The sequence below is a fragment of the Teleopsis dalmanni genome, chromosome 1 (genome assembly GCF_002237135.1).
Source record: "Teleopsis dalmanni isolate 2A chromosome 1, ASM223713v2, whole genome shotgun sequence".
NCBI classification, from domain to species: domain Eukaryota; kingdom Metazoa; phylum Arthropoda; class Insecta; order Diptera; family Diopsidae; genus Teleopsis; species Teleopsis dalmanni.
The window spans coordinates 78,099,382-78,162,385 of NC_051846.1; the positions used below are offsets into that span (position 1 = coordinate 78,099,382).

The following is a 63,004-nucleotide window of genomic DNA, read 5'->3' on the forward strand; positions in this document are numbered from 1 at the left end:
AAATGGGTTATATTGTTTATGTACCCATGACAGTTAAAATCTCTAAAATATAAGAAATGTTTGTGATACATTTTTAATTTAACACTGTTTTTTTTATACATGTCTGTGTACTATAAATGTATTAATAATTATTTCCTATAGAGTAACATTTATCAGCTTAGAGAATAAAGCGAGTACCAGGGACTTATAGATGCAACAAAATATTATCATGACAAATAAACTTTGGTTTGCAAAAGGACAGAATTTTTATTAAAGTCACATATGTTATCGTTGATAACTCCAGATGTGGATTGAAAAAAAGCTATGTGTTAGTTGATTGTAGTGGCAGGCCATTAGATAACTGACATGTAGCTCAATTATCGATTTTCCGCCGTTTTGCTACTACATTCCTCGCAAGAACCCTATTATAGAAGAGTAGAGACTAAATCCATCCCGCTGAATTTAAATAATTTAATAGGTCTTTCGTCTACACCGATGCACAGTCTAATAAACTATCAAAGAAGTATCTTCCTAAGAACATATATCTTGTGAACTCCAAAGCCGGAGATTCACAGAAAAAGTGTATTATGGTTTGTCTTTCCTGCGGGTTTTCACAACTTCTGTAAGGATTATGGGGAATGCGCAGTTAAGCTTTGTGTAGTATATAAAATAAATATTACAAAAACGATTTTAATTTGATGATTATACTTGCTTTTAATGAACTTTTATTCTTAACAAAATATATTAAAGGTCTTTGGTATGTAATAGTTATCTTTTTTTGAAGTAAAGTTTTATATTCAAAATATAATATAAAAAAAATAAGACATATTTTTATATTTTTTAATTATATTTTTCTTGAAAGGAAATTGAACTAATCGTAATAATAAGATTATATTTTAGTTTGCATTTCTTTTCATAATTAAAATAAAGAAACTTTTATTGACTTGAGTAGATAATATTAATAGTGTTAATATATATCTGTGCATTCACCTCTAGCGCACTTAAGTGTAGTTATGAGATATTCTGACATTTTTAATACGCGTTATAACGGCTTTGGAAATGTTTATAAAGTGTTATGCTTCCTGATTGCTGCCTTTTGTTATTGTTTTGTTTACAAGTTGCTTTGACCACTTTTAATATGCTAATGTATTTAGCATTTTATAAATAGATAAACATTTCTCTTACTTGACAGCTACGGCAACACCTTTTACAACAATAAGCTGAATAGCAGTTTGAAAAAAGAAATAATAATGATAATAACAACAATAATCAAATCAAAACAATAACATAAGATGTCGTAGTTTTTCATATAAAATTAAATAACAATTTTTTTATAAAAAATTCTTCTTAAGAACAACTAAACCAATTACAGATGTAAAACTCTTATGTGGTTATCTTAATAGATACAGGCAATAGTTGTAGTTCAGTATTTCACGGATTTGGCCTAATTTTCTTGGTTGTTGATATGTGTTTATACTTTTAAATGTGGTCTATTTACGACTTAAATGGCTTTTAACAAGAAACCGCTTTGTTTAATTTAAATGAAGGAAAATTATACAAAAAAGCTTTCTTTGTTTACTTTTTCTCTATAAGGTAATTCAATTATTTCTCTAACCGTAATCTACGCACTACCCAGTCTTATCTGTGCACTCTTTTGTTTCTGTCCAAATTGAAAACATGTGATTGTATTGCCTATTTGCCCATTTCGTTCACAAACATAAACATTTCGTTTATCTCTTCATTGCAATTATCAGTATGTGTGATTGCCTCACTCGGGCTTATCATTGTCATTGCCATTTTAACACTTCCAAATTGCTCCACCTACTCCACTTTAGTTTGATAACGTTGCCCACAAGTGGCTTTAGCAATTATCATAAAAGCAAATGAATATGAGTTACTCGTAAGTAAACTTTAATGCTTTAAAATGTTGTGTAGTAAACTATTTTTTGTTGGGATTGTATTTGTATAAATGATAAATACTTAAAGTAGCCGATGATAATATATATTAAATAAAAACTTTATAAAACGTTTTTTTATATATTTTTCCTTGAACTATATTAAAATATAATTATATTATTTTTTACGATATCATCTCTTAAAAATAAACTATAAATTTAAATAATATGATAATATGGTCATATAGTAATATATATTGTGAATATATGCATATATTTATTATCTATATATTAATTATATAGTTTTTAAATCAATAATCTATTTTTTATATATTTTTCCTTGAACTATATTCAAATATAATTACATTACATTACATTACATCTCAACGGAGCGGAACACTGCGACCATGGTTAATCTTTAGTGCTGCAACAGACCCTAATCGAACAGAAGACATTCCGCGTTCCAGATGAAAGCCAGAATGTTGGCTGTTGAGAACCTCCTAATGTCAGAAGGGGAGAGTGGTTTTCGATCCAGTGACCTCCTCATGGCTCAGATTAAGGCTGGACAGAGTATGTGACTCGAAGTCTCGTCTGCTTCCAAGCAGAGTCGACAATCTATCTCTTCGGACAGACCCATTTTGTTAAGATGCTACCGACTTCTCTCGGCTAAAAACCATTTATCAATCAGAGACCTAGTTGTAGACCAACTCAATCCACAATCCTGACCTGTACTTGATGGCAGTTTAAATAGAAAGATCTCTATATTAATAATAAAACAATAATATACATTAAAACCACTACTAAATTCTGCACAAGAATAATTATTGTGCCTTCTCCCCTTAACGGCGACCCTGTTTTATTACACCAATATTTTGTAAATTATTTACCTTTTTAATATTTTTTGTTTTTTTTTGGTTCTTATTTACACTTCTACAGTATTTATTATCATTTGTTGTTTAGAGCTTTAAATTGGAAATATTGCCATATGTGTTGTGTACATTTTGATAAGCTTTACATGACTTTGCTTTATGCCAGAACACATTTTTATTTTTATGAATTTAGAGCAAATAAATTTTGTGCCATGAAAGCTTTTAATTTATATTAAATTGCTAGACCTAATGCTAGTTTAGTACTAAGTACCGCAACCTTATCTAGAAAAGTTGATATACGCCAAGTGTGCTTTCATATATGAAACACGTGTATGCGTTCATTAAGTTTCGTACGATTGTTGGTGTGTGTTGTAATTTTTCCAAAGAAAGACAAACAAACTAAAGAAACAACAAAAAAGCAAAGCATTTGAACTCGTATGTGCAATAAATATTCATAATTTACACCGAATGTTCAATGTAAATTTGTACAACTTTCGTTTGAAATGAGCTCCTCATTTCGTTCTACTTTATAAAAACAAAAACACTTCTAGCGCTGTTTCTTTAGATAATAAATTATTCAGATGTTATGTTTACAAGGTTGACTCTGCACTTGTTGTTAGGCTTTATGTTGTTTTTATGCTTAATATGATTCAAGCAGCTGTCGATATTTGTTTTTTTTTCCTTTCCTTTACATACACTAGCATTGAATCGATCGATTCAAACAGACACATTTGATTTATGCATATGGTATATCATTTAAATATGGGAACTAATCGATTTATTTTGCTATTGAGGTTTTTAAATTTAATTTGTAGCTTTTAGAAAATAATTTGTACAATTGTTTAATTAAGCTGAAATGGTCATTTATTATTTCAAAAAAGGAATTGATTTAATCTTTTTAATACTTTTTGAATGTGTTTTGAGAGCCTATTGCCTTTGTATTATTTTTTGTTTGTTTTCTTTTTTTGTAAAATTGTGGCTTGTGAACTTCCTGTCTTTAGGTTATGATTTTCAAGTTCTTTGATTTTTTTTAACCTCAAACCGATAAATATGATGAAGAATCATAAAACGAGTACGTGACGTATGAGTAACATTTTTAAATTTGTACGCAGTTCTGTGTGTATTAAAAAATTAATTTTTTTTTGCGTTTTCTTAATAAATTAATTTTTAACAATTAGTTTATATTATATATATGTAAATATAAATAATAAATACAATAATATAATATATATATGTATATAGATATATATGTATAACATATATATATATTATAATATTTATTATATATATATTTTATATCCATATATATGTAAGAAAAAAGAAAAAAAAAACTTTTTCGAAAATTAAGGCATATTAAAATATCTACAACGTTTTTCGTGTAATTTTTTTTATGTAATATTTTATTCAGAATTTTTTAATCTATATAAATAAAATGCAAATTTTATAAAAAAAAATTTTTTTAAATTAACGTACTCCATTAAATTTTTGTAATATTATTATTAAATGAAGGGATTAGTCGAATTAGAGTGTTTCTCCAAGTCCTATTTCTTTAATGAAAGACAAAGTACAACCTATCTTTCCTAGTCTTGAATCCTTAAGATCCTTGACATACCCTTCTATGTGTTTCTTAAGCTTGTGCATCAGTTCCTCTCTCTTTTCTACAGTATGTGCACTCTGAGTTGGATTGAATTTCTAACTTCGATAGGTTATTATTCTACAGTGATCGGTCAATAATCTGGTAATAATTAGATAATTTTTAATTGTGCTATGCCATCTTTGAAGCGTTTTAGGTTGTAAGTCCCTTTAAGCATTTTAGATTGCGAAAAACTTGGTAGCCTTTCCCAATACAGTTCACTTTTTTTTTTTTGCTCTACGCCGTTCATAAAAATGGATAGAGTTCCTTTGTCTAGACTACAGAATCGCGTATATTGCGTATATTTTCGTTTGAAAGATGGTGCATTATTTCTCAGTGCTTCCCAGTGTCTTTTGTCTGGTACATAAAGAGCAGCTCCTGTCTGTATACCATGTTAACATGTTTCCTTTTATTATTTGGATTTTGGGCAAGCCTTCCCAATTCTTTTTGTTCCCAAGTTCGGTTTTGAAGTTTTTTGTAAAGTTATGCTTTACAATCATCCTGTCCGTTGGCGTTTCACTTTCCGAGATAATCTCTGTAATAACTTTACCTAAAAAAAATTAATTAATAATTAATTATATCTTTTAAAAAATTAAAAAGGGTTCAAATTGTTTTAATAATAAAGAAAATTTCATTAAAGTTTAATATTTAATTAAATTAATACGACCTCCTAAATTGCACATTTTACTTATATTATACTTTATATTTATGAGTAACATAATTTTTTACAGCTTCCATGGTAAAATTTAAAATGTGTAATCTTTTAAGTATTTGAATATGTCAAAAAATTTACAAAAAGTTGTTAATTCTATAAAAATTAGTTTATTAAATTCATCATTTTAAATTTTAAATACATATAATATATAATTATAATATAATTAATATTTTAATTAATTAATAAATAATTAATTAATATAAATAAAAGCAAATAATATAGGTGTATTTTTCTGAAAGCACATTAGAGTTAAAGCCTATATCATTATAAATGTCATTTATTATAATAAATATGAATTGTGATAAACCCCATGTAATTCTTGTTGTGATAGGATGATAGATTTATTGCAATTGAAACGTGTGGATGTTAATATATAACCCATTGGATATCGACTTTATTAGTATGTGTATAGAATGAATAAATCAAAATAAGATATTTCGTTGATAATAATAAATTCAAACGACCTTCAAAATAGAGTTTATCCAATATTATTATAAGTTATTGCTAGCTTCAACATATTATAAGGGTGCAATTGGTTGTTGTTAAAACAAATTTTAAGAAATGATTAATAAAAGATGTTTCTTTTTTTATGAAACAATGGACGTAATCAAAATTTAATCGTAAAAAACCTGTCTTGAAAGTTGTTTGTTTATTTATAAAAGAACTTGTTCTTAATTTAAACTGTGAACATTTTTACTTAGGTTAAATTTTTATTTCAAATTTTGATGAACAAAAAAGAAAGTTCAATGGTTTTTTTTTTATTGTTTTTAAGTGTGGATTAAAAGTTTATTTCATAAAAATATCTGTCAACATCTTTAACTAAATTAATAACGTCATATATTGGATTTATATTAGTAACTAAGCCAATAATTACACTACTACATTTCACTCAAGCTTCCAGTCAATGCTGAAGTTAGCTCATTTATACATACGTTATTTAATTTTATAAGTAAAGAGAGAAACTACTAGCTAACAGTACCCAAAACTAGCAAATACAATTTTTAAATGCTTAGATATTTCTAACGAAAACAAGAATAAAGATAATCTCAATAGAGAGGTTTTTCGAACATTAGTGAACTACAACAACAAGAATTTTTATTATATTATTTTAATTAATTAAATTTTTGGCTCACCATACAAATGTTACGATAATCTTTATATTCGAAAACTAGGAACTTAACATTTTAAGAAAACTACAAACAGCAATGCATTAAGTTTTTATTTATTGTTTAATTTTTCTTCTGGGGTTCGTCTGCTCTAACATTACCATTAACATATATTTTAAAATCTCTAGCAAAATAATAAAAAATATATATATGAAAAAGGTATTTGTTAACTTATTTTATTTTTAATGGATTTAAACATTTTCTCCTTATTATCTCTTTTCTATTAAAAATCTAGGTAAATAGCCAAAATAATAAAGATATTTGAAAAGCATCAAATTTTTATATTTGTATCTTAGCTGACTGCACATAGCTATTTCTAACACCACCCATCTTCGGTAGTGTTTGGAAATATTTCTTATATTTAATTGTTGTTTTATAAATGAAACTGTACTATATAGAAATTATTTTTCCTTTTATTATTTTTGATCGCAAAACTATTCGCACAATAAAGTTCAGCATTTTTATTCATTTACTTGGTATATCTAAGTGATAATTTATAGTACCCATTGCGATTAATATGTTTATAATTTATAACTTCGAATATTTTTCTATATATATTTTGTAAACAAGTCACCTTCAGAATAAACATAATAAAACATTTGCAAGGCATTAATAAGTGCACCTATCATGTTAAGGCTGAGAATACTAAGCAAATATAACATTTTACGTATTCATGTATGACATCAGGTTGTTAGGTCACCCCATCTACTTGTACTTGTCTGGCTATCTTTAAACAAAACATTCTTAATTTAGAAAATCTTTTAAAAAAAAAAAATTCAAGAAGTTTTTTTCAAAAAGTAAAAGCTATTTAGAGCATTAAATATCTTTAATAATGGTATATAAAAGGCATAAAAGATACTTTGTCTATTGCTGCTTATTTATAACTTTAGCAATAGACATTTTGGCATTCTTTAATGTTCTATAACTTGTTCATATAAATTCTCTTTCTTTATTTTATTATTTAAAAATTTTTTTTTTTTGAAATGCCAAAAATGGTATAAGCACTAAAAATATCTTTTCTAAAGATATTTATTTTTCATTTATTGTATTTGTCTGTAAATTAAATCATCAACCTGCCCAATTCTTTAATAATAAAATTGAAATACTACGAAAATTTATTGTTACGTTGTAAATTGTTTAACATTTCTTTAATAATAAATTAGGCTTTACTAATATAATAAAAATTTGCTATTCGTTTGATTAATTACTATATTTTTTTGGGTGTAATTTATAAATTTACTTCAAAACATTGCCTTATTTTCTTTTATTTAACTATCTTCCATTTTTAAATCACAAATGTCGGCATATATTTCATTATATTATAATATAAATTGATTTTTTTTTTTGTTTTTTAATGTCTGTATTTAAGACCAAATTACCATCCAGTAAGTTAATACAATGGTTAATACTAGGATCTTTTAAATAACAAACACTTCTATATGAAACTCGTGAATTGTAATTTTGATACTACTTCTGTAAGTTTCGATATCTTTTACCATAATCCTTCAGTTTCAATAATACTTCTTCCTAAGATCTAAATCTCTTTGCTTAAGATATTCTTGTTAAATCTTTTAACATTGTTGTGATCAACTAGCGACGTCATGGATTGTCTTAGTGCGAAAGCACTTAATCCTTTTTCATTTGAGATTGATTTATTGCAACTCAATTCTGCAATCGCATTTATCAACGCCGTATAATATTCACGATTAATTGTTCTTCTTTTCTCCAAACAAACGATGATGATAAATATGTAGAATATTCTGTTCATTTCGAAATACGACAGCCAATATTGGAGTAGGTAAGCTAGGTAGGTAGGCATATTTATTTGTTTATGTTTTTATTGTAATTAAATAGTTCCAGTAACTAAACATCACAGTTGTCCGAGTATTGCTAAAAGCGATATACTGAAGGTATGGATTTATAACCACCAAGGTGGATATGGATCCATGAGGGTAATGACACTCCAATTGGAGGTCTTGACGCCATACTAATAAAACAATTAAATAGTTCCAGTGACTACACATCACAGTTGTCCGAGTATTGCTAAAAGCCATGTACTGAAGGTATGGATTTATAACCACCAAGGTGGATATGGATCCATGAGGGTAATGGCACTCCAATTGGCGGTCTTGACGCCATATAAATAAAACAATTAAATAGTTTCAATGACCAAACATCACTGTTGTCCGGGCATTGCTAAAGGCGATGTACAGGTCCATGAGGGTAACTCCAATTGGAGGTCTGGACGCCATGTAAATAAAACAATTGATATATGTGCAATTTGGTAGATTTAGATGTGTTTTACGAATTGTTCACTTAGTTGACTGATGATTTGATTCTGGAATGTAGTAATGGATTCATGTTAAATTTAATGTCATATACCACAAAAAAAACTTTTTATTGCTTCAAACATTGCACGTAATTATCAGCACATTACATTACTGCTTTTAATTCTCCTTTCTTATTGTCAAATGTTCCTTCAAACTATATGTTGTTCCAATATCTTTTAGGCTTTATCTGTATTTTCAAACTCAACTTTATGATTACACAAAATGATTTCATGGAGTTTTTTGATGTGGAGTTTGGATCAACCACTTAATTAGGGTGTTAAAATTATTAAAAGCGTGTTATAGGTCTCTGCATGAACTATAGAACTATTATCAACTATATACTGACGATTATAAGAGCTGTTTTAGAGCATTAACAATTATTTTCTTACGATATATGATATCAAGCATAATATTTTCAAATAAGTATGTACATATATTATAAAAGTATAGGGTACCCATACTTTTTCTGCTTTTTGTCATACCATAAAATAAGATATCTTATACATATACTAGATGTTTAAAAGGGTAATTGATTGATACTATTGTTGTAGCAGTAGTTGTAGTTCTATTGCACTAAATTACTTTTTATTTGATTATAAAATAAAACTTATCGTATGTATATTAATGAATTAAATTGTTTTTGTATTTCTTTCAAATTAATTATTGATAAAATTATCATACCTGAATTTATTTTGAATAAATTCATTCATTCCTAGAAATTAAAGAAAAAAAATTACTATACATTCTTATCATTATTATTAACAATATTTTTATTTTTACGTTTCACCCATGGTTTTACCTACTTACTGTTCAGATCAGTAAAACAGCCCTGAATTGTGGGCTGACTGATTACATATAAGACCGTATCATGCTTGCCTCACACTTTCCGATAATAATTGCCGCGATTTAATATAAAAAAGCTTCCACTGCGAAATGATAAAAAACGCTTTTGAATTTGCGCAAATTATTTTTTAGGCAAAAACAATTCGGGAATATATAGTTGCTAGTATGAAAAGGGGTTCTGAGCCTAACACAATCGCTAGAGAGGTTTTGGTGTTATTTATTTGTGTATAAAGTATCTTAAGTGTAGTTCTTTTTGGTTTTTTAATATTTGTGGTCACTGATTATAAAAATTTCTTGCATATTGTTGAACTGTTAACTTCTAATGCGGAAAATTTTCGTGTGCTAAGCAATATTCTAGCACTTAATTGTGATAAAAATATATAATATATTAAAGCAAAAAATAATTTTAAAATTAAAAAGAAGTACATAAACAATAAACTCCAGTGAAGAACAAATATGGCGCGATAAAATTTAAAATTTTAGTAGTCTTAAGACTGAAGAAGTTTTTTTTAAAAAAAAATAATATTATTAAATAAAATTAACTGTCGCTATACGATGAAAGAGATCGAAACGGCAGATACCAAAGATTCGTTTGTGTTCAAATGCGTACTGAAGACGGTGCGATTTATGTGGCAGGTTACCAGCGCAATACCTAATAAAATTGGTGAAACTCTAGGCACAATTTATCGTTACTCAGTGCATAATATACTGTGTGTTACAGGGTGAGCCATTGCTATTAGCTCCTTATAAAAAATTCTTAGGATTGCATTTCATGTTCTAAAAAATTGCATTATATTCTTTCATTTATCGCTCCTTCATATCAGTATGACGCTGTACAATGATAAGAGTATAGTTAATAAAATATGATATTCGTTTTTGTGTATTAAATCAAACGATTTGATATTAACGTAGAAGAAAATGTTTACTTTTAAAAAATCTATTTATGATATAATAGAGAAATAATAACCAAGCATTTTTTACTTAAAAATTTCTTCTGTTAATTACTATATTTATAATCAATGGAAATTTGTCAAAAATAAAATAATTATATAAGAATAATTATATGTACCAATTTAATAGATATACGATATATATATAATATAAAATATATAATTTAAACTACCAAAAAATTATATGTGTTCATTAACATACTCATATAACTCTACACATTACACTACAAAGATATTTTATATAAAAAAAATTTTAAAAAAATTTCAATTAATTGTATAAACCTTTTCTCTTCTCCGACTAAAATTTTAATTTATTGCATATTTTAACGGTAAAATTCTAACAATAGTAACAATTGCAAAAATATAATATAACAATATATATAATATATAACAATACAAAAGAATATAAATAAAAATTGAAAACAAGAATAATATTAAAATAAAGAATATGAAGAAAGATATAGAAAGGTCACCGAACACCCGAAATAATATAATTAAAAATGACATACGATCCAGAAGCATAAAAGATAAGGCAACTAACTTAAGACTGTGAGGTCTGGTTACTGAGCTATTGGAGTACCGACCCAAAGTTAGATAAAGCGTAAGGAAAAAAAAAAGAAGAAGATCTTTAACAATATATATAATATAAGTAAAAATATTAAAATAAATCAAATTTTATTTAATAATAATAATAATAATAATAATAATACAACATAATAGAATAAAAATGTAAGTTCAGATAATACAAATCTTTTATAATTTTATTATAAATAAAAAAAAATTATAAAAATAAAATAGTGTGAAGTATAAATTAAAAATGTTATATTTTTAGAAATATTAATAAGTAAAATACAAATATGTATTATTAATATAATTTGTTTAAAAAAAACAATAATTAAATACATTAATAAAAAATTAAAAAAATAGTAAGCATAATACTAAAAGGATTTTTACATAAATTAAATAAATACTAAAAATAACAAAAAAAAATCAATTAAATCAGAAAGTAAATAAAAAGTTAAAAGTAAATTACTTAGTAAATATAAATTAATCAAAATAATTAATTAATTAGTAAAAAAATTAAATATAAATATGCATATATATTTATATATATAAAGTAGGGCGAAGGACCTAGCAGTCCAGTTCGTTATTAATAATTAATTTTAAAATTAATTTTAATGTTAACTCATAAATAAGTAAATATATATAAATATTTGGTAAAGAGGTTTCGAACAGTAGTGAATAATAAAAATAAAATAAAATAAAATAAAATAAAATAAAATAAAATAATTATATTACTGTATATATAAATATAAAATAATAATAAATCATATATTATAAATTTTTTTACAATATCCTTGCAAGAATATTAACTCTTAAAAGATTATAAATATTTATTTCTAAAAATCTTTTGTTAGCATAATTCGTGAAATATAACTTAAAAATTAAATTTAACTTTAGCAATTATTTCATAACATTAAATTAGTGGTATAATGTATCGATTTCATTTATTTAATTTGGTATATATTTTTTTTACAGAAAAGCTCGTCGCAAAGAGCGTGATGGTGATCAAAACTCAACAGATACCAAATTATATTTGGAGGAGAGCGTTCTAGAACGTAAACTACCTGAAGCAGATCTCAAAGCCTTAGTTGATCTTCCAGCTGGCTTAGATTATAATGAATGGCTAGCTTCACATAGTAAGTTATTTTTACATATATGTGTACCATATATATAAACATATATATATTAAGGAATTTTTTACATAAGTGTTAAAAGTATTTTCTCTTTATTGCTAGATTTACTAAAAAAAAAAATTTAATTGATAGATAGCTTTAGTTCGGTAAATAGTGCTTAGGTGCCGTTTTGATACCACACATCCGTTCATAAAAATCTAAATCTTAAAACCAATCTTATTGATGATCTAATAGTCTAATGCTAAAATAACAATAAAATAATATAATAAAAAAAATAATATAATAAAAAAAATAATACAATAAAAATAATAAATAGGCAGACAATTTTAAAATTATTTCAAATATTTAATTATTTTTTATTTTTATCTGTATAAATATTTTTTATTGTGTTGTATTAATATATTTTATATATTCACAGCTCTTGCCCTATTTGAACATGTAAATTTGGTATATGGAACTATTAGTGAATTTTGTACGCCACCTGGTTGTCCAGATATGACAGGACCAGGCAACAGGTAAATACGATTGAATAACATATTTATTTTGTTTAATTTTTATTTAAAACTCTCTCATCATTTTTGTTTTTAATTGCTAGAACGTACTTATGGTTCGATGAAAAAGGCAAAAAGACGCGTGTGGCCGCTCCACAATATATCGACTACGTAATGACATTTACACAGAAAACGGTCAGTGACGAGTCGATATTTCCAACCAAATATGCCAACGAATTTCCCAGTTCGTTTGAATCGATTGCCCGAAAAATTCTACGCTTGCAATTTCATGTGATAGCTCATCTGTATGCGGCGCATTTCAGAGAAATTGCGTTGCTAGGACTGCATACCCACTTAAATTTGACATTTGCGCATCTGACAGCGCTGCATCGGCGATTTAATTTAATCGATGAGAAAGAAACAGATGTTTTAAGAGATTTAGAAGTGGCGTTACGCCTAACAGACGACAGTCAAACGGATACGGATAGCGTGTCCAATAGTTCGACAACACACTGCAATAACACAACGCAACAATTACAAAACCAAAACCATGCAACTACAATCACCAATACACAGTATATAACAAATAGTAACAGCGATGGTGGTGGTTCAAAAGAAGATGTCAATTTAATGCAAAACACCTCAGCAACTACAACTGCTGTTGGTACAAATAATGCAACAATTATTGATGGCGATGCTGCAGCGCCACCTATTTGCACACAACCTGAAGCAGCAACAAAATCCACAACAACTGCCGCTGTTTTCGGCGGTGGTGGTGGCCTTATCGGTGGTATATTAGGCGATTTAACAAGCGGTGAATTCGGTGATACTACACGATATTGCACATCGGCGGTTCCTTCATCAAGCTCCTGCAATACAACAGAAGCGACCACAAATAGTAATAATGGCGGCGCGGGCGCTTTACATTTTAATTTTACAAATAACAACAATAATCATCATCACCATCATCTGCATCATCATCATCATAATGCACATCATCAGCACCATTTACTACAGCAGCAACATACGCAAAACAGTGGCCTCATACAGTGCAATGCGAGTAATGCACCAAGTTCCACAACAACATCCACAACCTCCACAACAGCATAGTTGCCGTTAATTTTAGTTTATATGAACGTTATTATTGTTGGTGTTATTATTGTTATTGCTGAGTTAAATATAGCTGCTAATGCTGTTGTAGCTTTTGAATATACTACAAAGGATATATTTCTGCTACAGTGGAGAATGATGCATCATGACACGCTTAATGCTTTATATTTAATATATAGAGTAGATTTTACTTGTAAAAAGAAAAAAATATAAAAACAAATAAATTTTAATATTAAACTAAATAAATCACAAAATATTTATATAAAGGCATATAGGCATATAATATATGAAAAAGTAACTGTGTCTGTATGTAAATGTAAATGGTGTTATAAAACATCAAACACAACAAACAAACAAACAAATAAGCAAACTTAAATGCACATTACAAATACAAAAGCAAAAAATGCTAATTATATAAACGTTATTAAGATACACCCCACATAAACACACATACGAATACACCTATTTTTAGCATATTTTGTATTAGATGAAACAAATTTTTAAACAAGGATTTTAATAAAAAGTGCTTTAGGCCGATAAAAATATATGACTTGAAAATATATCAACTCTTCTTCTTCTTCTATTTATTTGGTTCAATGCCGCCTTAAAGTATACCATAAAAACTAGAAAGCTGTTCAGATGGGAACACTGCGTTGCAATTAATATAGGAAAATCTGAATTATTTAACACATTATGTTGTTGCTTTCGTTACGTTCCAACTTAACAATCTTGCTTTGAGCTTATAATTTTGTTAAAAAATTAAAAATATGATGAACCATTTTAAGTATAAAGTTAAGATAAATTTATGTTGAACTGTGTTTTCAATAATTTATGTGTTTATTTATATATTAAAGTCTACAATTAAAACTTGCGTGTACCAAAGTAAATCTAATGTAATTACAAGTTATTATAATTATGCAATAAAAAATTAAAATATATTGTTTATGAGTTATAAAATTAAAATTATTCATTACAATAGGAAATAAAATTTTAATAGTAATAATAATTAAACGATAAATGAATAATAAAATTTAAAGACTTTTGCTTTAATTTATTATAATCCATTTGTTATCATCCATCGTATTCTACTTTAACTGTAAAATATATCCAAAATCACAGCAATCAACAAAATTAATGCCCTTCTGTTCCTTAAATTTATTAATATTTTTATTAGATTGATTCGTCTAATGTTACAAAACTATTAATAGCTAATAGCTTAACTTAATCAAAAAGTTGAAATAATTTGGTGTAATATTATTTTCTCATCTTAAACTTAATATGTTAGTTATGCTTTAGTTAGATTAGTAATTTGAATTTCTATTTAAAAAGTTCCTCTTCTTTAATATTAATTTTTTTCTTTTTAAGTTTTCGATTTAATATACATATTTAAAGAAATTTATTGTTTTAATTAATTTTAAGTTTAAAAGAATTATACAATTTTTTATGTTTAAGAAATTATATTGAAATATTTGTTCAAAATTTCTTTGTATTATGATAATTTGTACTTATTTCACAAACAGCATAAAATATAAATAAAATTTGAATATGTAAATAAAAGCATTAATAAAATTGAATTAAATATTTTTTTATATAGAATATATTTTATTATAAACGTAAAAAGTTATAAATTCGTTTTATAATATACTTTCGTTAAAAATTGGTGCAAGTAATTTGAAAATTAATTACATCATTACAGTCATTACAGTGTTAACAGTCATAAGGGCTACTCAACTAAAATGATAAATTCTTTATAAACCTTATAAACATATTTATCTGCTTGGAAAATGAAGTGTCAAATTTTGTATGAAAAATAGTCTTAACTTGATAAATTTACACGAAAATTTTACCAAATTTTTTATATCTACAGAGTTATATTCCAACAAAAGCACAAGTTGCTAATCTACTGCAGATTGATAAATTTAGTCAAATATTTTACTAAGTGCGTTTATATAACCGTGTAAGTAAACGCATAGATTTATACATTTGATAAATTTATATGCTTTGATGAGTACACCTATAGGCTAGTAACTATCAGTTTTAACAGCATAATAACTGTTGAAAATTTGTTTTATTTTGTGTTTAATGTTATTCTGCTTTGCATTTCTTCCATTAAAAAATAATAGGTAATATGAAGAAAAATCATTTAAATTATTTCCAAGATTATCAACAAATTTCAGTAAATTTTCTGAAATATTATGAGGGATATCACTATTAATAATTATTATGATGATAAATAATTTGTATTATGAATTCACTAGTCAAGCCTGCACTTATCTAGGCATATATTTGTGTAATAGGAATTGGTCTAAATTAAAATCAAACAAAATTATTTAAAACCGCCTAAAAGTAGGCTATTGTTTTAGTCATACAAAATATCTAAATGAATAAAAATACGATCTTAAAACTCTGCATTTTAATTGAATGTAAACAAAATTTGTCTAAAAAATGCAATCGTGTATATTTCATTTTTAGGTTTCCGATCCAAAAACTAACCTAGCTTCTACACTGGCAAGATTTTTGCTAGATTTTTGTATTTGAGTGTAAATACGTATTCATTTTGAAATTTGTCCGGGAATAATATATGAGTATATTGTATGGGTATATTATTAAAAAATTTAAAATATATGTAACAAATTAATCGAAAACTATTTTTTTATTTTTATTTTGTTATTTTTTAATTTTTATTTTTTTATCAAATTTTTACATTCATATTATATTAATATTTTTTTTTTAAGTTTTTGAGGTTTGTCATATTTTAAGCGATAGTCACTCAATTTAACTAAAGGTTTCATGTACAGCTCATTAGTTAAATAGAAAAATTCGATAAATCAACTACGTATGCTAAACAAAGAAATATAGCTATTTTGTAGTTTAGAAATTATTTTTTGAAAATTATTGATGCTCGCTATTAATTCTTCTACGTTTCTTTTATAAGTCTTATGAAATCATGATTTCGATGTAATGAAAATTTTCTGTTGTTTATTAATAAGCTTATGTTAAGTTAACTTTTTTAATTAAACAAATTTTTTAGTTTTTATTAACAAAAGCTAATGCCTTGTTTACACTATGTCATTTTCACTGTCAAATAATGTCAGTATAATGGAAACGGGTAGTCTTATGATGTCGTATTTGCATACTTATCATATCATAAAAACACACCATATTTGACACACCAGTCAATTATAATTGTCATTTAAAATGACAGTGAAAACAAGGCATAAGAATTCGACGACATTTTTGTCTAACATGAGTTGCTATTTTTTTAACGACAGATTTCCTCTTATAATTATTTTATCGTAGATTTCGTTAAATCAAAGTTGGTGATATAAGTATATCATTCGTTAAGTTGAACATTTGATAATTTGATTAGTCATTATGTTGGACATTTATGTTGCATTTTGTATTTAATTTTTTTTTTTTTTGATCAAAAATGAAGTAGTATAATATTTATAATGGTCAAAGAACCATTAGAAAACTATATAAGATAAAAATTAATTCACAAATAGCATTTTTTTTAAATTTGAAAAAAAAAAACAAATATTTATTATGTGTTGTATATTACTGTTTTTATCAAATTATGGTTTTTTACAATTTATTTATTTAATTAAAAATTTTTATTTAAAATTAAACAAAAAAATTGCAATGCAGTTTGTTCTGTCATATATTGAAATATTAATTTGATATGAATACATAAAAATATTTTATTTATAATGATCACTACTAAAATACTTTAAAAAAATTAAAAAAATATTATATTGAAGTAACTTTCAAATGTTTGAATAAAGAAGTAGAAATATAAATTATTTATTCTGTTTTCAAAGTAGTCGTTTAACGTTTCATGCCTAAAAATTGTTAAAAATTTTGTTATATATTTACAAAAACTAATTATAAAAAAGAATATATTAACAAGAATATAAAGAGAATAAACTATTTTTCTAACAAATTAATTAAAAAAAAAAATACCAAAAGAAAATCTTTCTGAATATTTAACAAAATTATTATACGAACACGTACTTTATTATATAAAAATAACTGTTAAGTTTCGAATTAATGTGTCCCTATCTTTAAGCCACAAAATTCAATATAATATATATCATACAAGCCACGCCCACTTTCTAAAAGCAACTTTAATTAAAAAACAAAAATTATTACTTACTGTAAACTTAAGTAATCTCACCTTTATAATTCAACTTAAAGGAACCTAACTGATTGCAAGTATAAAAATTTGCAATGCAATCACTAAAATATTAGTTAATGAGCAAAACTGATCGTTAAAAATTAGATACTAATAAAATACAATAAAACACGACACAACCACATGAAACATAGAAAAGAAAAAAAAAACAAAATAATTAAACAAACGAATAAAAAAATATTTTTAAATATTAAATAATTTAACAAAATTGTCAATAAAAATGTTTTATGTACGCTAAAAAAATAACAATAATAAAAAAAAACTTAATATAAAAAAATATACAAAATGAATTCAGATGTTTATTAAAGAATTCAAATGTTATATACAATACAAATAAAAAAATTATTAAATTATTTTATAAATTTTAGTTCGATTTTATGCAAGTATTTATTTTAAAAATGAAATTATATAAATATTTTCTTGCAAATCAATTACAATTCAATGACATGTGCGTTAATAGTGCAAAATAAGTGTAGAATAAAAATTATTAGTGTTAAACAGAAAAATTAAATATTAAATTTATTTAAAAAAAAAAATAATATGAAATATAATAAAGCAGAATAAAAAGTTTTAAAAATGCAGCGGAGAAAAAAATAAATATAAAATGTTATATTCAATTAAAATACATAAATTTGTTTTAATATATTTTCTAAGGTGGTTTTCATCGAAAACTAGTGAACTACAACAACAAAAATGTTTTTTTTTATTATTTTATTTAATTGAATTTTTGGCTGACCATACAGCTGTTTCAAGTATTATTAAATACCCATCATCAGTGGTCATGGAAATAATTCTTGTATTTAATTATTCATAAATAATTTTTTGACACTGCAAGTACCAGGAATCGAACTCGTGTCCTGCGAAATTTCAAGCTCAGAGTCAACGCTCCTCAACCAACTTGCTCAAAGCCGTACTTAACTTTTATGTTCGCACATATTTCTGGAATTTTGTTAATTTTGCTCTGAAAGTTTTTATAAACAAATTTACTTGCTGTGTTATATTTGAACGAAATCATAAACCAGCTGTAGAATAATTGAATTAATTAATTATATTTTTATTTTGAATTGTAAAATAGTATTTCAATACTATTCCGTATGCAGAGGCATTATTTGTTGCATGATTTATATATTCTTTCTTATGAATAAAATCGAATCTAAAAACATAATACTGAGAAAGTCATGCTAATGTTACTCAACGACTCGCATTGGATTCGGATGGCTATATATAGCCATCCGCAGACGCCATGGTGTGGCCATTTTTTGTAACTCACTGCTACAGTTATCCAACCGAACCTACTACTTAACCAGTGAAGTAATATCAAAGACCCGATTGGTTTTGGAATCATGATATTTTATAAAAATAATTTTGCGTAGTTGAAATGATCACCGAGGATATAGTATAAAGTCCGATATTGGTATTAATAGATATTTTCTAAGACATACATAGAAATGAGAAAACGAATCGTAAAATGAAAACAATGAATAAAATTACGGGCTTTATTGCAATAATTTCTCTTTTGTGGTGCATTTGATTTATAAATTCTAGGTTTTTAGCTTGTTACGGACTGGAGAATATGTTTAGCAATGGACTAAATCACCCGCAAAATGGTCAAAAAAAAAAATCAGTAAACATCATGCACTTCACACCAAAGGCTACTGAAGTTAATCAGGAATGTGGAGATATATAATATTGTATAATGATGCATAGAATTGATGGGTCAAGAAAATTAATAAAAGAATTTCGTGATCATTTAGATCAGGGCTGTCCAGACCAGATCGGATCGCCGACCAATACAAATCACTGTACAGATTGGAGAATCGCACAAACAAATAGATACGTTCATAGTTATTTTCGACTAAAATAAATAAATTTATAATGTTAAATTTAGTTTTATTAATATATCACATTAAATACATTTATTTGGTATACCATAAAAATAATATAATGCAGTTTTGCCAGTACACCAAAAGAAAATTTGCTTATTGTAGTAGATTGAAAACATGTCGCGAGCCACACAAACAGCCGTACTTTGGACAGCCCTGATTTAAATCGTTTAGTATTAATAAACTAGTTACAGTTCTATGCAAATGGATTACTTGTAGCGTTTACATACATTATTCGTCAAGTAACTACACAAATCTTCTAATCAATTGAAAATAGACAACTTAGTGCATCTGAATAATGTTACATGGAAAAGAGGGCGTGACTTTGATTTTCCGGATTTTAAAAGACAGCTATTTTTTACATTATATATAGCGTATTTCTCGATATAACTAGGTTTGAAATTGTAAGCTTTTTATATTGATATATATTGATAATATAATATATTTAAATTATTATAGTGGTATATTGAGTTACAGTGTAGTAAACAAAGTTCTTCAAAACAGTTGCCTTCGCTAAAACTCGATTTCAAATAAACGTGTCCGGAACTGTAATAAATTTTAGTGAAGGCCTAATCATATGCATGTACTATTATCGAAGAGCAATTATTCTTATTTGAAAAACAAATCTCACACTAAATTTGGATATATAAAATATTTAAGCAACATATAAAAATCTTTCGTACAGTTCTATACTCGAAAAGAGATTTTCCTTGATAAGCAAACACACATTATACTATGTTCAGACAGCCAAAATTCCTTAATTTCGTAAAAATGACATTAAGTTAATTTTGAAAGTGTTCATACTGTCTCAAATTAAGGTAATCATATGTTTGTTGATTACAAATCGAACGTTAAAAAAGGATGGCATTCAGTATTTTTATTAGCTTTAGTGGATTTCAGATATGTGAATTATAATTTTTCACTCTATTTTAAATTACAGTTTTTTCTCTATATTTAAATTTAAAAATTTGCGCTACTTTCAAAATATTTTCCCGGTTTTATTAAAGTCAGCTCTCTCTGATATATATTTAAAAAAAAATGTCACTTTTTCATTATATCAACTTTAACTTTTGCTTAAAATTTATCTTACGATAATTGCATTTGAAATATTCCTTAATTTCAGCCTTCATTTCAACGAAATTAAGGCAATATTCCTTAATTTCGTTCTAACCTTAAAACTGAGTTTTGTAATGAAAAACAACTTAATTTCGCTGAAACGAAGATGAAATTAAGATTTTTGCGAAATGAAGATGTGTCTAAATATAGTATTAGTGAACAGTATTGGATAAAGACTGAATTTATATATACTTTAAACGAAATATTTTTACAGAAGGTATTTTCAGAATTCGTGAACTAGTCAAGACCTTGGATTAGTGAACCATAACAACAACTGGGTGAGATATATTTTTTATAACGTATATGTATGTTAGAAGACGTAATAAATCGAAATCACAATCAATAATTTGTAAAAAATTCCTATTTAATAAAAAATCTTACTTCAAGAAAGTAATAATACTAATTCTTCTACAAAATAAAAACGCTATTTTATTTATTTTTATTTATTTATTAGTTATTTATGTATATATATTCATTCATTTCTTTGTTTGATATTCAATTTTATTGTTTTAATTTTTTTTAATTAAATTTTTGTTGTATTTACTTTGAATGATTTTCTTTCTTGTTCTTTTGTTTTCATTTATAGTCAAATTCATATTTGTCATAAATTTTATTGTTTAATAGCTAATAACATTGTTTTGTTTTTTAATAGTAATAATATTTAGAAATTTCATAAAAACTACTTAATTAATTTGTTGTCGTTTATTTTTAACAATTACACAATAAAGTTTTAAATTTTATGTATAGATTTACTTAAAATATGTTTTTGTTTTTTAATATATAAGAAAGTTTGTAGAGTTTCAGTTAAAGTTATTATATTTTAATAATAAACGTTTTTATTGATTTAAATTTTTCTTTTTAATATTATTTTTTGTCACAGTACAGTTCTTTGCTTCCCTTATACAATTTTGTTTTTGCTATTAATTTGTAAAAAATTTTAATTTTTGTTTTACTTGTATTAACATAGTTAATTATTGTAAGGAATTAGAAAATTATTAGATAACATATACATAAAATATAATATGCTACAAACAAAGATATAATAAATAACGAATTAAATATATATATCAAATATATATAAATAAAAAAAAAATTTATAAATATAAATTTATATATTAAATATTAAATATAAAATAACTAAATTAAAAACAGAATCTTAAATATTTGTTAAAATTGTATTAAAACAGTTAAGGGTACTAAATTAAATAAGTATAAAAATATTAAAATATAAACTAAACAAAAAACAATATTAAAAAATAATTTATAAATATAATTTTCAATCTGAATAAAAACAGCAAAATTCATAAATAATTTTAAAATACATTACTAAAAAAATAAGTGATTTGAAAAAAATATTAAAATTTAAAATACTTTTTTTTTAAATTATATAAATAACTATATAGAAATATAACGTATAATATATTTATAACTCAAAAGTTTGTATTTTATAAAATGTGAAACAAGAGTGGAATATAAAATTAATTTCTTCTAGAATTAGAGTAAACAAAAATCAAAAAATAAAATAAATTAAATAATATTTTTAATCAAATTTTATTTAATATTTAATATAAATATAAATATTATAAATATGAAATTAAATAATAATAATTTCATATTAATATAATAATTAATAATATATTAATTAAATCATATTTTATTATAACACTAATTTAATATACACAAACATATAAAAATATGTTTTACATTTTTATATATTAACAATATTAAAATAATATTTGATATATATTATTAACTTAATAAATAATGTTACTTAATAAAAACTTAATAAAAATGTTATAAAATTAATTGAATTTTTTTTTTAATAAAAACTACAACAAAATAAAAATATGTGATAATTATTAAATAATGTATATATTAAAAATATTTTTCTAAAAAATAAATATAAAAATTAATATAAAATTCTTAACACAATAAATATAATTAAGAATAAAATATAATAATAATTATAATAAAAATTTTAATATGTGTACCAAATTAATCTATTTCTTAATTTGTAACACAAATTATAATAAATGTTAAATAAGAAAATATTTAAGCATTTAAATAAGAATAATAAAATACAATTGATAAAAAAATATAATGTTATATTATACATAATTAAAAAATTTAAATAAAAATATAAATAATATTATAATAAAAAATCAATGAAATTTATATTGAAAAAAAAGCAAAATAAAATGATTTAAAAATTTTTATCATATTATTTATTTTTATTTTTAATGATTTGTATTTATATTAGTTTAATACAAATGACGGACAATTGACAATTTTTAATTTGTTTTGTATTGTAAAATTTAATTTGAATTAATTTTTATGCTTATTTTTCTCTAATTTTTTTTCCAGTAAAATAAAAACACTACATTGCACATCTATAATTTTTTGAATATTGTTTATTTCGTATAATTTTTGCTGCTTATTGCACTACATAAATTTGTTGGTATGTATGTCTATGAAAGACAGAAAGACAAAGAAGTAAATCTTAATGATTAATTATTTTTTGTTAGAATTTTAATTATTGAAATTGTATTTTAATTAAATTTTAATTTTGCTTTTAATTTTTTATTTTCGTTTTTTAATTAAAACTTTGTTTTAAAGTTTTGATATGGACGAGATTGTGCTTTCTAAATTAAAAAATATTATTTTGTTTTTATTTTATTTATTACTGCAATTTAAATATAAATTTTTTCTGTTTAATGCTAATAAATAATTTCCATTTCAATTTGTTTTTTTTTTTGTTATTTGTATAGACTTTTAATTAATTTCTTTGTATTTATATATTTATATATATCTATATATAAATATTAATATATATGCGGTGAGCAACTAAATTTTAAAAATGTTAAGCCTTGATTTGATTTTCTTTGGTTTTAATTATATATATTTTTTCTTTACATAATTCGTTGATTATTCATTTTATATATTAAATTTTAAATCTAATAAATATTAAAATACTAATTCACGGACACTGAGAAAGAGATTTGCTTCAAAAAGTTTTATATTGTAATTTGTTTTGTTTTGTTTTTCTTAATATATATAATTATATTCATAATAATAATATTAATAATAATATTTATAACACTACCTAAAATTTATTTGAAGTTTTTAACAATTACAATTTGTTTTCTTATAGATTAATTAAGATTAGACTTTTGTTTTATGTTTTTTCTTTTTCTTTTAAATTTTATTTGTAATTTTATTTTTACGAAAAGGCAAAACTTTATGAAAAAAATTTATTTTTATATATTGAGTTGTTTTCTAAACTTAGTCTTCAATAATTAATACGTTTCGTTTGGGTTAAAACTCTGATTTAGTTACAATTTGTTGATTTATATTCCATTTAATTTTTATGTTATAAAAAAATAACGTTTTATAAATTAATTGTGATTTACAGAAAAGCTATATCAAATTGAAATAAGAAATTTCAAGTTGGTTTTAGCGAAGATGAAATAATTTTTTATAAAGAAATAAAAAACAATATAAAAATAATTTCATTTATTATATATATTAAATGAACTAATTAAAAAAGGTAAGCAAATAATTTTACTTTTTCAAAAAATGTTTAACGGTTTCAAATAATAATAGACTACTATTATTATTTTATTTATTTTAAAACAAATAATTTGAGAAGTAACTTTTAATAACCTAAAAATATTTTAGTTTTTAAAAAAATGTATTTAATAAATAATTAACTCATATATAAAAAATTAATATACTATTATTATTATTTTATTTATTTTGAAGCAAATAATTTAAAAGTAACTTTTAATAAACTAAAAAAATTCGAATTTTCAAAAAAATGTGTATAATTAACTTATATATAAAAAATTTATAGATTTTAATAACATACATAAAAATTTTTTGGTAAGAAACATGTTGTAAAATTATATATTTCATAATAACACTCTCCATTTTCATAGAGGGTTTTAATAATTTAAAATGTATTTTTTTTATAATACAGATTTACTTACATTGAATTTTATTTTATTAAATAATGAAGCTTTTCTGTTTATATCTATTGAGTTTAATATTTTTTTTATATGTTTAGTATTTTTAATTTTTTTATTATAAGTTTTTAAATCAAGTAATAATAATTTTTTTTTTTAAATATAATATTTAAATAATAACTATAATTTTAAATCCTATTAATATCAAACTTTATAATATTAACTCTTATATATAATATTTAATTATTAAAAGTAATATCTACCTAACTAAAATAATAAAGAATTACCTGAATTTGTAGCTTATATAACAATATAAAAAATATATGATTATTAAAACTAATTATTATCATATAGATAAAATTAAATTAATGAATTTTTAATAAACGAAAAAATTATTTTAATGTATGTGTAATTAAGAATTATTTATATAAAATACTTACTAAAACTTTTACATTTTGCAATATAAATATATAATATATAAAACAAGAAAAAAGCTTTATGGTTTAGAAATTTAACACGAAAAACTTTTTTATATAAATAATATTATTAATCATATTATATATGACATATTAATAAAATAAATTATAGGTGAATAACAATTTGATTTCAAAATTTAAAAAAATAAATAAATTGAAATGAATATATTGTAAATAATAATAAATTTATAATTAAATAAATACGTTAAAATAATATTGCGTTTTTTCAAACTATGTTCTGTATGATATATATTGCGGAAACCGTTACCTAATTATAGAAGTTGGAATAAGTACTACAGGAACAGATATATTTTTTATATTAAAAAATGGTTTTGTATTGAGTCCCTAAATTAATAGTTTTTTTATGATCTTAATATTATGTGGTGAAGAGATAGAAGATATTTATAAAAATAAATAAGGTTAATAATAAGGCTTTAAGGTAAAGAAAGAAATAATCATAAACCTAATGGAATATAATGGCTCTCCGAACCACCAATCAATATGTAAATAAGAAAAAAAATTCTTCAAATTCAGAGTAAGATTTTTTCTCTGAAATATATGAGTCAAAAAAAGTTATCGTTAATGCAGATAGTGATGGTACAAAGCTATTAGATACCATTTTTATGAGAACATCTCAGACTGATCTAATAGTTGTCAATGTGTTTGAAAGAGTTCAAAATTATTATTTCAAATAAATGTTATGGTTTAATTACGTTCCATGATATTCTATTGTAAAATTATATTTTATGTCAGACATTTTTTTTCTGACTTATAAATCCTTAAAGTGTTGCAATTAAAATATACCTTACTACTTTTACGATTTACAACATAAATTTTTTTAGTACTTCAGAAATCGTTATTCTATGTTCAGACAGACAAATTTGCTTAATTTCGTAAAAATGAAATTAAGTTAATTTCGAAAGTGTTTATACTGCACCAAATTAAGAAAATCATATGTTTTTTGTTTACAAATCGAATGTTAAAAATTACATGCTTCAGACACCATTTAAATCTGGGAAATTTTGATCACAACTATAAAGGATAGCATTCAGTAGTTTTATTAGCTTTAGTGGATTTCAGGTATGTGAATTATTATTTTAAATTCCTAACAGAAGATGAAATTAAGATTTTTGTGAAACTAAGGAGTGTCTGAACATAGTATTATTTTCATATTCCAAATTACTTTAAATAATAAAGAATGTGAATTAAACCAAGAAAAAAAACAACCTTACAAAAAAAAAAAAAATTAAATAAACGAAATAAAATATCTTTTTTTTGTATTTTAAAAACAATTTTATTTTATTTGCTTTCGTTAAAAATAATTTTTAATAAAAAAAATTAATTAAAAAAAATTATAATGAGAAATTGAATTTGTTAATTCCTAAATTGTTAATTTGTTATATAATATATATATATATATTTGCTGCTTACATAATGTTTCTGTTTTTTTTTTTCAGATTATTATGTAAGAGCGCCACTAATTGTTTTATATTTGCTTTTTAGTAATTATTGAATATTTTTTACTGTTCAATTAATAACTAAATTATATATATGTAATAGTTTATATACATATACATATATAGAAAACAGAACAATTATCTTAAACTAATTAAAATAAATCACTTCTGGTTTGTTGTTTTACTTATTATTTGTTATATATATCATTGTTTTTCTTTTGAAGATCATAAATTTTTTGTTTCGTTTTTAAACATTTGTTTTGTTTTCTTTGTGTGTTTTAATTATTATTTTTTCTTTTTTTTTTACTTCATAATGTACATAAATATATTATTTTTATAATTATAGTTTTTATTGTTAATAATTAATTTTTTGTTTATTTTAATTTATATTTAACAATTCATCACATATGGTGGGATAACTCGTTTTTTAGCTTTCTTCCTTAATTAACTTTCACTTTTGATGAGTCATGCTTTATTTTAATAATTTACATTTATAATAATTAATGATTAACTTTATTTAAAACTACATACTTTTGTTTTTTGTTTTGTTTTATAAGTAATTAATATACATATTTACGCACATATATATATAAATAAATATATATATATATACGTATTCTATTTTGCTTTTGCATTTCTATTTAGTTTTAAATGTTATTGTTGTTTTTTTGTTATTTAAATTGCGTATATATTTAAGCGAAGCAAATTAAACTTTCTATTGTTTTGTTTTCTACTATTTTTGCTATATAGGAATTAGAAAGAAAGAAATAGTTATTTATGCAAATTCTATATCAATTATTGTTAATAGTTTAAAATATTGTTGTTGTAGTTGTTTGGTTCATGTAAGCACTATATTTGTGTAGCGAAAAAATTTATTGTTTTATTGTTGCTATTTTTTTATATTATTTTGGTACCCTTAAACACACACTAATGCTAAATATTTATTTTTTATATTTATATATATATATATATATATAAATACTAAACATTTATTACTTATATATTCCAAATATATACACGAATATATGTATCTTTATATATTTATATATGATTTTCTTATACTTATAATCATTATCATCATTTTTATTGTTTACAAATACTTTGAGGAGCACTGGACGAGTCAGTTTTAAAATTTAATTGTTGCAATAATGCAAAATAAAAAATTTAAAAATTTTCAAATTAAAAATTTTATCCTTATACAAATTTGTTTTGTTTTTTGTATTAATTAATTTGTATTGTTTTTACAGCTAAAAATGCAAAGTGATTTTTTTCTTTTTATATATATATATATATTTTTTTTTTGTAATAATATATATATATACGCATATATACGTATTTGTAATTTTTTTAATTTTTGCCAAATTATAAACATCTAAAGCATAATAATTATTTATTATTTAAATGATAATTGTATATATATTTATAAATGTTGCAAATTATTAAGCTTTTTGTAATTAAAATGAAATCTAAATTATATTATAAACTACTAAAAATGACGACAGCGTTCATAATTTTAAGGAATTTTTTAATAACTAAAAAATAATTTTGCATTTTTTTATTAAAAAATATTTATTTTTATTTAATTTAATAGATCACATACATGGTTCCTATTTTAATTTTTTTATATAATTGATATTACAATCATTTCATATATTTTAAATTTAAAAACTACAAAGCATTTTTACAATGTGTGTACTTGAATATATGAGTGTGTGTATTTGAATTGTTTATATATATGTATTTAGTTTTTTTCTGTTGTGTCTATTGTTATATACTTTTAATAATTTGTATGAGTTAATTTCTTTGCTGTATGTATGGTTAAACAAAAAACAAAAGTTTTAAATTAATTTTTTATATAAAAATAATATTAAATAAAATTCGAGATCGTAGTTTTAGCTTTCTCTTGTTATAATAAAAATTAACATTAACTAACTTAATATTTTTAAAATTATCATTATACATTAAAAAAAAACTAACTTAGTATACATGAATTATATTAAATTGTTAAATTTTTTATAAAAAATTTCTTTTTGAACATTTTGTAGTGTTAATAATTTAATTATGTTATATTAACTTTCACATAAATTAATTAAAATATATATAAAAGAGCAAAAAAATATTGGTTTTTAAATGATATATATGGCTTGCAATAAAATTAAAAACAAAAAATAAATAAATATAAGAATTAAATGTTATTTTATAATTGAACAAAAACAATATTTTAGATATTACCAAAAACATTATTAAAATAAATAAATACACAGAATTTAAAAATATTAATTTTTACATCTAGCATATTTATTATACACTGTTAAAATACATATTGAAATTATATGTATTTTTTAAACAAGTTAAAATAAAAAATACATAATATATAATTTTTGTTATATATATATATATAATTATTTATATATATATTTATAATATATAAATACATTATATATAATATATACAATATAATATAATATATATATTTTTATTTATTTTTAATTTGTTTAATTATAAAGAATTTAAATATATTTTTTTTGTAATTTTTATAACTTTTGTGCAAGAAATATTTAATTAGTATATGTGTTTATCAGTATATTATAATATATGTTAGATGCTAAAATTATTTATTTTTAATTTTTGTTTAATTATTATTTTTAAATACAATAATTTAGAAAGAAAGAAAATATAAAGAAAGACAAAAATTATTAAATTAACTTGCAAGAGAGATTTTCTTTTAATATATTTCAGATTTAATGGAATTAAAAATTATTTTAATTTTTTAATAAAAAGGAAAATTTCTAATATAAAACACTACAAAACTGTTTACAAAAATAATATACGCCATTTTTTTATATGTTAAGATAAAAGTGTATTGTATTAAAAAAACTTTTACAGTGTATTTTTTGATATAAGTGTGTAATACTATATTGTTGTATGAAATTTTTTATATTATTAAATGTTTGTTCTTGTTATTGATTTTTGTAAAATCAATGAAAAATGTTTCAGTGAAAAAATACTTAAATCTAGACAAATTTTTATGTTAGCATTTGTTTTCTTTTATATATTTGTTTTCTTTGCTTTACATTTAATACATATTAAAATAGTTTATAACACAGATGACTTTATAATTTTATTTTTACTTAATGTTTCGATTTTTTTTTGTTTTTTCATTTTTTTTATTTTAAATATTAATACATAATTTTTGTTGTTGTTGTTGTTTTTTTTTATTAATGAAATTTGTTTCTTGCAGTTTACTATCAAAGTAAACGAAAACAAGAAACCTAAACAAATTGTTTTTATTTTTGTTTTAATTTACATAAGTTGCATATCTAGAAAAAATTTGTTTTGTATTTTTTTTTATAATAGCCTACTAATACGCATATAAATATAGTCAACTCTACTGAATAATCATTTACAAATTTATAAATTTTTGAAATTTTAATAACACAAAGATATTTTTTGTATATATGTATATAATATATATTTATATGCAAAATTGATTTGTTTTTATTACATTTATTTTTTGTTTTATTTGTTATATTTTAATAGTAACAACTAAATTTGAAAATTCCTAAACATACTAAAAATACTACAGTTTTTATTTTAATAATAAATAGTATAAAAAAAAATTTAAACTGGTTATTACAAATAATTTAATATAAAAAATAGCTAAAAGCTTATATATTGTGTTTGTTATATTGTTTTTTTTATTGTTGTTTCTAAAACTCCTAGTAAAATTATATTTAACTTGAAGTGAATCAAGAACCAAAATGAAAATGAAACAAAGATGGAACGAATAATAGTATAGTACGGAGCTTATGAATGTGGTTTTTGCTGAAAATTATGATAGATGTTAATTAATGTACTGTAAACTACCGATAGATATGCAGTCACAGTTTTAATATGTAATAGATAAATATGATTTGATTTCTTTATTTCTTATAAACATTAGCAAAAATATCGTTTAAAAAGTGACGGAGTTTTTTCATGCACTTTAAATGATATTATTAATGAATGATTTTCATAAAAAATTAACGAGACTCTTTATGAAGTCACAGTTGTGTGCAAAATTTTTGACAATGCTTAATCTCTTCTCTTATCAATTACCTAAATAATTTTCGTCAAATATCATATTTAAAACATTTTCACGCACTATTTCTTTAAGCTCAGTTTTACTTTAAACAAATTTTAAATTATCTCCTTTAAGCAATTTTGTTGTTGTTGTTGTATCATTTGTAGTATTTTTGTTTTTTAATATCACATCAACTTTATTTTATATTTAGTTTTATTTTTAATTAAATTTTCTTGAGAAAAACTATATAATACGTTTTCCTTTATTAATAATACTTAATGAAAACTATGAAAAAAATTTTCACTTCCGCTTCCGCACTTGATTGAGTAAACACCAAACGTTGAATTTTGTAGCCTTTTGTTTTGTTTGTTATTTTTGGTTTTTTTTTTGTTTTTCAAAAGAAAAGTATTTTAATGCAATACTTTATATCCAAAAGTCAGTCCGATTGTTTATAAATGTTGTTAGTTTTAGTTTTAAAGTTGCCTGCAACTGCAGTTGATTTGTTGTTTTTGCTGTTGTTGTTTTTTATTTTATTGTTGCTCTTGGTTTGCTTATAAAAAGTAGAGGTGAAAAGTGTGGTCCAAAGTTAATATTTTGTTTAAGTTTAATTTTTCATTTAAAAAAATTTTTTTCTTCTTATATTTTGAAACTTTATTATTTGTTATTTTAAATTAAATTTTGCCTCTATGACTTCGATTTCAGTTGATTTTTTTCTTTAATCATCAATATATATATATATATTTATTTTAAATTTGTTTTGTTTGATTATTTATGAAGATATCAAAAAATTAATTCGGAGGGATTTTAAATAATTATATTTTGTTTTTATTTGTGTAATAGTGTGGTGTATTTAATATGGTGTATGGTGTGTTTTGCCATTGCTTTCCACGCACTGACAGCGATATAGAAATATGTATGTTATATATGTGGTGTGTTGGTGTTTGTGTGTTTAAATTTTAGTCTCCCAATTATTAACACCGCCTATGGCAACTAGCAGTTCATATGCGGCACGCCCTTTGTTTAGTTTAGAAAATTTAGAACTTGTTTTTTAATATACTGCTTTTTTATTTTTATTTTGCATTTATTCACTAGAATAAAGCTTATTTTTGGTCAGCGTAAAATCTGGACTTATTAGAATTGTACTGCTGCGTGTAAGGTTTCTGTGAAAAGTAAAAGATATAGTTCAGCGTTAACGAGATGCACTTATAGTCTTTAAAATATTTTATACATACTTTAAAAATTGTGGTAGTTTCGAGGTCCAACCACTTCTATCATGTTTCAAAGTCAAGTATAGCTCGAAAGTTGAAACTGTATTTGGATCCACTTTGAATGTTGCAATACGCCTGAAAATAAAAAATAATAAAATTTATTATTAGTATACCTTAGACTATACTAATAAAAGCTTAATATTTATATATATGGTAAAGATTTGAAAATTTTTTGGTTATCAAAAGTAATATCAAAAGTAAAGTTGAGTAAAGTACTGAGTTGTTCTTGTTGTAACCCGCTGGGATCTGTAAGCAGATAACATGAAAAGGTATACAAGACTATTACACGATTAGGGAAGTGGATTGGTGGTGATTGAGAGGGAAATGAAGGCGACGGTGGGATCATTACTGAGTAATCATTATCGTTTTTGTTGAGTTTGGGTCTCTGTCATATAAATAAGCGGCACTTGATTGTCGATACAAAGATGAAAGATATCCCGATATAGAGACAGCCACTCGCTTTTAAGTAATTAATAAATTTTTTTTTTATCTAAGCTTATATCAATTATGAATGTCATAGTTTAATTTAAATGAATTATTAAATCAGTTTACTTATTTTCTACTTCAATAGAAGTGCTTGCCTGTCAGAGATGTGTATGATTTTTTTCCTGTTCTTAAAGTTAAAGTTATCACTTCGAGGATAGATTTTCGAACCGAAACTAGTGTTTTGAGCATAGTTAAAGTCACTTCGCAGAATGTTGGGATTATTGTTTTACTTGGTAGGGCTATCAACCACGCATCGCGCTTGGCTGCCATAGCTGTGCATGATTTTTCTCTGTTCTTAAAGTTAAAGTTGCCATTTCAAGTATAATTCCGGGAACTTTATACACTAAATACATTAGTGTTTTATATGTTATATACTAAATTATACTTTATAGTACCGTTCCGAAACAGCTCATCTTATTAGACACCAATAATAATAACATACATATGCATTGGTTTAAGTATGACTATATAGAAATTAACACATCGAAATAGTTCATTCAAACGAACGAACGAATTACAGAACTAGTTTACGAAAATGAACTAAAATGTACAATCCTACAAAGAACTTAAATCACTTACCTTGTGTTATTGGGCTCGTCTTCAAATTCAATAAAAATAGTACAACTGCGCACACCGCATGGCTCACGTTCAGATGTTTTGATTATTTCTGCAGCAATACGGGGTGTTAGATCCCAAGGTAATGTCACCTCTGTGCAACCCAAATGACGACTTTTAGCCGCACGCAGCTCTGCCTGCAGACGCCGCGATAGTTCATTAATGGCAGCCGCATTAATTTCATCATTGGCTGTAATGAAACTAACTGCTTCTGTGTCGGGTGTTGTTGCTGTGGTAGCTGCATCAGTGGCTGTTGTAACACTTTCATCACAGCATAACAAATTGTTGTTGTAAGCGAAACGAGAGCTTGTTGAGCTTTCAACTGCGACAGCAGCTGTTGTTGTATTCATTTTTGAATAATTTAAATGTTGTTGCTGGTATAAATGATGTTGTTGTTGTTGATGTGATTGTGAATAATATTGTTGTTGTTGTTGTTGCTGCTGCTGTTTTTGTTGTTGTTGACGATTATGAACGTGAGTATATTGATTACGGTGATAGAAATGTTGCGGTTGTATACCGTCAACAATGTCAATACCACTCTCTGCGCTATCTGATTGAGATTTTTTTTGTTGCTGCTGGTTTTGTTGTTTTTGTTGTTGACTAACTAAGCTACGTTGTTGGCTACGATTATGTGATGGTGGTGGTGGAGGTGGCGTTAATGGACTTGTCCAGTCTAAAAGAAACGAAAGAGAAAAAATTATATCATTTTATTTGTTTACTTTACTTTATTAAAATTAAATAAACATTTTCGTTGTTTATATATATAAAAAAAACCTATTAAATTTTATGTGGCATGTTTGTACGCAGATTTTTTTAACTTAACAGTCATAGTATTTTGCATATGTTAACTCCTTTGTTAATCAAATATTAAAATGCTTTATAGTATATATAAAGTGCTTAGAGATATAGCATACTGTATGTTAGTATAGTAGGTAGTATTTAGAATAGCCAACCGTATTTTAAAAAAATCATTTTAAAATATTTTGTATAATAGGTTATAGAGATATTAAGCAAATAAATAATAATTATAAAATTGCATATTAGGGCCGTTCGAGTAAATTGAGGTAAAGTAAATTGAAATTTCCTAGGGACTTTTTCCACTACAGTTATGTAAATATTTATTTAATTATTATAAAATTTTCAAAACGATAATACCTTATTTACCTAATTTTTATCTAATTTACATTACTCGAAATTCTGGTAAATACCAACATTCGACACCATTTACTATTTCCTCAATTTATTAGAACTCGCACACGGCGTAGAACTGATAATATATCATTATTAAATATGTTATAAATTTAATTATATTATATGTAATAAATATATAACGCATATATTTTATAAAATCTGCTACGTTTACACTTTAGCAATTAACTCGACAAACGTGTAGTAACAATTATAATTTTTTATACAAAATCAATATAAAAATGTGCTTATGTTTTATAAGTCTCGGCAATAGTAAGTGTAAACAAGGCAATAGATTCAAATATTCATCCAATTAGAATCGTTTTATAAAAATTTTTATTATTAATAAAATAATTATTAAAACTATTAAAATTCAGTTAAAATTCTAATTTAAATCTCTGAGAGCCACAAAATCACTTGGATGCAAACAAAACGTGCTAGGCCAAATTAAAAACTATGCTGATAAAAAATATATTTTATAATATTTCTACTTAGAATACTATTTTTAGTGTAACTGCAAAATAGCATAATTTATTAATGTACATATTTCAATAATCAATTTAGTAACTTAAGTACTAATAATATTTTAATAATTTTACATAATGTATGGCAGAAGATTAAGATATCATAAATCACTAACTTTTTTTTAAGTGTATTTTTTGCTTTCTCTTTGTCTTCAACGAATTATATGTAAGCAAAACATTTTCTTTATTATTCTTCACACTAATGCAACTTGCTGCTTTTTACAGTTAACAACACTTGCCGGCATTCAAGTAAATAAGAAACAGCTGAGCGAAAAGAAAAAACAAAAAAATAATATATATAGATAAATATACATTAAAAGAACAACCATGTGGACTTTTATAGCACAAAACACACATGTTAACACATATATTTATTTTACATACATATATCTATATAAATATATATATTTAAATATATATATAAAATATATGTATATATTCATGTAGAAACATATAGAGCAAGAGCGAGAAAATGCTCAAAATGACTTGAAAGAGAGGTAACATAGCAAGAAAAAAAAGCACTTCACTCTCAAGAGTACAAAATAAAATGAGTAAAAAAGAAACTGAAAACACAAATGGAGTGATTATGTTATTAGATATGTAAGTATGTTTGGATGTAAAGCCGGGAGAAGTGGGGCAACACGAAATCACCTGGCAACTCATCAGCTGGAAATCAGCCGCTAGTTTGACAGTGAAATTAACTAAGCAACTGTCCAACTAACTGACTAAACGCCAACCAACCAAACAACAAGAACGTCGACTCTGACTACACACAATACCAAAAATCATGCAGTTTTATGTGCGCTGCGGCGACGGTGCTGAACGAACATATGATTTTGTTGTTGCTATATTTTGTTACGTTTATTTTCTTGTTGGTATACTTTTAAAACTAAGAAATTACAGCTTTTAAGTTCTTCACATTATTTTTGTGTTGCTGTTGACTTTTAAAAAAATAAAAAAATTGGTTTTGTTTTGTTGTAAACTTAATATTTTTGTCTTGTTTGGAATAATTATGAAAAACGAATATAAAAGAATAAATTTACAAAAATTATTTTTTTTATTTTGTTAAATTTAATTTTTTTTTTTTTTGCTAATAAGATATATAAATATGTGATATGCAAATAAGCAGCTTTTATATATTCTTAAATAAAAACATATTTTTATTTATGTTACTTACGAAAATGAATGCCGCATACAAACATGTTTGTATGTATAACTTATAATATTTTGTGAATAACAATCTACATACACATTATAATACATACATATGCATGCATATGTTAATTTAAAAAAAAAATAGTTAATTTATGGATAAGTGCTAAACTATTTGTGCTGCAGCTCAAAACCGGTGATGGTGATGGTGACAACAAATTAACGCGACAGAGCAAACGAAGCAAGCAAGTAGAGACAGGCAAAGTGCATGCACCAACATGTTCAATTGGCATCAAATACAATAAAAGAGAAAGAAACAAAGGCAGAATGTCCACATGTGCAGCATGCATATATTTTAAAGAAAACACACAATCGGCCAACAATAACCCACAAAATTTAAAGCAAAATCCACTACAATAAAACAACAACTTTATATCAGGCATATATCAGGTATATATGTATGTATGCACATGCATATGTACATAGCTTTTTGTATGAATGCGTATAAAATCAAACATGTTTCGTTCGTTGTTGCAAGGCGAAGGTGAAATTTTAACAGCTTTTTTCGGTAGAAAATCAAGGAGAAAATTGTGCAAATTTTGTGAAATACGAAGGATGCAAGGATTACAGACGTATATACATACATACATATGTATATAAATTAATGAATAAGATAAAAGTATATTTCTCACTTTAAACATAAGTGCATTATGGCCGTGTGCGAGTTCGAGTAAATTGATGGTAAATTGAGAGAAATAGTAAATTATGACGGTATGGCAGCGAATAGTGATATTTACCAGAATTTCGAGTAGGGTAAATTAGATAAAATTAGGTGAATTGTGTTATCATTGTAAAAATTTTATAAGATGTTTAATAAATAAATAAATAAATTTGAAAACTTTTAACCAAAAATAATAAATAACTGCAGTAAATTTATTATTTATGTAAATAAATAGTGCAAAAAATCCCTCGAAAATTTCAATTTACCATATCTCAATTTACTCGAACTCGCACACGGCCTATACATATTTATGTACATTCTAAAATATCGATATATATAAATACATACATACATACTTTAAAAGAAGTTTACGTTTTTAACTTTACTTCTTTAGTGAAAAATTATTAGACTGCTTTATACTTTGAAATTTTAAAACCAGGCTTAAAAAAAACGTCCTTGAAGATAATAAAAAAACTCAAAAAAAACTAACTTTTTTTCTACACAAACTGGTAAAGTGACAACAGACAAGCACACACCAACCAGTAGTTCTTAATGAAGACGTGTATGACGTAAAGTGTCCTTTAGACAACGATATCCTCTTTGTGTGTTGGAAATAAATAAAGAACATTAAAAAAAAACCAATGCAGTCAGTCATGAAATTAAATTGACTGCAATTTTCAAAACCACAAAATATAAAAACAAAATTTCAAAAAAAATAAAAATAAAATAAATTGTTAAGAACAGAAATACCAAATATGCAAGCAAGTAGACAAGAGTAGAATAAAGAATAAGCACACAAAAAAAAATAATAAAATAACAATGTAAAGGGTATTTGCCCGACTGACTGCTTTTGCCTGCCTTAATACCTTCCTACTTTTTTTAATTTTGTTATTTGTTAACATTGTTTTGTGTCTTAGTCGTTGTAGTATCAGTTGTTGTTGTTGTAATTGCCATTGTCGTTGCTGTTTGTTGTTATTGTACTAATAAGTATTTCTTTGTTTTTGTTTTTTTATTTTTTGTTTTATTTTTTTGCTGAGCTGCTGGTTCTGTGTTCTTAGTTGCTCTGCTTGCTTGCTTTGCGTTAGCACAAAGTGAAGGGATTAACACAGGAAGTTGCATAATCCCTGGCGCTGACATTGCAAGGAAATTTACTTTACAATTTTTGTTTAATTTTGAAAATGAAGACTTGTTCAAAATGAAATGGAATTAAAGGAAAATTGGTAGGAAGCAAAAATATTATCTTTCTTACTACGACATTGTTCCTTGCTGCTCTTAATTGACTTATTATAAATATAAATACATATATAATTATATTTAAGCATTTTGTACATGTTAAAAATTATAATAAGATCTATTTAATATTAAAATATCTTCATTCATTAATTATTAATTTTTTTATGTATTTGTTTAAGTTGAAGTAATTTGTTTTAATTAAGTTTTCAAATTAACTATTTAAACATGCTTAATTATTACTTTAATATAACATATTAATTTGTTTTTTTTTTCAAGGACATTACCATCCTTTTTCTATTTCGATCAAAAAAATAAATCTGCTTCACATATATTCAGTTTAAAAATAATTATTAATTTTTTATAAATTTATTTTAAGTTGAAATAATTTGTTTTAATTAAGTTTTCAAATTAACTACTTTAACATGTTTAATTATTATTTCAATATACCATATAATATTTTGCTGTTTTCAAGGACATTACCTATATTTTTTGTATTTCGATTAAAAAAAAAATAAATCTGCTTCACATCCATATATTCAGTTCAAAAATAATTTCATATTACAGTTTGTGAATCAAAGAGATGTGCTGCAAGCAAACAACACCAGCTGCTATTATCCTTTTTCACTACTGACACATATATTTTTTTTAAAAATGAAAGTAAAAAATAAAGCACAATAAAAAGGACTTCAAATTTCAAGATTTTGCTTTTTTTTATCCATTATTCGTTTCGTTTTCTTCCGTCATTAACATATGTATATGATTTTATAAAATGATATATGATCTTTGACTGAAACTCATACAAGTATTTAATGTTATATGGAAATAGAAGTGCCAAAAAAAAAATCATTCTATCATATGTATATGTTTAAAAGTGTTTTTTTTAAAAAAAAAACCCACATATGGATTATATATACACACTAACATATATACAGAGATATATGGATTGTAACAGTAAAACCTTCTGGCACTTTTTTTTTTTTAAAAGTGTATAACTTCTTTGAATCATTATTTAAGATAATTAATAGAAAATGATTTTGTATAACAACAAGAAAATTCCCAAAAGATATTAAACAGAATGAATAATAAATAATCTATAAATTTAAATAAAATAAACATGATGATAAAACATTTAAGTATTCTGAGAATAGAAATTGCAAAGTGGAAAATGTTAAAGTTTTTTTTTTTAATTTTTTTTAATTATTAATAAAGTTAAAGAAAATTTGGCAGCTACTTTAGGTGCAAACAAGCAAAAAGATATTAAATTCTTGCCTATATTTTTTTTATGTTTTCCACTGACAACAAAATTTAGGTTAAACATTATTTCTTAAAATTAATAAGGAATTTTTAATTGTAATGGAAATTTTTTTTCTTTTGAATTTTCTAATTCTTTTCACTTTTTGTTATATATTTTCTGAATAGTTTAACAGAATAATAATACTCTATTAAAACTTAATTTAAAAGAAATAATGTAATATATTACATATATGTATATATAAAATTAATATTGTATGTATATTGTATATTCAATATTAATATTGTATGAACATATGTGTGTAAACTGCTGTGTAGACAAGAATAAATTAACAATAGAAAATAAATATTTCTATTTCTAAATTGTTGTAAATATCTCTGTTCATACATATATATTTATTTATATTATATACATATCTATTATTGACATATGAGTACTTGTAAATTTTTGAAAGTCTAATTGTAGATTACTTCTGTTTACTTTTAACCTTCAAATTTGAAAAATGTTCAAAATTTTTATATACAATTAACAATTTTTTTTTGTAAAGATGTGTTCGAGAAGATATGTAAATGGTGATAAGATATGAATTACTCATCCCAAAAATAAATTATTTTGTATTTTTTGTTACTACACGAAATTCTTTTTATAGAACTAATAAAATTGTAGCCTTGGTTTTGAATTCTACTTAAAGAGGTTCAGAACTTATGTTCAGTAAATTTGTGAAATACTCACACATAAAATTATAAAAACAAAGACATTTTGGTATTTTAAGGGCAAATCATTTTTTTTTTTGTTATTATTATTTTAATTATGTTAATATAATTTAAAATAATATATATATATAATAATTAAGTTGATTCAACTAATAAAATATGACAGCAAACACAAGCAAATATCAGCAGTCTTACAAAATTCTTAAAGAAACTTAATTGGTTAAAGTGATACAAGTCTCTTTAAAATCATAAAGCCTCCTACATAGGAAAACCAAACCACTAAAAGGGTGGAACAACTTATAACAAGAACCCTATGTAACGTAACGTTTCCATAGAAGGTCTACATGGAGTCTGTCATCGATTTTAAGTCTAAATCTAATATATAATCTAACATATGCCGGCAAATTCTTATGCAAATATAATGTCCCAATGGAGATGAAGCTTAGTTTAGTCTTTTAGGGTAGACTTATTGCCATTCAAGTAGTTTTTGTAAAATTATAACTTTATTTTTAATAATAATTTATATATATGATATATAATACATATGATGTATAATATATATGATACATTTTTTATGTATGATACTCCTATTATATATTATAAATGATATAAGATTTATATAGAGAACTATGATTAATTTTTATTATATGTAATTTATTAAGTAGTTCAAAGATACAATAAATTAATTGTAAAGTAGATATGTAACATATATACAAATATGTAAAATAATATTTTATCCAAATTTATGTTCAATACATATTTATAGTCTAAAAAAATTTTGTAATAAAACATGAATATTTAATATTGATTTATAATAAATAATTTATATTTATTTTGATTTATATTATGTTATATATTACAAACCATAAAATTAATCAAAAAATATTAAGGAAGTTCATTTTATAATAATTATTAGTCCAAAAATATTTGCTTAAATTCTGCAACTTATAGTATTTTTATTTAAAATATCACAGACCTTAACTTTAAAAAAATATGTATTTTAATAAAATATTTTTTAAGAAGTTAGCAGAAAGAATCTCATTTTTAAAGTAAATTAAATAAACAATTATATATTTATATGTACATACATGTATACTTAGGATTTTAATTATTTGTTTTTAAAATTATATAATCATTTTAAAATAAATAAATTAATAATAAACCTAAAAAACAACTAATTAAAAAAATATACTCTTAAAAAAAAAATTGGAACATTAGTATAATTGACATTATCTAAAACATATGTCTGATCAACATAAAATTGTATTTAACTAATAATTGAAAAAATATTTTAAATCAAAACATATTCTTACATAAAACATAAACAAAAATATTAAATCACATAAAATATAAACAAATAATAAAAATAAATAAGCAAATGGGAATAAATAATGGATTAAAATAATTTAAAAAGTCAACAAAAAATATATCTGATCTTATAATAAATATATTCATCATTAATTAATTTTAATCAATCTCTAATATATTATTTTTTTATTATTTATTTCCTTTTAAATTATTATTTATTGTTTACATTATGCATTATTGTTTATATAATTATTTCATATGAATCCAAGTTTAGAATTTAGATTTTATTTCATTTATATATTATTTGTTATTAAATATTACTTTTTTTACATATTTAATTTCAATATTTCAAGCTAAATCATATTTACAGAGAAAATTCTTTTATATTAAATATACCTGGCATTAAAAAATTTATATATTTTGTTGACTAATAATGTGTATTATATTGAAAATTTACAGATATAACTACTCTAATTGTAATTTTATGTTTAATGAGAAGTATATATTTTATATAGACAAGGACTTGGAAAATTTGAATAGACTACAACTACAATTAATTAAAAATTTATTTTTATAAAAATTTATCATCAGTTGTCTTTTGAAATATTTATTGATTTAAATTGTTCATATATAATTTTGTAAATTGTAAGAAATGTCGCTTATTAAACACTAACATAAACTAATAGAACGTATTTTTTTTATTTTAAATTAAATAATTAATTTTTATACATTATTTTAGATTTAAGGTTAATTTAAACAAATAAAATTATAAAAGAAAAAACTATAAGGTAAAGTTATAATTCTTAAATATCTTTAATTGGATTTCTTCAATCTGCGGCTATTTTAATAACTCTGTTATATTTAATATAAACAGAAAATCATGATAAGATAACTTTTGATATAATTTTTTTATTTTTATTAGGATCTATAATTTATTACTTTACTTTGTACTTTTATTTTGTGTTTCGTAATTATTATTATCATAAATTCGCTTTTAATAATAATAATAAATTGAAAGTATTTTAATTTTTCTTTTTCTTTTAACATTTGTTAAAATTCGCTAATAATAGATAGATAAATAAGTAAATTTAATAAAATGTTCGTCCCTGTCTTTTCTTTGCTATTCGAATCCGTCTAACTTTTAAATAGTTTCTTTTCGTCATAAAGACGCAATTGTATCGGCAAGAAAAAATTAACATTAAAATAATAATATTCAGCAATATAATACACTAATAATATTAAATAACAATAATATTATAAAATAACATTAAGAAAATTAAATAACGAAAATATTGTTAAATAGCAATACTATGAAATAATAAAGATATATAACTATGATGTTATTGACGAATAATAAGAATATCAAACAATAATAATATTAAATAATTATTATTAATTATTTATAAAATAAATACAATAATTAATTATAACTATAATTAATTGTTTAATGATAAAATAATCTTAAATATTATGTCCTTTTGATTTTCTATCTTTCAAGACTATATTCTGATATTGCCCCGGATCGATCAAGTCAAGTTTTATCTATATCAATCGCTCTACCTTTCTATCTATAAATATTATTCAACAGATATATTTAAAAAAAATATTTTTAGTAAAAAGAAGCAATTTATAATAAATATAAATAAATTAATAAAGTAAATTAATTTAAATATAAATAAAAAAATATAAATATAGATAAATTAATATAAATATAAATAAAAATTATTTATTTATTGATATTATAACTAAAGAAGACAAAACAAAATGCAAACATTTTATTGACTAATTAGAAATATTCTGATTATAAGTCTTAATGAAATGTAAACAAAATATTCTTAATTAATATTTATAAAAATTATTATAAAAGAAAAAAAATTATTTCTAATATATTTTAAGTTTTTATTTTCTTCTTTATTTTTTCTAATAATTTTTTAACACTTTTTACGCGACTGCACAAAGCATAAGGTGTAAAAGAAAAAAAAATGATACTAAAATTTTCAATCTTTAATTTACCCAAAAAAAAAAGCAAGAAAGAAATGCTTATTCTTAATTTTCTACAAACAGCAGAAGAAGCACTGCGCCACTCACACAGAACTTAAACTTAAAATTTCTAATAAAAACTATTTTTATGTGATGATTTTTTTCTGTTTTTAGAACTCACCTTTAACCTTGCTTGAACCAATGACACCAAATTGTCCCTGAAATTGATTTTGCACTGACAGCACTTCCATTTTCATTAACAATTCTTCGAAGACTTGATCGATATGGATCAAATCGTCTTCGTCTTCTGCGTCGTCGTTGCACGACGTCGACGTTTTACTGGACGTAACCGTAGACGTCGTCGTCGTTGTTGTTGCTGCACTTTTAATATCTTCTTCTGTACTTGAATTAAGGTTGTCCCTTTGCCAGTCCCTTGTTGTTGTTGCTTTAGATTTGCAGGAGGAGGAGGAGGATTTTTTTGTATTATTGAGTGAAGCTTCAATTGTTGCAGCTTCGGCGGTAACCGGACTTGGTGGTATATTGATGGTGGTTGTGGTGTTGGTGGTTGAAGTAATGTTGAAGTAATTTTGTCAATGTCGTTATTGCTGCAGCTACTGAAATTGTAGCGGCTGCAATGACGACTACCGATTGCTTCAAATATTGTTGTTGTATACGTTTTTGTGGAAAATTTTTGGTAGCAACACTCTGTTGAAATTGCACAGAGATTTGCTATTGTAATTGTAGTAGTAGTAGTTGTTGTTGTTTTTGTAGTTGAATTAAGTTCTGTACTGTTCTGTTCTTTTGATTTAAATTATTTTTTTTGTTTAATGATAAACGATAAATGTTTTTATTTTACAAGTTTCCCTTGTAGTTTTTATATTTTTATTGAATAAATATTAAAAATGCACTTTAATCACAAAAAAGTTCTTATTTATTTTTATTATTGTGTTAGAATTAATTTCATTTTTTTATATATTTTTTGTTTATATTTATAAGAATAATTTTTTCATTCTTTTACTGCTGCTGCTGATATACGGCACGTTGACTAACTGAGTTAAATTTTTGATTTGATTTTTTGTAATCGTTTTGTAGAGTTCATCAATTAATATAATAATAAAACATATTTTAAAAACAGTTATTAATATTAAAAAACAGAATTGATTAAAAATAACAACTAATTAATTGTTCTTGATTTGTGTGATTTTCTTTTCTTAATTATTTTTAAGCATATAAAAAATTTGTTATTCTAAGTCTTTACCGCTGTTTTTTGTTTTATTTTATTTTAATAAATTTTAAGTTTAAGTTTAAAATTTTAAAGTTTCACAATTGGAAACGCAAAGTTCGCTTTGTTTTATTTTATTTAAAAATTGAATATGCTTCCCTGAATATAATTTTCTACTGGATTCTTTCTTGTTCGGCTTCTACAGTTAAAGTTAAATTCTTGCACAAACACAAATTTCAAATTTCCTGCTACTTCGTTTCAAGAGTTCCTCTTTTGCATTTAATTTTTTGACATTTTTTTGTTTTTGTATTTGTTTTGTGTTCACAGCACTTAAAATATCACGAAAATTTGCAAAATTTCGTTTGTCTTCTCCGTCGATTGTGAAACAATTTCATGCAGAAAAATTTTGGAAATAAAATTAGGAAAATTGTTTTTGAAGTTCCGTTTTAAATTTTGGTTTAGAGAATTGCAATCTTCAATTTTCAATTATAATTTAAAATTGCAATAAAATGGCAAACTTTTTATTTAAAAAAAAAAACTTTTTTATAAATTACAGTTTTTTTGCTGGTTTGATAGCTTTGTACGCTTTGTGTGAAGGAAATGTGCTTCGTCGTTTCCTGCTGAAGAAAAACACAATACTTTTTAGATTTACGCACAAACGTAGCTTTTTTTGTTGACCAAAAAAATAAATGATGTGAAAAAAATTGAAGTTTTTCTATTTAAATTATTTTTGGTTGAACTTTTTTTTTTTGTAAAACGAACGACTGGGTGAAGTGGTTGGTATTAGCGTGCTTTAGTTGGTTTAAATTTTAGATTCTATTGAAAAACTGAACTATTGTCAAAGAAAAAAAAGATGATTCTCTTTTCGTGGAGGAGTGTGTGTGATTGCGAACTCGCGCGTCGTCTCGCCCAATATCTTTCCCAGTAGACGTAGTTGCGAATTTCAGCAGTGTTTCAAAGCTACTACACGGTACCCGGCCGGCAGTACAGCTTTTATAGATTTCGCTTTGAGTAGTAGAGATTTGCTTATTGAGTGATATGAAATTGTACTGAAAATCCATATCATGCGCACTCATGCTTTATTTAGGAAACATGAAAAAGGAAAATATGAATTACTCTCCAATGGTTTTATGAAAGCAGCAGCAGCCATGCGAAGTAGGAGACATGCTCATTTTAACAAAAAAAAATAAGTTGCGAACTTATAACAGCAATATAAAAAGTAAATTGGAGAAGAAAAAAAACGTTTTTAGTACTCAGTAGCCAGTGGTGCTGAGGAAAATGTTGGATTACTCGCCTTATGAGATAGAATCAAAAAAAAGAGAGAAACATATGTTGACTATTTACCTATATGTATTTATCAGCTGTTTTATTTTGAAGGAAAAAACGACTCATTCTGAAGTAATCCCTCACGTCTGTTCTTCCAAAGACTATTCAATGAGTATGAAATACTCATTGGATCTTCTACATAATGCAAGAGTATATTTTTGGTATTCTTTGGTGTTTACTTTCCTCTTTGCGGTACAATTATATACATGTTGTATGCAACGCACAGACTCTTGAGTAAAACTAAGAGTTTTATAAAGAGTGATTTTCGTTTAAAAATTTATATCAAAGACTATTCAATACTGAGTATTAAATACTCATTGTTTATATGTTTGCATACATTTTTTTAACTTTAAAAAATACTCAAAAAGTAAAATTAATTTCTCACTCATTTGTTTGTGTTTTGCCAGTTGGAGTTTTATTTAATATTTCAACCACACTCTTTCCAATTTATTTAGTGCTTGCTTGACTGTTGTACGTGGTTTTTATGTCGTTCTGTTATTCTGTAGTTCTGTTTTATGAAAATTCACTTCATTTTCTTTACTGTACGTTTTTACTTATATGCTGACATTTCTTTAAATGATGTTGCTACATTTTTTTGTTGTTTTCATTTCACGTATAGTTGTGAAAAAGCAGGCATATATAAGTTTTATTTATTTATTTTATACACCTTTATTTATACACAAAAGTCAACGTTGTTTTATACTTTTTTTGTATTATATATTTTATTCACAATTCCTCTTTTTCACTGCATATTTAATGATGCATAATAACTTTTCAAATTGAATTGGAGACCTGCATTTGTACAAATAAAATTTGAAATTTCTTTTACATACTCGTCCACACTACAGGCACACATGGTTGCAAATAAATGAACGAATGAATGCTCTATGGGTGCGGGAGTGTAAACTTGGGATGTAGTTTGATGCAGTTTGTTTTAGCACCTTGATGTATTCATAGATAAAAATATTTTAATAAGATGTTAATTGTTTTCTTGAGTGAGAAATATTTACTTGAGTTTATTATTCTTATATATTTAAAATAGAATTTTTTTTCTGAATTAATGATTCTAAGCTTAAAAGTTTTAATACGGTGATTTAGTTAATCATGTAGTATAATAACAACAAAGTTGTGATTAGAATAACTTTACTTTAAAACATTTTATAAAGAGGTTTTTCGAACAATAGTGAACTACAACAAAAATTCATTTTCATATTATTTTAATTAATTTAATTTTTGATTGATCATACAGCTGTTTCGAGTATTGCCAAATATCATCAATGGTCTAGGAACTATTTATTATATTTAATTATTCGTAAACAATTTTTTAAGAGTGCAAGTACCAGGAATCGAACTGGTGCCCTAGCAAATTTAAAGCTCAGAGTCAGCGCTCCTTAATCAATTGACCCAAAGCCGTACTTAACTTTTATGTTCGCACTTTTTTACTGGAGTTATGTTACTTTGCTGTGAAAGTTTCTATTAATAAATTTACTTGCTGTGCTATATTAGAACGAAATCATAAACCAACTGTAAAACACTTTAGAAAATTCAATATATTACTGTGTCAATAAAAAATAGGTTATAGGTAACTAGTAAATCGTCCCAGGAAAAATTATACATTGGGTGTAAATATTTTGGAACCGTAATTTTTATTTGCATTGTGCTTTAATTCGCCGGTATAAAAATATCGCTAATTAGTTTTTTATTTGTAACTAGGCGCAATTGAATAATAATTTTAAAAAAAAATTGGTGTTTTAGTTATGTATTTTAAATAAAAATTTTCCAAAAAAAAGAAATAAGTTTAAAACGATGATTATTATTTTTATTAAATGGTTTTAATATTTATTGTTTTAATGGTGAAATATTTCTTAATAATAATTTTGTTTTTTTTTTAACGGTTTAAATGGGTAATAGTTAAATAATACACTTTTTAAAAGAATTTTTATCTTCAAAAGATTTTATTTAACCAATATTTCGACTATATTATATTGTATAGTTATCTTCAGGGTGCAGCAGAATATAGTCGAAATATTGGTAAATAATAATATATTAAAAAAAAAATTTATTCTTAAAACTATTGATCAATTAAGCCAGTTTAAAAAATAAAATTATTGTTAAATGGTTTTTAAACTTTGAGAACGGTCCTGGATAATCATGTTATTGGTTATTAAGTTATTGGTAAATTAAGGATTTGAAGATTACTCTTAGTGCGGCTTAATTCTGTTCAGCAAAGATTATCATTAGTCAACCTTAATCATTCAAGAGTGGTGTTCAGTCTAAAGGCGTTAATTTTTCCTAATAATGATAATAAAAATTTATTTCAGATAAATTTATACACCCAAGAGTATTGGTATTTGTTCAAAATTGTATTTGTTCACTTGCAACCAGAAATTTTAATAAAAAATTTTCTCTATTTAGCCAAATAAAATTTTATTTCGGAAATGATAGCAATCAGTGACTTTTGATAAGACTACATTAACTATAAAATGGTTAATAAACGTATATCAACTAAAAAATTCTTCAATTAATAATAATTGTCCATGGATATCCATGGATGATGATAATTTCAGACATTACAAACATTATATACATATATTCAGATGATAATTTTTATCAGCAATTAATATAACGACTAATAGTAACATGCAATCATTAAAAGTGGTTAATTTAAAACCTGTCACTTAAATTCACAGTCACACTTCATATAACGTTACATTCAATAGTTGATGCCAATATTGCTTAAAGAAAGACGAAGTAAAATGTAATATTTTAAGTGCGTACTATTAACACACTTCTTTTTTATTTCCTTTTATTATTAATAAGCACGTTTATGCCAAAACAACAACAAAATTTCTGATAGAAAATGTATTACAATTTCTGACTGGCACCTCATTAACTTTAATTAGGAACCATCTTAACGCATGTCTTCAAATAATAGTTATAGTTTAACACCTTACATGTGCTAATCATATTAATACATAAATTAGCATACAAATTTTTTTAAAAAATTTTTGCAAATTTTTTAAATAAATATAATTAATAATACGCTTTATGGTTATACGCATCTATTTTAAGTAAATAAAATAAAATGAATACTTGCAACAGTATTAGCACCATATATCTGTTAACTTTTCAAATTGTTTTAAATTATATGCTTTTTCGACAGTCTAAATAAAAATTTATATATTTACAAATCATATATAACGTGTTAAAAAATGAAATGAAATTATTATCACTTACAACATAAATTTTATTTGATTGGGATGTGGCACAAAATACTGCCAAATAGTTAGTTTTACTATTTTTTAAAGTGTTGCTTTAAGCTGTTATGCTGTTATTTTTGAATATTTAATGTGTTTTGGTGAAAATCTCTAATAAAAGTAATAACATAGTTTATTTTATGTTAAGCTAAAACAGCTAACTGCAATATATTATTAAGTATTTATTTAAAGAAACTTAATTGAACGACAATTTGATTGTTTCATGTGTTTTAAATATATCATAGTTCCTAATTTTTTTTTTATTTTTCAATATATGTATATTGGTGTGTTAACTTTATTAATCAAACATATAATGCAAACAAATTTTATATATTTAAATATTTATTCTTACCTCATATGTTTACATAATTTTTATCTTTTCAACTATATGAAAATTTAACTCGAAAATTTTGAAATGCTAATTAATTAAATAAATTAACCTAGACCTAAATATTTTTTGTAGATAATTAAAGGATGTATACATATATCCACATATTAACACAGTTGAATTATTTATGCAATGAAAATTGTATAAGAATTTATTTCCTAACAGCTTTTGATAAAATAATTAATTACATTAAAAAGAGAATAAAAATACATTTAATTTTTTTTTATGAAATAATGTTTGTTATTTGCACGATATGTTTTTAATATGCGCAGTAGTACTAAATTTATTAAATTAGTCAGGAATGAGAAATTTCGCATAATTAATTTCATTATATGTATTTAAACATAATAGAATATACTGGATTTTAAAATAATTTCTGTGGAAAAAGATTTAAAACATTATATAATTAATGTGAATATAACAAGAGTATTAACACAAATATTTTTATTATATCTTATGTAATTTTACTTGTTTTTTTTATAAGCTGTAATATAAGAGAATATTCGATAAACTAAGTAAAAATTACAAAAACCGTTTTGTAATAATAATTATATTAAAATATATTCTTATTTTAAACAAATTATGGTATGTTAATATATAATTGATTGTATATTATTATAATTAGCTTAACTTAAATACGATTTCACAACTTGACTATTTAAAAATTTATTTAAAAAATAAAAAAAAAAATAAATAATTGATAATTTTATTACGTACTGCTAGTAACCCTTAGCAAGAACCGTAGCTACAATTCTTGGAAGATTTTGATTGAGGTACTCTTATTGAAAGCCTTACAAAACTTATACAGAAAATAAATTGATTAAAGTGATGTGTAAACAGTATATACAAAGGAAAGTTAAATCACTATGAGTAGAGATATCTTACAACAAAGTCCCTAGGGTCTTAGTTCGGACTATTAGTCGTTTCACCTGATATTTATAACAAATTCACTCTCAAACCTCACCTCACCTAACATTTCTGATCTTCTGGTGATTAGTTGAGAAAATCTTATTAATTATACTAAGAAAAAATATTACCATGTTACTAGAACTTTAAAATAATTAGTTCTAAACTCCATATAACAATTTCAATATTTAAATTTAATTTTTTAAAAAATACTTTGAAGGTTGATTTTATGACAATACCGGCAAATTTTATAAAATGTGGATTAATATGTTTCTTTGCATTGTCTATGTATTATATGAATAATGCATATATTTCTGAGAAAAAAAATATATATATAATTAATATAATACAATATATTAAAATGATCAAAACAAATAATTTTGATGTGTTGTAGATGTGTTATATTAGCCGTAATTTTTTCTTTTGGGGTTGTAAAAAACAAGATTAAGTCTGGTTGAAACAAATTGGCATCACTTTTAAAATGTGCTAAATGCTTATTTTTGGTATATGTATGTTTTTTGTCGTGGTGTATACAATATGTAATATAAAAATTATATACACTACAAATTCGTTAATTTAATGAATATTAAAATTAACATATATTTAAATGAATTTTTTTATTTATGTATATTAATTTATTAGTAAATGAAACGTCATATTATTTTAATGGACAACTGGAATTTTGGAACATATTTCCAGTGAACATTGACAATAGACTGATATTTGAATTTGTCCATACTAAAACTTAAGACGTAAAATATATTCTTTCGTAAACTACGAGTATTTTTATGTTACTCTGGAAGAAAAAATTTCGCCTAATATTATGTATATGCACTAAAAAAGATTTGCTGTTTTTCACAATTTATTACAAAAATTATAATAAATAAAATGAATAAATAATAACAAATAAATAATATAAGAGAAATTATAACATAATAAAATAAAATGAAATTGAAATTTCATAGCAAATATTTATGCTGTATGTTATGTACCAAAATTATACAAAAATATGATACTAAGGCAAAGTTTATATTATAAAAGTTTATATTTGAATATAATATAACTTAAGTGAAGTGTTTATTACATACTATATATGTATGTACCAAATAAATAACATGCGGTCTTTTTCGTTTATCGTTATTTTTTTTTCTTGCATTCTCCGCGATTTGGTGCTTCAGTCGCCATTTTGAATTTAAAGTAAGTGAAATTATTTTTATGAATTATTAGAATGCAATAAAAATATTTTGCTGGTAATTTCGGCAAATGATTAAATTTGATTTAAAATGTAATATGACAGTATAATGTAATATACTATAATATACTAATATACTATATATAAAATTTTTCTCAATTGAATATATTTCTCAACACGTAGTTTTTTATAGCAGTATATCTACTACGAATCTTTCATTAACTTTTGCACTTATTAGCAGCTTAATTGTAAATTTGTTACGTAGTAGACAACGTATTTGTTTCTCGTGAAAAATATATAGGCTATGAAATTGACTTCGTTATAATTATCAATTTTTGTGATAATTAAAAAGTTATTAAAAGTATTTGTCACAATTTTAATAGCTTTTATTTACATTGAACGCAGTCATATGCACCTAAAAAAAAATAATCAGTTGCAAAAACGGAAGTAAAAAGTGTTAATAAACGCTAAGGAGAATAAATAGGCATTTGTAAATGCTGCAAAACAAAAAAGAATTGATCAAATTGTTATTGTTTAACTATATACATATATTATATGTATGTATATTATTAGCAAGAAAGCAAGTTTAATTTATTTATTGTGTGCAAACTATTATTTTTTTTTCTCCCATGTCATTAAGATTACAGCATTCAAAGGTCAATTACAAGGCACATACATACAAATCGTGCTCACATCACGTACATTCTCTTATATACATACATACACACATATGTACATATGTGCAAATATTAAAATTCATTGCTGTGACCACACAGTGCACGCGCAGCGACACCCCTTTCAAGTGAAAATATTTTTTTTGTTGATGTTGTTTCGTAATACAATTGATTTGATTTAAGAATTTTATTTTTTAATTTAATATTTTTTTATTCAGTTTTATTTTTATAAATTACAAACATACACATTGAAGCCAATAAGTGAGTGCGAATATTAGTATATTTGCAATCAGAAATTTTGCTTCAACTTCGACGACTATTGTTCGCAGCTGAATTGTGTTGTTTGAGCTTTGATTTTTCACTGAAATTCTAGCAAACGGCAAGCGGCAAACCGCATACGGCAAGCGAGCGATCAGCTGCTGCCTCATGTGCCGCTAAAACAACAGCTTTTGTGTATAGTTAGCGGTGCTAACGACTTCAGCAACTGTGAAAAGTGCTACTGCGAAAACGAAAACAATTACTCGTTGATTTAATAAATTAACTTTCCTAATTGTTTGCGTAGGCAAAACTGATGAGCCAATTTGAGCACACAAAAATAACACAAAAAACTTTATATTTATACCCATTTATAAATAAAATTTTTTTTTTTTTAATTTTAAATTTTCTTGATAAAAGCCGTTTGAACTCATTAATGTAAATTTTTTTTTTAATTAAAAAATAAATAAATTTCAAATTGATCTCGGTTTGGTTTAGTTTTACGGTTTATAATAGTGCTTTAATTTAAAGTTTATAAAAGTTAAAACTGAACAATTTTTTTTTTAATCAAACATGTCTTCAAAATTTTTTTAAGATTTTATATGTATAATTATTCAACAGGGCACTGCAGACTAAAGCACCACCTTACAAGACTGGGTATACTTACGAATGATAACTGTAGATTATTTAAAGAGAAAGATTAGTCAGCCACACATGTGCTGTTAGAATGCCCTGCGCTAATGCACATACGAAATAGGTTCCTAGGAATGTATACTCTTACGGAAGAGGCAATAAAACTCTGTAAAGTAGGTTCTATACTACTTTTTATTGATGCAACATGGCTTAAAGACCTAGTCTAAGCGCAGAAGGAAGCACAGTAGACCCGATGGTCGCAGTGCCACATCCCCTAACAATAATAATAATATATAATATAATATATATAATAATAATAATATATATAGTTAATTAAAAGATAACTATGACAAATTAAATACCTTTCAAAGAGAAGTATTATTTTAGAGAAATATTAGAGACATCACATTATTTTATTTGTATGGTATTCCAAATAAATGAATTAAAATGTTTTAAATTGTTTATTACACTTCACGTTAATTTACTTATTCAAAAGTAAATCAATTAAAAATTAAAAAATAAATAATATTTCGTTTGGCAATACTATGTTAATATTAATAATGAATTGTAAAAGATAAATTTATGAAGAATTAATAAAACTGAATTTATCATTATCGTCTTATTTTTATTATATTCCGAAAAAATTTTGAATGTATGTATTCAGTGATTTGTATTGGCCCGCGATCTTATGTGGTCTGGACAACCTTGTTTTAAACTGTACTTACACTAAACCTGATCCGTAAATTTTTTTACAGAGAGTGTTTGTATCGATTTACATCAGATCGTTTAATATGTGGTTCATTCGATCAAATATGTGGATGTACTGCATCGCCTCTTGCCAAACTATACTATATGGTTCTTCGGTACCATACCAGACATTCTCCTACCTGAAACACCTACCCGTTGACTTTAGTATAGAGAAATGGAAGATATTAGTTACTTTCTCTATACCCAAAAAAGTAGCACAAAAAATTCGTTTCACCAGTAACTTGTATTACAACTTTTACTGCTAATTAAACGAATAATCAAAGAAAAGCTATTAAGAACTATTTGATTAAATGTTTATGATCATCCAATTGATTTTTAAAACAATTCCTTATTTTAGAAAAAATAGTATTATTCACAAAAACATTACAAAAAAGCGAACATTTTAGTTTAATTTTTTTAAGTTTCAAACAATGAATTCTTCATTATATTGATATTGATTTTTCCGAAATTAGTTTTTTTCTTTTAAAATATTTATTGGAGTTAACTTCAGTTAAATATTACGTATCATTTATCTCAGTTGTTATAGACATTATTAGGTTGTTCGGAAAGTAATTTCGTTTTTTACCGACAGAGGATGTAATTGTATTTACTTTTTTGCCAGCAAAGACCAAAAATTTTATGAGCAAGAATTATGCTACTACCAGAAAGATGACAAAAGGTGTTGGACCAGAACGGTCAATACATAATTTAATAAAGTATTTGTTTATTATACGAAAACTGTCTTTCATTTTCACCCAAAAATATAAAACTACTTTCCGAACAACCTAATACATTCCTACTCACTTTGTAAAATGATTTTGTTTCTTGAATCAAGGAATCACCTTCTAAATATATATATATATATATAGGTATTATATGAGAATTATTCACATTACCTTAAAAACTGTTGATTACTATCAATGCTTTAATTTAAAGTTTACAAGAGTTAAAACTGAAGATATTTGTTTTGAATTACATCTTTAAAATTTTTTCAAGGTAATTTGTAAATAAATTTATAAATGTGTAATTTTGTTTTAAATGTTTTGAGTTGTTTTTTAGGATTTTAACTTTAATTTCGATTGTATTCCTATACGTATTCCTGATGTTAGAAATTTTCCTGATGAAGGCAAAAGTGAATTTGCCGAAATACTTATAGGAATATATAAAAAAAACCCATCGATATAAAAGTTGAAATTCTAAAAAACAAAATGTTTTTTTTTTTTTTAAAAAATACTGTTAAACGTATTATATAGTTTGTAAATCAATTTTGTATACATAGGTACAAAAACAAATAAATAAATTTTAACATTCACCATTAAAAAAAAAATTTTTTTTTACATGTATATATGTTTCAAGATATTAGTATACAAAATAAATATATACCACATATATATATAAATTATATATTATAAAAGATTGCAGAATCATTTCTTTTGTAATAATAAAAAAGAAATGTTTGATTTATCTTTTAAGCATTATATTAAATACTTATTGTTAAGCCATGTTCGTGTCAATATACAAACACACATATAAGGTTGAATAGTTCTTATAAATTATGAAGTTAAATAAATTTAATCCTAAAACAATAATTCAAAAATTGTATAAAATACATACATGAATCCCATTAATCTCACTCAGTTAATTTTCGCCTTTCTCGTTGTTGTATTTTGTTGTTGTTTTGTTTGGTTGAAGAAATAATCCGTATAATAAATCCTTAACACTTGATTGCTCATTATTTTCATTTTTTTTACTACAACTTTTTTAAATGTTATTTGTTGAACAAAGCAAACAATTGTCAGCTCGTCTTTTAGCACGTCTTTGCATAACATCGATTATGAACGCTAAGATGTACTAGCAGACGTACAGTGTAGCTGACAGATAAACGAAACGACAGATACATTTTTAAGCAAAAAGACTGGCAGTTTGTGGTTGAAACCGATGGTCATTAAAGTGCGAAATAATATTGCAAATATAAACTGAGTAGAACGTTCAACACCAACCACATCACATATTAAAATCAATTTTTTTTTAGTCTTCTCTATTATCATTATTTATTTATTTTATTTTTTATTGTATTGTTGTATTGTTGTATTGTGTAAGCTTATAGTACTGACTTTTCGCGGCTACGATTTATAATACTTTGTATACACAAAATGTATCTCAAAAGCAAACCAAGTTCGCTGTTAGTTCACTTGCTCGACTGTCATTCTGCTCGTTTGTCAGTCTGTTTATTTGTGCATATACATATGTATATAATATATTCATATATGTGTCAATGTGCACACATAGTTATGTATATGAATATTACGTCCATGTGTAGGTCCACTCGTTCAGAGTACAACAAAACCAACAACAATAAAATCATCAAAAGCAGATTGAAGCAGTTTGTAAATTAGCAGCTGTGTTAATTTATTTACGCTACTAAAAATAGAAATTGTTTTTTAAATTGATAGAAGTACGAACTGTGCACCAGCAGTAGCAGTAGCAGCAGCAACTGCGGCAGCGGCAGCGGCAGCAGCGGCACCAGCAGCAATGGCAGTCCAGTTAAAAAAATAATAAATTTATTTTAAAATAAAATTTCACATTTAATTACATGTGAATGCGGCACGAGTTAGCATAAGGACAGTTGGACGAACTGACTTACTGACAAACACTTATTCCAACATTAAATTAAAAAGCAGAGCTGAGTTTCGGTACTCAACTATACTAGCAAACTAAATAAACTACACAATTGGGTGGAATCGCGCTGTATCGCATAGAACGGTATGCAGTACGTTCCAAGCAAAACTGAACAAAACAATCGCTGATCTAATTGTGGTTTCGTAATTACAACTGTGACTGCAGCACGAGATTTGCGTTTGGAATATAAATTGGCGTACTAAACGCAATGGACAAGCTTATCAGAAGAACACATTGAAACTATAAAACTAAATAAAGATGCAAAAATATGTTATGTTTATATTATATTATACTTTATACATTATACGTTATACGTTCATTCGTAGTCGTATATAATTAGATAAAGTGTCTTCTTAATTGAAGCCACGCCCCACGTAATTTTGCTTTGCAATGCATTCAAGTTAAATGCTGTTTGTAATTTCAATATTTTTAATTAATATTGCTCGATGTGCTCATTTAATCTTAAACAAACAAATATGAAGCTATGGGTAACAAATGGAAGTTGCTTGAAATTTTATTGTTTTACATAATTTCGCAAATAATTTATTAAGCAATAATTTAATAGCTGTTGTTGATAATTGCTCTTTAGAGAATTTATGAGTTCTAATATCATAAGAAATACATATATGTCAATAATGCTACTTAGTAGATTTGTTGAGGTTATCTACAAACATCCGTTTGTGTAGTTTCAACATAATGACATAATATAAGAACATATCTGTTACAGATAGTTTACAGTATTTGCTAATTTAAAAAATTCGATAATATTTATAATAGAGATGTGGTTTGTTATCATTTATATCTCAATACAGCATAATATAATATAATGAAACTATATGATGTAGATATTATTTTCATAAAAAATTTGAATGAAATGAATATTTTAAGATAATAATCAACAAAGTAATAAAGTGTGGACTATGATCGTCTCTGTCTTAAGTATTGGAGTATTGTGATCAAATATTCAGCATATCACATCTCAAAAGTCCATAATTGAAATGAAGTTGGTAACTTCCAATATTATGAAGTCAATTTATAATTAATATCTCTAAATATAATTAAAGATGTGTCCTATCTTGTACTTCCTATCTTATAATGTTTTCCAAATTCAAAATGTAGTTTTGTAGTAGTAGACAAAAAGGCTAAAATAACAGAACAGGTGTAGAACTAGAGAGTTGCCAGTGAATATATTGAACATATTGGTAAATACTGACTTCATATCATTAGTGTTATACAAGTGGATAGTAATTTCTCCGTGAAAGATATTACTAAGATATTACTCAAATAGAGAAACCATAAAAATAAGTATTTTTTAGTCTTCAATGCATGCGTTTAGTTCAATGATAAAAACTTCAAAACAGACTTATGAGAGAGGTAAAAACATTTTTCTGTATATTGTGTTAATAATAATTATAACTGCCTACTTTCATGTAAGTAATATTCAAATCTTTTCATTTCATAGAGAAAACATTTTGATATCAAAAGCAGATTTAATCAATTTTATATAAATATATCTAAGTTACAAATTGTATTTTCGTTTTAATAAAAAAATGAAACACAACCGATTCGTTTGATTCTTCTTTATTGAATAAATGTGAGGATAATAATAAGTTATGTCTCAACCTTAAGATCTAAGCATCACTTTCAGCTTCGCTTCTAAACATTACCATAAAAGGCAATGTTTCATAAAATATACATTAATGCTGGGCTTGCAATTTGCAGGCGTCATTTCCAGTCTTTGTTCTACTGAGCTTATGTTTACAATAAAATAGAAGCGTTGCATCCAATTCAGATTATATTTATATAAAAATAGAAGCGTTAATTCGAATTGAGATTATATTTACGTTAAATAAGAAGTGTGGAAGTGTATATACTACATTATATATTTAAGGTATATTAGTTAGGGGTAAGACTATGCCACTTCTATATATCTATATGTAATTACAAATATTCTACACAAACAACAATGCATAAATAGAAACATAATCTTTACTTTATTATTAAAAATAAATGTAACACAAGTGTGAGGATTTTTTGAGAGTATTGACATAATAATGTGTAGAAGAACCTTTCTGCGTTCTAGGAAAGGAACTCTGTCTCTTCATATATATAACGCAGAGGAAAGAGAAAGAAAACTGTATTGGAAAGGGTTACTAATACAATCACAATCTAAAGTGCTTTTAGGGACTTAATAACCTAAAACGCTTTAGGGAATGCATGGAACTAATAAATAATGACTTAAGGAATATTACGGGAATACCATATTAATCGTTCACTGTAGATTGAATAATCACCTAACAAAGTATGGAATCCAATCCACTTCAGACTGCAAATACTATAGTGAAGAGAGTGAAACTGCATACCGCATATGGGGAATACCCGGCACTGATGCACAAGCGGAAGAAACACCTAGGAGGGTTTTTCATGAAACATAGCGATTTACGGCTAAAAAAGGTAGGCTCTATACTATCTTTCATTAAACAAATGGAGAAACACTCTAATCCGTCTAAAGGGCACTATAGATCTCTTAAATCGCATTGTACTATTCCTAATTTTAATAATAATTATCAATGATGTTTAACAGTGTTACTTGAACAACGTTCATCATTTTTTTATCACAAGATGTCATTCTATTTAGCAACTCGGTATTACTTGTCTTATAGTGAGAATAAAGGCATATTATAGACAATTAAAAATAAAAATATAAAAATCAATTATAGTGAATACTATCGCAAATTTCTAAAATTTACTGTACGAAAAATTGGAAGTAGTAGCATTACACACAGGACATATTAGCATTGCATCCATTACATATATGTTAAATAAGGATGTCTTTCTTAATATTAAAGAAATGTGCCTAAACAAAAGAGTTATAATTTGGATAAAGTTACTTAAGAACTTAGACTTTCCGGATGATATCTGTTTCCTGCCATAGATAGTTGTTAGTATGTAGTCTAAAATAAATGATCTAGTATCATCGGCAGTGATAAATAAGCTAAAGCCAACAAGTTTATATGTAAATTACTAACGAATTCTAGGCATTATATTAGACAAACAAATATTAAGTAATAGCATTTCGATCATACCACAAAAAAGCTGCGTTTAATTTCAACATTCTTGGATGTCCAACATTCCAAATATGTTACTGGATATCAATATAGTTAAAAAAATTTATAACACATTGTTTATATATACATTGTAATACTTTGTAATATATTGTTTAAACTAAAAATTTAAGGATCTTGAACTTTAGAAACTTGTCATTAAATTCGTTAAAAATATTATACAGAGAACATTCCAAATTCAATTATTTTTTTTATTATCAAATTTATTGAACTGATTTTAATTTATATCAGATAAAAATACACAATGTATCTTTCTATTGTTATTATCAGATAGCTCTATAACTCCCACTCTAATCCTGAAAGCGCTTCTGTGGGTCACTATTCTACGTAGTTTTCGCTTTTATTTTGCTTGAGCGAATATTTAGTTCAGTTGGGTTAAAAATTTTATAGAAACGCATGAATTGGAAAATATATAGTAGTAATGTATACGAAAACGTATAAGTGTCTCAATGCATTGATTTATAATTGGCTTGACAATTTTCTTGATGCCGTGAGGGCTTCGAAAGGAATGATTGGACACCGCTGCGAAAAATTCTAGCAATGAACAAAACATCAAAAAAGTTGAACAGGTCGTTAAAAAGGAATTTACAGAATATTAATTGCTTATTTTTACAAATGGATGACTAAGTTACTAAAGAGTTCGGTAGATATTTTAAAAATGTCTTCAAAGAATTCATCAAACATGTAATTATTGTAATTGGTTATGAAACGTAGTGTTTCCGAAAGGGTCATTAACAAAAAGATAGAGTGCAGTATGGAACTCACCAGAAGATCTAAAGGAGAAAAATTACACAAGGGAAAATGAATACTATGTGACTGTTTTCAAAGATTTAAAGAGAATTGTTTACGGATGGTTAAATTAGAATATTATCTGACGATTAGACGAGTTTGACCAGAATATCGTGAGTGATGGCGCTTAAAGCTATCATGGTACTTAAATTCTTGATGAAAGAAAGTATAAATATTATCGATCCTACACATAACATATTTTCCACATTTGGCTCTTTGCGACTTTAGGCGTTTCTGCAAAATCAAATTGACGATGAAAGAAATTTGTTTGTGATATTATTTAGGTAATTCAAAAGGCTTTGGTCGATATAGAAAAGCAGTTCTAGTCGATAAGTAAAAAAAAATATTTTGAAAAATTTATTGGATATTGCTAGCGATGTGATCCAGAAGTAGATTTTTTTAAATAAACAATAAAAAAAATCAAAATAATTAAATAGTAATTTCATGGATGTAGGTAGGTAGGTTGGAGTAGCGGCCTTGTTTACCAAGAAAGCCCACTTGAGCACAAATAATGGCCCGTTGTGGTACTACAAGGAAAAAGCGATGTTCGTATATAGACAAGGTGATCAGTATACGACCAAAGCCCAACAGAGGGGCAACGACTCCCCCATTATGTGAAGGAGAACCAACCCGACAGTTCTATGAATCTAGCTAGGTCCCTACATTGTAGGATGACAGCTCAGTCAGATCAGTCAGAAAAGGGGCCCCCAAGATTTTTGATCTTCTTCTGGCTAAAGATGGGCACTGACACATGAGACGGAACACAGTTTCCTCCTCGTCCTCAGAGCCACAACCGCGACAAAGGTCATTATAAGGAAGACCTAGTCTCATAGCATGCCTCCCTATTAAGCAATGATTAGCACCGATACCGTAGTTCTGAGCAGATCTCGCTTTAGTTGGAGCAGCTGACTCGTACGCTTTTTATCCAAGTTAGACCAAATTTACCTAGAAATGTGACAACTGGGCTCACTTGCCCATTGTTCCTGAGCAATGCTTAGATATTTTTGTTTAATTGCCAGTTTAGCTGTTGCAAGTGGAACGCCAATTTCTAATAAATGAATGTCAGGGAGAAGAGCCCCAGTCTTGGCCAGCTCATCCGCCCTACAGTTACCCGCTATATCCCTATGACCACGAACCCAGATAAGTAGAACGTTAGCGCACATAGCTAGGTCGTTGAGGGAAGCACGGCAATTTTGAGTAATAATTGATGAGGCTAAGGTGCTTATCAGTGATTTAATGGCAGCCTGGCTGTCCGAGAAAATTGAATAACTTTCTTCGGAGGTACGATTGTCGAGGATCCATTTTACAACATAATCGATAGCCATTACTTCTGCTTGGAAGACACTACAGTAGTTAGGTAATCGAAGCGAGACACTAAGACCTAGTCTTTCCGAGAAAATGCCACCACCGACTCGTTGGTCTATTTTCGAGCCATCTGTGTAGATATCTATTATATTGGGGGTAGATACTCTACCAAGGGTCCAGTCTTCTCTACTAGGTATGAGAACTTTAAACCCCTGGTTGAGGTTTGTGTAGGAACACTTATAGTCGATTGATAAGGGGGCTGGTAGATCAATTTCATGGAAATTGGAATGAATTGTAAAATGTAATTTAATTATTTCTTGGGAAAGTTCAGCCATTGAATCAAAGAAGGATTAATTGATATGGAAAATTTGCATTCAGATCATTATTAGATGAAAAAGTCTTTGAAGAAGCCACTTTTTATTTTTTCTTGAATTGAAATAACGCAAACAATTTGTATTCCAAAATGGCTTAATGAATCAAAAACACATTCAGTAATAAATACACAATATAAAATCATAAATATATATATAATGAAAAAAAAAAACAAAACATAAAAAGATGCAATAAAAATAATATAACACATACATACATTATCTGCAACAGAAATTTATGTACCGTCTAAACGTCTAGTATTTATTTTATTCTGGACGGTTCTCTGTTCAAGTTATTTCTTTTTAGACCGAGTGGACTAGTATTTATAATTCATTTATTTGTTTGTATATTTGCTTGTTTCCTTTTCTATATTTATTTTATATGTTAGATTATTACTAAGCTTATTGAATTAAACGGCAGCGTTAAAAATCTACTTAAGTAACAGTTATATACTGATAACAAAACCCTAACTGATAAGATATCATTTATAGTCGTAAACTGGTAGAAACTGATAAAATACTTAATTTTTTTTAATGCAATTACGAAGCAGCCATGGATCTTTTGAAATGAGATTGTGTATAGAATATAGGGAGAGGAGAGAGCCATGACCTCAACGCTTAATGCGCTGTAATATGCTTTCATTAGGCATAAACGCTGTGTCAATATATACATTGCCCACACATTAACTTATGCTAGTTTAAGCTTAATATAATGTATGTGTATTATGTATATATTTATATACTTTGCGTGCAAAGTTATTTGTAGTAATATTTTAATCTCACGTTTTTCTTATCTGCAGAGTTTACATTAGTGTCTGCGCTTTTTGCATTGGATTTTGCCATATTTCTCGGTTATGTGCAT

The 63,004-nt window shown here is 24.7% G+C and overlaps 2 protein-coding genes across 7 annotated transcripts in view; one reads left to right on the plus strand and one right to left on the minus strand.

Annotated features, from left to right (window-relative positions):
* LOC119665750 (MOB kinase activator-like 2) overlaps positions 1-13,899 on the plus strand; it is a 70,761-nt gene extending 56,862 nt beyond the window's left edge. For 2 of the 6 annotated variants that reach the window (XM_038074992.1, XM_038074991.1), the window contains exons 3-5: positions 11,920-12,080; positions 12,496-12,592; positions 12,673-13,895. In XM_038074992.1, the coding sequence (XP_037930920.1) occupies positions 11,920-12,080; positions 12,496-12,592; positions 12,673-13,678 (1,264 nt within the window). In that variant the 3' untranslated portion in view covers positions 13,679-13,895. Of the gene's footprint in view, positions 1-9,905; positions 10,153-11,919; positions 12,081-12,495; positions 12,593-12,672 lie in introns of those variants that run through there. The other 4 variants (XM_038074990.1, XM_038074993.1, XM_038074989.1 and 1 more) reach the window with 4 other exon arrangements.
* Positions 13,900-30,304: 16,405 nt separating this feature from the next.
* LOC119665753 (protein charybde) lies at positions 30,305-45,529 on the minus strand. The gene is made up of 4 exons (XM_038074996.1): positions 43,455-45,529; positions 33,167-33,875; positions 32,066-32,176; positions 30,305-31,993 (listed from the first exon to the last, which is right to left on the minus strand). Exons 1-4 carry the CDS (start codon positions 43,528-43,530, stop codon positions 31,915-31,917), a joined length of 975 nt encoding a protein of 324 aa, XP_037930924.1. The 5' UTR covers positions 43,531-45,529; the 3' UTR covers positions 30,305-31,914.
* Positions 45,530-63,004: the final 17,475 nt, after the last annotated feature.

What these genes read in the sequence shown, in the direction of transcription:
- LOC119665753 (XM_038074996.1), bottom strand. Translation starts at nt 43,530, where the DNA reads ATGAAAATGGAAGTGCTGTCAGTGCAAAATCAATTTCAGGGACAATTT. An exon ending in TGGTTCAAGCAAGGTTAAAG is followed by an intron (nt 33,876 to 43,454) that starts GTGAGTTCTAAA and finishes CGTTTCTTTTAG; the next exon opens with ACTGGACAAGTCCATTAACG. An exon ending in AAACTACCACAATTTTTAAA is followed by an intron (nt 31,994 to 32,065) that starts GTATGTATAAAA and finishes TACTTTTCACAG; the next exon opens with AAACCTTACACGCAGCAGTA.